Source organism: Spinacia oleracea, chromosome 6 (assembly GCF_020520425.1).
Source record: "Spinacia oleracea cultivar Varoflay chromosome 6, BTI_SOV_V1, whole genome shotgun sequence".
Taxonomy (NCBI): Eukaryota; Viridiplantae; Streptophyta; class Magnoliopsida; order Caryophyllales; family Amaranthaceae; genus Spinacia; species Spinacia oleracea.
Genome location: NC_079492.1, coordinates 76,038,319 through 76,110,407, shown reverse-complemented (window position 1 = coordinate 76,110,407; position 72,089 = coordinate 76,038,319). Strand labels below are relative to the sequence as shown.

The following is a 72,089-nucleotide window of genomic DNA, read 5'->3' as shown; positions in this document are numbered from 1 at the left end:
AGTTGGGAGCGGAAATGTCATTTTAGGTCTATATATGACCTATAACGACCCAACGAGCCATAAATGTGCATAAATAGGTTCGAATGAGTTTTAGAAACTTAAAACTATGCATATTAGTCGTGTAATAAGAATCAAATGAGTCCTTAGGTTCCTTAGTTCAAAGTTGGGAGCGGAAATGTCAGTTTAGCTCTATATATGACCTATAACGAACCAACGAGCCATAAATGTGCATAAATAGGTTCGAATGAGTTTTAGAAACTTAAAACTATGCATACTAGTCATCTAATAAGAATCAAATGAGTCCTTAGGTTCTTTAGTTCAAAGTTGGGAGCGGAAATGTCATTTTAGCTCTATATATGACCTATAACGACCCAACGAGCCTTAAATGTGCATAAATAGGTTCGAATGAGTTTTAGAAACTTAAAACTATGCATATTAGTCTTGTAATAAGAATCAAATGAGTCCTTAGGTTCTTTAGTTCAAAGTTGGGAGCGGAAATGTCATTTTAGGTCTATATATGACCTATAACGACCCAACGAGCCATAAATGTGCATAAATAGGTTCGAATGAGTTTTAGAAACTTAAAACTATGCATATTAGTCGTGTAATAAGAATCAAATGAGTCCTTAGGTTCTTTAGTTCAAAGTTGGGAGCGGAAATGTCAGTTTAGCTCTATATATGACCTATAACGAACCAACGAGCCATAAATGTGCATAAATAGGTTCGAATGAGTTTTAGAAACTTAAAACTATGCATACTAGTCATCTAATAAGAATCAAATGAGTCCTTAGGTTCTTTAGTTCAAAGTTGGGAGCGAAAATGTCATTTTAGCTCTATATATGACCTATAACGACCCAACGAACCTTAAATGTGCATAAATAGGTTCGAATGAGATTTAGAAACTTAAAACTATGGATATTAGTCGTGTAATAAGAATCAAATGAGTCCTTAGGTTCTTTAGTTCAAAGTTGGGAGCGAAAATGTCATTTTAGCTCTATATATGACCTATAACGACCCAACGAGCCATAAATGTGCATAAATAGGTTCGAATGAGTTTTAGAAACTTAAAACTATGCAAATTAGTCTTGTAATAAGAATCAAATGAGTCCTTAGGTTCTTTAGTTCAAAGTTGGGAGCGGAAATGTCATTTTAGCTCTATATATGACCTATAACGACCCAACGAGCCATAAATGTGCATAAATAGGTTCGAATGAGTTTTAGAAACTTAAAACTATGCAAATTAGTCTTGTAATAAGAATCAAATGAGTCCTTAGGTTCTTTAGTTCAAAGTTGGGAACGGAAATGTCATTTTAGCTCTATATATGACCTATAACGACCCAACGAGCCTTAAATGTGCATAAATAGGTTGGAATGAGTTTTAGAAATTTAAAAATATGCATATTAGTCATGTAATAAGAATCAAATGAGTCTTTAGGTTCTTTAGTTCAAAGTTGGGAGCGGAAACGTCATTTTAGCTCTACATATGACCTATAACGACCCAACGAGCCATAAATGTGCATAAATAGGTTCGAATGAGTTTTAGAAAATTAAATCTATGCATATTAGTCGTGTAATAAGAATCAAATGAGTCCTTAGGTTCTTTAGTTCAAAGTTAGGAGCGGAAATGTCATTTTAGCTCTATATATGACCTATAACGACCCAAGAGCCATAAATGTGCATAAATAGGTTCGAATGAGTTTTAGAAACTTAAAACTATGCATATTAGTCTTGTAATAAGAATCAAATGAGTCCTTAGGTTCTTTAGTTCAAAGTTGGGAGCGGAAATGTCATTTTAGGTCTATATATGACCTATAACGACCCAACGAGCCATAAATGTGCATAAATAGGTTCGAATGAGTTTTAGAAACTTAAAACTATGCATATTAGTCGTGTAATAAGAATCAAATGAGTCCTTAGGTTCTTTAGTTCAAAGTTGGGAGCGGAAATGTCAGTTTAGCTCTATATATGACCTATAACGAACCAACGAGCCATAAATGTGCATAAATAGGTTCGAATGAGTTTTAGAAACTTAAAACTATGCATACTAGTCATCTAATAAGAATCAAATGAGTCCTTAGGTTCTTTAGTTCAAAGTTGGGAGCGAAAATGTCATTTTAGCTCTATATATGACCTATAACGACCCAACGAACCTTAAATGTGCATAAATAGGTTCGAATGAGATTTAGAAACTTAAAACTATGGATATTAGTCGTGTAATAAGAATCAAATGAGTCCTTAGGTTCTTTAGTTCAAAGTTGGGAGCGAAAATGTCATTTTAGCTCTATATATGACCTATAACGACCCAACGAGCCATAAATGTGCATAAATAGGTTCGAATGAGTTTTAGAAACTTAAAACTATGCATATTAGTCATGTAATAAGAATCAAATGAGTCCTTAGGTTCTTTAGTTCAAAGTTGGGAGCGAAAATTTCATTTTAGCTCTATATATGACCTCTAACGACCCAACGAGCCATAAATGTGCATAAATAGGTTCAAATGAGTTTTAGAAACTTAAAACTATGTATATTAGTCGTGTAATAAGAATCAAATGAGTCCTTAGGTTCTTTAGTTCAAAGTTGGGAGCGGAAATGTCATTTTAGCTCTATATATGACCTATAACGACCCAACGAGCCTTAAATGTGCATAAATAGGTTCGAATGAGTTTTAGAAACTTAAAACTATGCATATTAGTCGTGTAATAAGAATCAAATGAGTCCTTAGGTTCTTTAGTTCAAAGTTGGGAGCGGAAATGTCATTTTAGCTCTATATATGACCTATAACGACCCAACGAGCCATAAATGTGCATAAATAGGTTGGAATGAGTTTTAGAAACTTAAATCGATGCATATTAGTCATGTAATAAGAATCAAATGAGTCCTTAGGTTCTTTAGTTCGAAGTTGGGAGCGGAAATGTCATTTTAGCTCTATATATGACTTATAACGACCCAACGAGCCATAAATGTGCATAAATAGGTTGGAATGAGTTTTAGAAACTTAAAAATATGCATATTAGTCATGTAATAAGAATCAAATGAGTCTTTAGGTTCTTTAGTTCAAAGTTGGGAGCGGAAACGTAATTTTAGCTCTATATATGACCTATAAGGACCCAACGAGCCATAAATGTGCATAAATAGGTTCGAATGAGTTTTAGAAACTTAAAACTATGCAAATTAGTCTTGTAATAAGAATCAAATGAGTCCTTAGGTTTTTTAGTTCAAAGTTGGGAGCGGAAATGTCATTTTAGGGCTATATATGACCTATAACGACCCAACGAGCCATAAATGTGCATAAATAGGTTCGAATGAGTTTTAGAAACTTAAAACTATGCATATTAGTCGTGTAATAAGAATCAAATGAGTCCTTAGGTTCTTTAGTTCAAAGTTGGGAGCGGAAATGTCATTTTAGCTCTATATATGACCTATAACGACCCAACGAGCCTTAAATGTGCATAAATAGGTTGGAATGAGTTTTAGAAACTTAAAACTATGCATATTAGTCATGTAATAAGAATCAAATGAGTCCTTAGGTTCTTTAGTTCAAAGTTGGGAGCGGAAATGTCATTTTAGCTCTATATATGAACTATAACGACCCAACGAGCCATAAATGTGCATAAATAGGTTCGAATGAGTTTTAGAAACTTAAATCGATGCATATTAGTCGTGTAATAAGAATCAAATGAGTCCTTAGGTTCTTTAGTTCAAAGTTGGGAGCGGAAATGACATTTTAGCTCTATATATGACCTATAACGACCCAACGAGCCTTAAATGTGCATAAATAGGTTCGAATGAGTTTTAGAAACTTAAAACTATGCATATTAGTCGTGTAATAAGAATCAAATGAGTCCTTAGGTTCTTTAGTTCAAAGTTGGGAGCGGAAATGTCATTTTAGCTCTATATATGACCTATAACGACCCAACGAGCCATAAATGTGCATAAATAGGTTGGAATGAGTTTTAGAAACTTAAATCGATGCATATTAGTCATGTAATAAGAATCAAATGAGTCCTTAGGTTCTTTAGTTCGAAGTTGGGAGCGGAAATGTCATTTTAGCTCTATATATGACTTATAACGACCCAACGAGCCATAAATGTGCATAAATAGGTTGGAATGAGTTTTAGAAACTTAAAAATATGCATATTAGTCATGTAATAAGAATCAAATGAGTCTTTAGGTTCTTTAGTTCAAAGTTGGGAGCGGAAACGTAATTTTAGCTCTATATATGACCTATAAGGACCCAACGAGCCATAAATGTGCATAAATAGGTTCGAATGAGTTTTAGAAACTTAAAACTATGCATACTAGTCATCTAATAAGAATCAAATGAGTCCTTAGGTTCTTTAGTTCAAAGTTGGGAGCGAAAATGTCATTTTAGCTCTATATATGACCTATAACGACCCAACGAACCTTAAATGTGCATAAATAGGTTCGAATGAGATTTAGAAACTTAAAACTATGGATATTAGTCGTATAATAAGAATCAAATGAGTCCTTAGGTTCTTTAGTTCAAAGTTGGGAGCGAAAATGTCATTTTAGCTCTATATATGACCTATAACGACCCAACGAGCCATAAATGTGCATAAATAGGTTCGAATGAGTTTTAGAAACTTAAAACTATGCATATTAGTCATGTAATAAGAATCAAATGAGTCCTTAGGTTCTTTAGTTCAAAGTTGGGAGCGAAAATTTCATTTTAGCTCTATATATGACCTCTAACGACCCAACGAGCCATAAATGTGCATAAATAGGTTCGAATGAGTTTTAGAAACTTAAAACTATGTATATTAGTCGTGTAATAAGAATCAAATGAGTCCTTAGGTTCTTTAGTTCAAAGTTGGGAGCGGAAATGTCATTTTAGCTCTATATATGACCTATAACGACCCAACGAGCCTTAAATGTGCATAAATAGGTTCGAATGAGTTTTAGAAACTTAAAACTATGCATATTAGTCGTGTAATAAGAATCAAATGAGTCCTTAGGTTCTTTAGTTCAAAGTTGGGAGCGGAAATGTCATTTTAGCTCTATATATGACCTATAACGACCCAACGAGCCATAAATGTGCATAAATAGGTTGGAATGAGTTTTAGAAACTTAAATCGATGCATATTAGTCATGTAATAAGAATCAAATGAGTCCTTAGGTTCTTTAGTTCGAAGTTGGGAGCGGAAATGTCATTTTAGCTCTATATATGACTTATAACGACCCAACGAGCCATAAATGTGCATAAATAGGTTGGAATGAGTTTTAGAAACTTAAAAATATGCATATTAGTCATGTAATAAGAATCAAATGAGTCTTTAGGTTCTTTAGTTCAAAGTTGGGAGCGGAAACGTAATTTTAGCTCTATATATGACCTATAAGGACCCAACGAGCCATAAATGTGCATAAATAGGTTCGAATGAGTTTTAGAAACTTAAAACTATGCAAATTAGTCTTGTAATAAGAATCAAATGAGTCCTTAGGTTTTTTAGTTCAAAGTTGGGAGCGGAAATGTCATTTTAGGGCTATATATGACCTATAACGACCCAACGAGCCATAAATGTGCATAAATAGGTTCGAATGAGTTTTAGAAACTTAAAACTATGCATATTAGTCGTGTAATAAGAATCAAATGAGTCCTTAGGTTCTTTAGTTCAAAGTTGGGAGCGGAAATGTCATTTTAGCTCTATATATGACCTATAACGACCCAACGAGCCTTAAATGTGCATAAATAGGTTGGAATGAGTTTTAGAAACTTAAAACTATGCATATTAGTCATGTAATAAGAATCAAATGAGTCCTTAGGTTCTTTAGTTCAAAGTTGGGAGCGGAAATGTCATTTTAGCTCTATATATGAACTATAACGACCCAACGAGCCATAAATGTGCATAAATAGGTTCGAATGAGTTTTAGAAACTTAAATCGATGCATATTAGTCGTGTAATAAGAATCAAATGAGTCCTTAGGTTCTTTAGTTCAAAGTTGGGAGCGGAAATGACATTTTAGCTCTATATATGACCTATAACGACCCAACGAGCCTTAAATGTGCATAAATAGGTTCGAATGAGTTTTAGAAACTTAAAACTATGCATATTAGTCGTGTAATAAGAATCAAACGAGTCCTTAGGTTCTTTAGTTCAAAGTTGGGAGCGGAAATGTCATTTTAGCTCTATATATGACCTATAACGACCCAACGAGCCATAAATGTGCATAAATAGGTTGGAATGAGTTTTAGAAACTTAAATCGATGCATATTAGTCATGTAATAAGAATCAAATGAGTCCTTAGGTTCTTTAGTTCGAAGTTGGGAGCGGAAATGTCATTTTAGCTCTATATATGACTTATAACGACCCAACGAGCCATAAATGTGCATAAATAGGTTGGAATGAGTTTTAGAAACTTAAAAATATGCATATTAGTCATGTAATAAGAATCAAATGAGTATTTAGGTTCTTTAGTTCAAAGTTGGGAGCGGAAACGTAATTTTAGCTCTATATATGACCTATAAGGACCCAACGAGCCATAAATGTGCATAAATAGGTTCGAATGAGTTTTAGAAACTTAAAACTATGCAAATTAGTCTTGTAATAAGAATCAAATGAGTCCTTAGGTTTTTTAGTTCAAAGTGGGGAGCGGAAATGTCATTTTAGGGCTATATATGACCTATAACGACCCAACGAGCCATAAATGTGCATAAATAGGTTCGAATGAGTTTTAGAAACTTAAAACTATGCATATTAGTCGTGTAATAAGAATCAAATGAGTCCTTAGGTTCTTTAGTTCAAAGTTGGGAGCGGAAATGTCATTTTAGCTCTATATATGACCTATAACGACCCAACGAGCCTTAAATGTGCATAAATAGGTTCGAATGAGTTTTAGAAACTTAAAACTATGCATATTAGTCATGTAATAAGAATCAAATGAGTCCTTAGGTTCTTTAGTTCAAAGTTGGGAGCGGAAATGTCATTTTAGCTCTATATATGAACTATAACGACCCAACGAGCCATAAATGTGCATAAATAGGTTCGAATGAGATTTAGAAACTTAAAACTATGGATATTAGTCGTGTAATAAGAATCAAATGAGTCCTTAGGTTCTTTAGTTACAAGTTGGGAGCGAAAATGTCATTTTAGCTTTATATATGACCTATAACGACCCAACGAGCCATAAATGTGCATAAATAGGTTCGAATGAGTTTTAGAAACTTAAAACTATGCAAATTAGTCTTGTAATAAGAATCAAATGAGTCCTTAGGTTCTTTAGTTCAAAGTTGGGAGCGGAAATGTCATTTTAGCTCTATATATGACCTATAACGACCCAACGAGCCTTAAATGTGCATAAATAGGTTCGAATGAGTTTTAGAAACTTAAAACTATGCATATTAGTCGTGTAATAAGAATCAAATGAGTCCTTAGGTTCTTTAGTTCAAAGTTGGGAACGGAAATGTCATTTTAGCTCTATATATGACCTATAACGACCCAACGAGCCTTAAATGTGCATAAATAGGTTGGAATGAGTTTTAGAAATTTAAAAATATGCATATTAGTCATGTAATAAGAATCAAATGAGTCTTTAGGTTCTTTAGTTCAAAGTTGGGAGCGGAAACGTCATTTTAGCTCTACATATGACCTATAACGACCCAACGAGCCATAAATGTGCATAAATAGGTTCGAATGAGTTTTAGAAAATTAAATCTATGCATATTAGTCGTGTAATAAGAATCAAATGAGTCCTTAGGTTCTTTAGTTCAAAGTTAGGAGCGGAAATGTCATTTTAGCTCTATATATGACCTATAACGACCCAAGAGCCATAAATGTGCATAAATAGGTTCGAATGAGTTTTAGAAACTTAAAACTATGCATATTAGTCTTGTAATAAGAATCAAATGAGTCCTTAGGTTCTTTAGTTCAAAGTTGGGAGCGGAAATGTCATTTTAGGTCTATATATGACCTATAACGACCCAACGAGCCATAAATGTGCATAAATAGGTTCGAATGAGTTTTAGAAACTTAAAACTATGCATATTAGTCGTGTAATAAGAATCAAATGAGTCCTTAGGTTCTTTAGTTCAAAGTTGGGAGCGGAAATGTCAGTTTAGCTCTATATATGACCTATAACGAACCAACGAGCCATAAATGTGCATAAATAGGTTCGAATGAGTTTTAGAAACTTAAAACTATGCATACTAGTCATCTAATAAGAATCAAATGAGTCCTTAGGTTCTTTAGTTCAAAGTTGGGAGCGAAAATGTCATTTTAGCTCTATATATGACCTATAACGACCCAACGAACCTTAAATGTGCATAAATAGGTTCGAATGAGATTTAGAAACTTAAAACTATGGATATTAGTCGTGTAATAAGAATCAAATGAGTCCTTAGGTTCTTTAGTTCAAAGTTGGGAGCGAAAATGTCATTTTAGCTCTATATATGACCTATAACGACCCAACGAGCCATAAATGTGCATAAATAGGTTCGAATGAGTTTTAGAAACTTAAAACTATGCATATTAGTCATGTAATAAGAATCAAATGAGTCCTTAGGTTCTTTAGTTCAAAGTTGGGAGCGAAAATTTCATTTTAGCTCTATATATGACCTCTAACGACCCAACGAGCCATAAATGTGCATAAATAGGTTCGAATGAGTTTTAGAAACTTAAAACTATGTATATTAGTCGTGTAATAAGAATCAAATGAGTCCTTAGGTTCTTTAGTTCAAAGTTGGGAGCGGAAATGTCATTTTAGCTCTATATATGACCTATAACGACCCAACGAGCCTTAAATGTGCATAAATAGGTTCGAATGAGTTTTAGAAACTTAAAACTATGCATATTAGTCGTGTAATAAGAATCAAATGAGTCCTTAGGTTCTTTAGTTCAAAGTTGGGAGCGGAAATGTCATTTTAGCTCTATATATGACCTATAACGACCCAACGAGCCATAAATGTGCATAAATAGGTTGGAATGAGTTTTAGAAACTTAAATCGATGCATATTAGTCATGTAATAAGAATCAAATGAGTCCTTAGGTTCTTTAGTTCGAAGTTGGGAGCGGAAATGTCATTTTAGCTCTATATATGACTTATAACGACCCAACGAGCCATAAATGTGCATAAATAGGTTGGAATGAGTTTTAGAAACTTAAAAATATGCATATTAGTCATGTAATAAGAATCAAATGAGTCTTTAGGTTCTTTAGTTCAAAGTTGGGAGCGGAAACGTAATTTTAGCTCTATATATGACCTATAAGGACCCAACGAGCCATAAATGTGCATAAATAGGTTCGAATGAGTTTTAGAAACTTAAAACTATGCAAATTAGTCTTGTAATAAGAATCAAATGAGTCCTTAGGTTTTTTAGTTCAAAGTTGGGAGCGGAAATGTCATTTTAGGGCTATATATGACCTATAACGACCCAACGAGCCATAAATGTGCATAAATAGGTTCGAATGAGTTTTAGAAACTTAAAACTATGCATATTAGTCGTGTAATAAGAATCAAATGAGTCCTTAGGTTCTTTAGTTCAAAGTTGGGAGCGGAAATGTCATTTTAGCTCTATATATGACCTATAACGACCCAACGAGCCTTAAATGTGCATAAATAGGTTGGAATGAGTTTTAGAAACTTAAAACTATGCATATTAGTCATGTAATAAGAATCAAATGAGTCCTTAGGTTCTTTAGTTCAAAGTTGGGAGCGGAAATGTCATTTTAGCTCTATATATGAACTATAACGACCCAACGAGCCATAAATGTGCATAAATAGGTTCGAATGAGTTTTAGAAACTTAAATCGATGCATATTAGTCGTGTAATAAGAATCAAATGAGTCCTTAGGTTCTTTAGTTCAAAGTTGGGAGCGGAAATGTCATTTTAGCTCTATATATGACCTATAACGACCCAACGAGCCTTAAATGTGCATAAATAGGTTGGAATGAGTTCTAGAAACTTAAAACTATGTATATTAGTCATGTAATAAGAATCAAATGAGTCCTTATGTTCTTTAGTTCAAAGTTGGGAGCGGAAATGTCATTTTAGCTCTATATATGACCTATAACGACCCAACGAGCCTTAAATGTGCATAAATAGGTTGGAATGAGTTTTAGAAACTTAAAACTATGTATATTAGTCATGTAATAAGAATCAAATGAGTCCTTAGGTTCTTTAGTTCGAAGTTGGGAGCGAAAATGTCATTTTAGCTCTATATATGACCTATAACGACCCAACAAACCTTAAATGTGCATAAATAGGTTCGAATGAGATTTAGAAACTTAAAACTATGCATATTAGTCGTGTAATAAGAATCAAATGAGTCCTTAGGTTCTTTAGTTCAAAGTTGGGAGCGAAAATGTCATTTTAGCTCTATATATGACTTATAACGACCCAACGAGCCATAAATGTGCATAAATAGGTTGGAATAAGTTTTAGAAACTTAAAAATATGCATATTAGTCGTGTAATAAGAATCAAATGAGTCCTTAGGTTCTTTAGTTCAAAGTTGGGAGCGGAAACGTAATTTTAGCTCTATATATGACCTATAAGGACCCAACGAGCCATAAATGTGCATAAATAGGTTCGAATGAGTTTTAGAAAATTAAATCTATGTATATTAGTCATGTAATAAGAATAAAATGAGTCCTTAGGTTCTTTAGTTCGAAGTTGGGAGCGAAAATGTCATTTTAGCTCTATATATGACCTATAACGACCCAACAAACCTTAAATGTGCATAAATAGGTTCGAATGAGATTTAGAAACTTAAAACTATGCATATTAGTCGTGTAATAAGAATCAAATGAGTCCTTAGGTTCTTTAGTTCAAAGTTGGGAGCGGAAATGTCATTTTAGCTCTATATATGACCTATAACGACCCAACAAACCTTAAATGTGCATAAATAGGTTCGAATGAGATTTAGAAACTTAAAACTATGCATATTAGTCGTGTAATAAGAATCAAATGAGTCCTTAGGTTCTTTAGTTCAAAGTTGGGAGCGAAAATGTCATTTTAGCTCTATATATGACCTATAAGGACCCAACGAGCCATAAATGTGCATAAATAGGTTCGAACGAGTTTTAGAAAATTAAATCTATGCATATTAGTCGTGTAATAAGAATCAAATGAGTCCTTAGGTTCTTTAGTTCAAAGTTAGGAGCGGAAATGTCATTTTAGCTCTATATATGACCTATAACGACCCAACGAGCCATAAATGTGCATAAATAGGTTCGAATGAGTTTTAGAAACTTAAAACTATGCATATTAGTCTTGTAATAAGAATCAAATGAGTCTTTAGGTTCTTTAGTTCAAAGTTGGGAGCGGAAATGTCATTTTAGGTCTATATATGACCTATAACGACCCAACGAGCCATAAATGTGCATAAATAGGTTCGAATGAGTTTTAGAAACTTAAAACTATGCATATTAGTCGTGTAATAAGAATCAAATGAGTCCTTAGGTTCTTTAGTTCAAAGTTGGGAGCGGAAATGTCATTTTAGCTCTATATATGACCTATAACGAACCAACGAGCCATAAATGTGCATAAATAGGTTCGAATGAGTTTTAGAAACTTAAAACTATGCATATTAGTCGTGTAATAAGAATCAAATGAGTCCTTAGGTTCTTTAGTTCAAAGTTGGGAGCGGAAATGTCATTTTAGGTCTATATATGACCTATAACGACCCAACGAGCCATAAATGTGCATAAATAGGTTCGAATGAGTTTTAGAAACTTAAAACTATGCATATTAGTCGTGTAATAAGAATCAAATGAGTCCTTAGGTTCTTTAGTTCAAAGTTGGGAGCGGAAATGTCATTTTAGCTCTATATATGACCTATAACGAACCAACGAGCCATAAATGTGCATAAATAGGTTCGAATGAGATTTAGAAACTTAAAACTATGCATATTAGTCATGTAATAAGAATCAAATGAGTCCTTAGGTTCTTTAGTTCGAAGTTGGGAGCGAAAATGTCATTTTAGCTCCATATAAGACCTATAAATAGGTTCGAATGAGATTTAGAAACTTAAAACTATGCATATTAGTCGTGTAATAAGAATCAAATGAGTCCTTAGGTTCTTTAGTTCAAAGTTGGGAGTGGAAATGTCATTTTAGCTATATATATGACCTATAACGACCCAACGAGCCTTAAATGTGCATAAATAGGTTGGAATGAGTTTTAGAAACTTAAAACTATGTATATTAGTCATGTAATAAGAATCAAATGAGTCCTTAGGTTCTTTAGTTCAAAGTTGGGAGCGGAAATGTCATTTTAGCTCTATATATGACCTATAACGACCCAACGAGCCATAAATGTGCATAAATAGGTTGGAATGAGTTTTAGAAACTTAAAACTATGTATATTAGTCATGTAATAAGAATCAAATGAGTCCTTAGGTTCTTTAGTTCGAAGTTGGGAGCGAAAATGTCATTTTAGCTCTATATATGACCTATAACGACCCAACGAGCCATAAATGTGCATAAATAGGTTCGAATGAGTTTTAGAAACTTAAAACTATGCATATTAGTCATCTAATAAGAATCAAATGAGTCCTTAGGTTCTTTAGTTCAAAGTTGGGAGCGGAAATGTCATTTTAGGTCTATATATGACCTATAACGACCCAACGAGCCATAAATGTGCATAAATAGGTTCGAATGAGTTTTAGAAACTTAAAACTATGCATATTAGTCGTGTAATAAGAATCAAATGAGTCCTTAGGTTCTTTAGTTCAAAGTTGGGAGCGGAAATGTCATTTTAGCTCAATATATGACTTATAACGACCCAACGAGCCATAAATGTGCATAAATAGGTTGGAATGAGTTTTAGAAACTTAAAAATATGCATATTAGTCATGTAATAAGAATCAAATGAGTCTTTAGGTTCTTTAGTTTAAAGTTGGGAGCGGAAACGTAATTTTAGCTCTATATATGACCTATAAGGACCCAACGAGCCATAAATGTGCATAAATAGGTTCGAATGAGTTTTAGAAAATTAAATCTATGTATATTAGTCATGTAATAAGAATAAAATGAGTCTTTAGGTTCTTTAGTTCAAAGTTGGGAGCGAAAATGTCATTTTAGCTCTATATATGACTTATAACGACCCAACGAGCCATAAATGTGCATAAATAGGTTGGAATGAGTTTTAGAAACTTAAAAATATGCATATTAGTCATGTAATAAGAATCAAATGAGTCTTTAGGTTCTTTAGTTCAAAGTTGGGAGCGGAAACGTAATTTTAGCTCTATATATGACCTATAAGGACCCAACGAGCCATAAATGTGCATAAATAGGTTCGAATGAGTTTTAGAAAATTAAATCTATGTATATTAGTCATGTAATAAGAATAAAATGAGTCCTTAGGTTCTTTAGTTCGAAGTTGGGAGCGAAAATGTCATTTTAGCTCTATATATGACCTATAACGACCCAACAAACCTTAAATGTGCATAAATAGGTTCGAATGAGATTTAGAAACTTAAAACTATGCATATTAGTCGTGTAATAAGAATCAAATGAGTCCTTAGGTTCTTTAGTTCAAAGTTGGGAGCGAAAATGTCATTTTAGCTCTATATATGACCTATAAGGACCCAACGACCATAAATGTGCATAAATAGGTTCGAACGAGTTTTAGAAAATTAAATCTATGCATATTAGTCGTGTAATAAGAATCAAATGAGTCCTTAGGTTCTTTAGTTCAAAGTTAGGAGCGGAAATGTCATTTTAGCTCTATATATGACCTATAACGACCCAACGAGCCATAAATGTGCATAAATAGGTTCGAATGAGTTTTAGAAACTTAAAACTATGCATATTAGTCTTGTAATAAGAATCAAATGAGTCTTTAGGTTCTTTAGTTCAAAGTTGGGAGCGGAAATGTCATTTTAGGTCTATATATGACCTATAACGACCCAACGAGCCATAAATGTGCATAAATAGGTTCGAATGAGTTTTAGAAACTTAAAACTATGCATATTAGTCGTGTAATAAGAATCAAATGAGTCCTTAGGTTCTTTAGTTCAAAGTTGGGAGCGGAAATGTCATTTTAGCTCTATATATGACCTATAACGAACCAACGAGCCATAAATGTGCATAAATAGGTTCGAATGAGTTTTAGAAACTTAAAACTATGCATATTAGTCATCTAATAAGAATCAAATGAGTCCTTAGGTTCTTTAGTTCAAAGTTGGGAGCGGAAATGTCATTTTAGGTCTATATATGACCTATAACGACCCAACGAGCCATAAATGTGCATAAATAGGTTCGAATGAGTTTTAGAAACTTAAAACTATGCATATTAGTCGTGTAATAAGAATCAAATGAGTCCTTAGGTTCTTTAGTTCAAAGTTGGGAGCGGAAATGCCATTTTAGCTCTATATATGACCTATAACGAACCAACGAGCCATAAATGTGCATAAATAGGTTCGAATGAGATTTAGAAACTTAAAACTATGCATATTAGTCATGTAATAAGAATCAAATGAGTCCTTAGTTTCTTTAGTTCGAAGTTGGGAGCGAAAATGTCATTTTAGCTCCATATAAGACCTATAAATAGGTTCGAATGAGATTTAGAAACTTAAAACTATGCATATTAGTCGTGTAATAAGAATCAAATGAGTCCTTAGGTTCTTTAGTTCAAAGTTGGGAGCGGAAATGTCATTTTAGCTATATATATGACCTATAACGACCCAACGAGCCTTAAATGTGCATAAATAGGTTGGAATGAGTTTTAGAAACTTAAAACTATGTATATTAGTCATGTAATAAGAATCAAATGAGTCCTTAGGTTCTTTAGTTCAAAGTTGGGAGCGGAAATGTCATTTTAGCTCTATATATGACCTATAACGACCCAACGAGCCATAAATGTGCATAAATAGGTTGGAATGAGTTTTAGAAACTTAAAACTATGTATATTAGTCATGTAATAAGAATCAAATGAGTCCTTAGGTTCTTTAGTTCGAAGTTGGGAGCGAAAATGTCATTTTAGCTCTATATATGACCTATAACGACCCAACGAGCCATAAATGTGCATAAATAGGTTCGAATGAGTTTTAGAAACTTAAAACTATGCATATTAGTCATCTAATAAGAATCAAATGAGTCCTTAGGTTCTTTAGTTCAAAGTTGGGAGCGGAAATGTCATTTTAGGTCTATATATGACCTATAACGACCCAACGAGCCATAAATGTGCATAAATAGGTTCGAATGAGTTTTAGAAACTTAAAACTATGCATATTAGTCGTGTAATAAGAATCAAATGAGTCCTTAGGTTCTTTAGTTCAAAGTTGGGAGCGGAAATGTCATTTTAGCTCAATATATGACTTATAACGACCCAACGAGCCATAAATGTGCATAAATAGGTTGGAATGAGTTTTAGAAACTTAAAAATATGCATATTAGTCATGTAATAAGAATCAAATGAGTCTTTAGGTTCTTTAGTTTAAAGTTGGGACCGGAAACGTAATTTTAGCTCTATATATGACCTATAAGGACCCAACGAGCCATAAATGTGCATAAATAGGTTCGAATGAGTTTTAGAAAATTAAATCTATGTATATTAGTCATGTAATAAGAATAAAATGAGTCTTTAGGTTCTTTAGTTCAAAGTTGGGAGCGAAAATGTCATTTTAGCTCTATATATGACTTATAACGACCCAACGAGCCATAAATGTGCATAAATAGGTTGGAATGAGTTTTAGAAACTTAAAAATATGCATATTAGTCATGTAATAAGAATCAAATGAGTCTTTAGGTTCTTTAGTTCAAAGTTGGGAGCGGAAACGTAATTTTAGCTCTATATATGACCTATAAGGACCCAACGAGCCATAAATGTGCATAAATAGGTTCGAACGAGTTTTAGAAAATTAAATCTATGCATATTAGTCGTGTAATAAGAATCAAATGAGTCCTTAGGTTCTTTAGTTCAAAGTTAGGAGCGGAAATGTCATTTTAGCTCTATATATGACCTATAACGACCCAACGAGCCATAAATGTGCATAAATAGGTTCGAATGAGTTTTAGAAACTTAAAACTATGCATATTAGTCTTGTAATAAGAATCAAATGAGTCTTTAGGTTCTTTAGTTCAAAGTTGGGAGCGGAAATGTCATTTTAGGTCTATATATGACCTATAACGACCCAACCAGCCATAAATGTGCATAAATAGGTTCGAATGAGTTTTAGAAACTTAAAACTATGCATATTAGTCGTGTAATAAGAATCAAATGAGTCCTTAGGTTCTTTAGTTCAAAGTTGGGAGCGGAAATGTCATTTTAGCTCTATATATGACCTATAACGACCCAACGAGCCATAAATGTGCATAAATAGGTTCGAATGAGTTTTAGAAACTTAAAACTATGCATATTAGTCGTGTAATAAGAATCAAATGAGTCCTTAGGTTCTTTAGTTCAAAGTTGGGAGCGGAAATGTCATTTTAGCTCTATATATGACCTATAACGAACCAACGAGCCATAAATGTGCATAAATAGGTTCGAATGAGATTTAGAAACTTAAAACTATGCATATTAGTCATGTAATAAGAATCAAATGAGTCCTTAGGTTCTTTAGTTCGAAGTTGGGAGCGAAAATGTCATTTTAGCTCCATATAAGACCTATAAATAGGTTCGAATGAGATTTAGAAACTTAAAACTATGCATATTAGTCGTGAAATAAGAATCAAATGAGTCCTTAGGTTCTTTAGTTCAAAGTTGGGAGCGGAAATGTCATTTTAAATATATATATGACCTATAACGACCCAACGAGCCTTAAATGTGCATAAATAGGTTGGAATGAGTTTTAGAAACTTAAAACTATGTATATTAGTCATGTAATAAGAATCAAATGAGTCCTTAGGTTCTTTAGTTCAAAGTTGGGAGCGGAAATGTCATTTTAGCTCTATATATGACCTATAACGACCCAACGAGCCATAAATGTGCATAAATAGGTTGGAATGAGTTTTAGAAACTTAAAACTATGTATATTAGTCATGTAATAAGAATCAAATGAGTCCTTAGGTTCTTTAGTTCGAAGTTGGGAGCGAAAATGTCATTTTAGCTCTATATATGACCTATAACGACCCAACAAACCTTAAATGTGCATAAATAGGTTGAAATGAGATTTAGAAACTTAAAACTATGCATATTAGTCGTGTAATAAGAATCAAATGAGTCCTTAGGTTCTTTAGTTCAAAGTTGGGAGCGGAAATGTCATTTTAGCTCTATATATGACCTATAACGACCCAACGAGCCATAAATGTGCATAAATAGGTTCGAATGAGTTTTAGAAACTTAAAACTATGCATATTAGTCGTGTAATAAGAATCAAATGAGTCCTTAGGTTCTTTAGTTCAAAGTTGGGAACGGAAATGTCATTTTAGCTCTATATATGACCTATAACGACCCAACGAGCCTTAAATGTGCATAAATAGGTTGGAATGAGTTTTAGAAACTTAAAAATATGCATATTAGTCATGTAATAAGAATCAAATGAGTCTTTAGGTTCTTTAGTTCAAAGTTGGGAGCGGAAACGTAATTTTAGCTCTATATATGACCTATAAGGACCCAACGAGCCATAAATGTGCATAAATAGGTTCGAATGAGTTTTAGAAAATTAAATCTATGCATATTAGTCGTGTAACAAGAATCAAATGAGTCCTTAGGTTCTTTAGTTCAAAGTTAGGAGCAGAAATGTCATTTTAGCTCTATATATGACCTATAACGACCCAACGAGCCATAAATGTGCATAAATAGGTTCGAATGAGTTTTAGAAACATAAAACTATGCATATTAGTCATCTAATAAGAATCAAATGAGTCCTTAGGTTCTTTAGTTCAAATTTGGGAGCGGAAATGTCATTTTAGCTCTATATATGACCTATAACGAACCAACGAGCCATAAATGTGCATAAATAGGTTCGAATGAGTTTTAGAAACATAAAACTATGCATATTAGTCATCTAATAAGAATCAAATGAGTCCTTAGGTTCTTTAGTTCAAAGTTGGGAACGGAAATGTCATTTTAGCTCTATATATGACCTATAACGACCCAACGAGCCTTAAATGTGCATAAATAGGTTGGAATGAGTTTTAGAAACTTAAAAATATGCATATTAGTCATGTAATAAGAATCAAATGAGTCTTTAGGTTCTTTAGTTCAAAGTTGGGAGCGGAAACGTAATTTTAGCTCTATATATGACCTATAAGGACCCAACGAGCCATAAATGTGCATAAATAGGTTCGAATGAGTTTTAGAAAATTAAATCTATGCATATTAGTCGTGTAATAAGAATCAAATGAGTCCTTAGGTTCTTTAGTTCAAAGTTAGGAGCGGAAATGTCATTTTAGCTCTATATATGACCTATAACGACCCAACGAGCCATAAATGTGCATAAATAGGTTCGAATGAGTTTTAGAAACTTAAAACTATGCATATTAGTCTTGTAATAAGAATCAAATGACTCTTTAGGTTCTTTAGTTCAAAGTTGGGAGCGGAAATGTCATTTTAGCTCTATATATGACCTATAACGACCCAACGAGCCATAAATGTGCATAAATAGGTTGGAATGAGTTTTAGAAACTTAAAACTATGTATATTAGTCATGTAATAAGAATCAAATGAGTCCTTAGGTTCTTTAGTTCGAAGTTGGGAGCGAAAATGTCATTTTAGCTCTATATATGACCTATAACGACCCAACAAACCTTAAATGTGCATAAATAGGTTGAAATGAGATTTAGAAACTTAAAACTATGCATATTAGTCGTGTAATAAGAATCAAATGAGTCCTTAGGTTCTTTAGTTCAAAGTTGGGAGCGGAAATGTCATTTTAGCTCTATATATGACCTATAACGACCCAACGAGCCATAAATGTGCATAAATAGGTTCGAATGAGTTTTAGAAACTTAAAACTATGCATATTAGTCTTGTAATAAGAATCAAATGACTCTTTAGGTTCTTTAGTTCAAAGTTGGGAGCGGAAATGTCATTTTAGCTATATATATGACCTATAACGACCCAACGAGCCTTAAATGTGCATAAATAGGTTGGAATGAGTTTTAGAAACTTAAAACTATGTATATTAGTCATGTAATAAGAATCAAATGAGTCCTTAGGTTCTTTAGTTCAAAGTTGGGAGCGGAAATGTCATTTTAGCTCTATATATGACCTATAACGACCCAACGAGCCATAAATGTGCATAAATAGGTTGGAATGAGTTTTAGAAACTTAAAACTATGTATATTAGTCATGTAATAAGAATCAAATGAGTCCTTAGGTTCTTTAGTTCGAAGTTGGGAGCGAAAATGTCATTTTAGCTCTATATATGACTTATAACGACCCAACAAACCTTAAATGTGCATAAATAGGTTGAAATGAGATTTAGAAACTTAAAACTATGCATATTAGTCGTGTAATAAGAATCAAATGAGTCCTTAGGTTCTTTAGTTCAAAGTTGGGAGCGGAAATGTCATTTTAGCTCTATATATGACCTATAACGACCCAACGAGCCATAAATGTGCATAAATAGGTTCGAATGAGTTTTAGAAACTTAAAACTATGCATATTAGTCGTGTAATAAGAATCAAATGAGTCCTTAGGTTCTTTAGTTCAAAGTTGGGAACGGAAATGTCATTTTAGCTCTATATATGACCTATAACGACCCAACGAGCCTTAAATGTGCATAAATAGGTTGGAATGAGTTTTAGAAACTTAAAAATATGCATATTAGTCATGTAATAAGAATCAAATGAGTCTTTAGGTTCTTTAGTTCAAAGTTGGGAGCGGAAACGTAATTTTAGCTCTATATATGACCTATAAGGACCCAACGAGCCATAAATATGCATAAATAGGTTCGAATGAGTTTTAGAAAATTAAATCTATGCATATTAGTCGTGTAACAAGAATCAAATGAGTCCTTAGGTTCTTTAGTTCAAAGTTAGGAGCGGAAATGTCATTTTAGCTCTATATATGACCTATAACGACCCAACGAGCCATAAATGTGCATAAATAGGTTCGAATGAGTTTTAGAAACATAAAACTATGCATATTAGTCATCTAATAAGAATCAAATGAGTCCTTAGGTTCTTTAGTTCAAATTTGGGAGCGGAAATGTCATTTTAGCTCTATATATGACCTATAACGAACCAACGAGCCATAAATGTGCATAAATAGGTTCGAATGAGTTTTAGAAACATAAAACTATGCATATTAGTCATCTAATAAGAATCAAATGAGTCCTTAGGTTCTTTAGTTCAAAGTTGGGAACGGAAATGTCATTTTAGCTCTATATATGACCTATAACGACCCAACGAGCCTTAAATGTGCATAAATAGGTTGGAATGAGTTTTAGAAACTTAAAAATATGCATATTAGTCATGTAATAAGAATCAAATGAGTCTTTAGGTTCTTTAGTTCAAAGTTGGGAGCGGAAACGTAATTTTAGCTCTATATATGACCTATAAGGACCCAACGAGCCATAAATGTGCATAAATAGGTTCGAATGAGTTTTAGAAAATTAAATCTATGCATATTAGTCGTGTAATAAGAATCAAATGAGTCCTTAGGTTCTTTAGTTCAAAGTTAGGAGCGGAAATGTCATTTTAGCTCTATATATGACCTATAACGACCCAACGAGCCATAAATGTGCATAAATAGGTTCGAATGAGTTTTAGAAACTTAAAACTATGCATATTAGTCTTGTAATAAGAATCAAATGACTCTTTAGGTTCTTTAGTTCAAAGTTGGGAGCGGAAATGTCATTTTAGGTCTATATATGACCTATAACGACCCAACGAGCCATAAATGTGCATAAATAGGTTCGAATGAGTTTTAGAAACTTAAAACTATGCATATTAGTCATCTAATAAGAATCAAATGAGTCCTTAGGTTCTTTAGTTCAAAGTTGGGAGCGGAAATGTCATTTTAGGTCTATATATGACCTATAACGACCCAACGAGCCTTAAATGTGCATAAATAGGTTGGAATGAGTTTTAGAAACTTAAAAATATGCATATTAGTCATGTAATAAGAATCAAATGAGTCTTTAGGTTCTTTAGTTCAAAGTTGGGAGCGGAAACGTAATTTTAGCTCTATATATGACCTATAAGGACCCAACGAGCCATAAATGTGCATAAATAGGTTCGAATGAGTTTTAGAAAATTAAATCTATGCATATTAGTCGTGTAATAAGAATCAAATGAGTCCTTAGGTTCTTTAGTTCAAAGTTAGGAGCGGAAATGTCATTTTAGCTCTATATATGACCTATAACGACCCAACGAGCCATAAATGTGCATAAATAGGTTCGAATGAGTTTTAGAAACTTAAAACTATGCATATTAGTCTTGTAATAAGAATCAAATGACTCTTTAGGTTCTTTAGTTCAAAGTTGGGAGCGGAAATGTCATTTTAGGTCTATATATGACCTATAACGACCCAACGAGCCATAAATGTGCATAAATAGGTTCGAATGAGTTTTAGAAACTTAAAACTATGCATATTAGTCGTGTAATAAGAATCAAATGAGTCCTTAGGTTCTTTAGTTCAAAGTTGGGAACGGAAATGTCATTTTAGCTCTATATATGACCTATAACGACCCAACGAGCCTTAAATGTGCATAAATAGGTTGGAATGAGTTTTAGAAACTTAAAAATATGCATATTAGTCATGTAATAAGAATCAAATGAGTCTTTAGGTTCTTTAGTTCAAAGTTGGGAGCGGAAACGTAATTTTAGCTCTATATATGACCTATAAGGACCCTACGAGCCATAAATGTGCATAAATAGGTTGGAATGAGTTTTAGAAACTTAAAACTATGCATATTAGTCGTGTAATAAGAATCAAATGAGTCCTTAGGTTCTTTAGTTCAAAGTTGGGAGCGGAAATGTCATTTTAGCTTTATATATGACCTATAACGACGCAACGAGCCATAAATGTGCATAAATAGGTTCGAATGAGTTTTAGAAACTTAAAACTATGCATATTAGTCTTGTAATAAGAATCAAATGAGTCCTTAGGTTCTTTAGTTCAAAGTTGGGAGCGGAAATGTCATTTTAGGTCTATATATGACCTATAACGACCCAACGAGCCATAAATGTGCATAAATAGGTTCGAATGAGTTTTAGAAACTTAAAACTATGCATATTAGTCGTGTAATAAGAATCAAATGAGTCCTTAGGTTCTTTAGTTCAAAGTTGGGAGCGGAAATGTCATTTTAGCTCTATATATGACCTATAACGACCCAACGAGCCTTAAATGTGCATAAATAGGTTGAAATGAGTTTTAGAAACTTAAAACTATGCATATTAGTCATGTAATAAGAATCAAATGAGTCCTTAGGTTCTTTAGTTCGAAGTTAGGAGCGAAAATGTCATTTTAGCTCTATATATGAACTATAACGACCCAACGAGCCATAAATGTGCATAAATAGGTTCGAATGAGTTTTAGAAACTTAAATCGATGCATATTAGTCGTGTAATAAGAATCAAATGAGTCCTTAGGTTCTTTAGTTCAAAGTTGGGAGGGGAAATGTCATTTTAGCTCTATATATGACCTATAACGACCCAACGAGCCATAAATGTCTATAAATAGGTTCGAATGAGTTTTAGAAACTTAAAACTATGCATATTAGTCTTGTAATAAGAATCAAATGAGTCCTTAGGTTCTTTAGTTCAAAGTTGGGAGCGGAAATGTCATTTTAGCTCTATATATGACCTATAACGACCCAACGAGCCTTAAATGTGCATAAATAGGTTGGAATGAGTTTTAGAAACTTAAAACTATGTATATTAGTCATGTAATAAGAATCAAATGAGTCCTTAGGTTCTTTAGTTCAAAGTTGGGAGCGGAAATGTCATTTTAGCTCTATATATGACCTATAACGACCCAACGAGCCATAAATGTGCATAAATAGGTTCGAATGAGTTTTAGAAACTTAAAACTATGCATATTAGTCGTGTAATAAGAATCAAATGAGTCCTTAGGTTGTTTAGTTCAAAGTTGGGAGCGAAAATGTCATTTTAGCTCTATATATGACCTATAACGACCCAACGAACCTTAAATGTGCATAAATAGGTTCGAATGAGATTTAGAAACTTAAAACTATGCATATTAGTCGTGTAATAAGAATCAAATGAGTCCTTAGGTTCTTTAGTTCAAAGTTGGGAGCGAAAATGTCATTTTAGCTCTATATATGACCTAAAACGACCCAACGACCCATAAATGTGCATAAATAGATTCGAATGAGTTTTAGAAACTTAGAACTATGCATATTAGTCATGTAATAAGAATCAAATGAGTCCTTAGGTTCTTTAGTTCAAAGTTGGGAGCGAAAATGTCATTTTAGCTCTATATATGACCTATAACGACCCAACGAGCCATAAATGGGCATAAATAGGTTCAAATGAGTTTTAGAAATTTAAAACTATGCATATTAGTCGTGTAATAAGAATCAACCGAGTCCTTAGGTTCTTAAGTTCAAAGTTGGGAGCGGAAATGTCATTTTAGCTCTATATATGACCTATAACGACCCAACGAGCCATAAATGTGCATAAATAGGTTCGAATGAGTTTTAGAAACTTAAAACTATGCATATTAGTCTTGTAATAAGAATCAAATGAATCTTTAGGTTCTTTAGTTCAAAGTTGGGAGCGGAAATGTCATTTTAGCTATATATATGACCTATAACGACCCAACGAGCCTTAAATGTGCATAAATAGGTTGGAATGAGTTTTAGAAACTTAAAACTATGTATATTAGTCATGTAATAAGAATCAAATGAGTCCTTAGGTTCTTTAGTTCAAAGTTGGGAGCGGAAATGTCATTTTAGCTCTATATATGACCTATAACGACCCAACGAGCCATAAATGTGCATAAATAGGTTGGAATGAGTTTTAGAAACTTAAAACTATGTATATTAGTCATGTAATAAGAATCAAATGAGTCCTTAGGTTCTTTAGTTCGAAGTTGGGAGCGAAAATGTCATTTTAGCTCTATATATGACCTATAACGACCCAACAAACCTTAAATGTGCATAAATAGGTTGAAATGAGATTTAGAAACTTAAAACTATGCATATTAGTCGTGTAATAAGAATCAAATGAGTCCTTAGGTTCTTTAGTTCAAAGTTGGGAGCGGAAATGTCATTTTAGCTCTATATATGACCTATAACGACCCAACGAGCCATAAATGTGCATAAATAGGTTCGAATGAGTTTTAGAAATTTAAAACTATGCATATTAGTCGTGTAATAAGAATCAACCGAGTCCTTAGGTTCTTAAGTTCAAAGTTGGGAGCGGAAATGTCATTTTAGCTCTATATATGACCTATAACGACCCAACGAGCCTTAAATGTGCATAAATAGGTTGGAATGAGTTTTAGAAACTTAAAACTATGCATATTAGTCATGTAATAAGAATCAAATGAGTCCTTAGGTTCTTTAGTTCAAAGTTGGGAGCGGAAATGTCATATTAGCTCTTTATATGAACTATAACGACCCAACGAGCCATAAATGTGCATAAATAGGTTCGAATGATTTTAGAAACTTAAAACTATGCATATTAGTCGTGTAATAAGAATCAAATGAGTCCTTAGGTTCTTTAGTTCAAAGTTGGGAGCGGAAATGTCATTTTAGCTCTATATATGACCTATAACGACCCAACGAGCCTTAAATGTGCATAAATAAGTTGGAATGAGTTTTAGAAACTTAAAACTATGCATATTAGTCATGTAATAAGAATCAAATGAGTCCTTAGGTTCTTTAGTTCAAAGTTGGGAGCGGAAATGTGATTTTAGGTTCGAATGAGTTTTAGAGGGTTTGCCTTGGATGCTAAGTCCGTTGTCTTCTTTTGGGCCGCTAATACCGTTGTCTTTTTCTTGGAGCTACCATCCTTCTCTTTAGAAACATTATACTTGGACTTCTTTTTAGACGGTGAAGTACAATCCTTTAAAATTCAACAAAAACAAGAGTAGGTAAGATGTCGAATGTGCTTGCGTGAACATATACATTCTAAACAATAAAACATATATACCTCGCCGTCTTCGAAAATCACTAAGTGTATGGGCCATTGCACAGAACTACCCAGAGCACCGCCTAAGTTAGTGAAACCATCTCCCGTAGGTACCGGAAGAATATCATCAACATGTCCGTCGTAAACAAAATCAACTTGGACTTTATAGTGACCAGGCTTTATCGATGTAAAATGTTGGGGCAATGCACCATCTGAGGGTTGTACCATACCATCCGCCACGACAATGTTGTTGCCTGAAACTTTATCCTCAAGGGCAAGACAACATGGAGTCCTTTCCTTCATAAACAAAGGTTTCAATGCAACTTTGTAAGTGATACAGATTATTAAGTAAATGTCAACTAAAAACATAAAAGGATCAAGCAACTATGTTCAAAAAGAGTGACTACGTCGTACCTTTAGCTCGCGTGGTTGCGGCACTAAGATGTGACGAGTGGTTCTTGTAGCACTAACATCAAGGTCAACTCTGGCAGAATCATTTAAGTGGAGGTCATCAAGTATCGGGGTAGAAATGGAGTTTAGTTGTCCTGTTTTTAACAAGGTGCTTAGTTGCTTTTGGAGGGCCTCTGCCACCCTTTTCTCTACCCTTTTCTCTAATTCACCTTCAAACTCCTTTTTCACAGAAGCTCTGATTGATTCGTAATTTTCTGATGAAGCTTCACCATGGTCACGTCTACTATGTCGATTACACGGACCGAAAGCCTTTTTGATACCAACCATGCCACCTGTTCCCTTGACACGCCCACGATGATCTTTTTTCCCTATAGCTTTAGTGAGGGCATCCTCACCCTGTTCGAAAGAAAGATTTCCTTTTTCCTCTTCTGCGATGTACTCTAACTGCCAATTAGGAAAGTAAAATTACTTTATATTCTCTAATCAAAGCAAGTAAATATTAATTAATTATCACTACTTACAGCTTTTGTTGCGATTTCAACAACTTCTGTATCGTTCGGGTCAATTTCCCACTTTCCCTCTTTATTTTGTACTTGATGGGCCAAAATCCACTCCTTTGATCTGTATTTTCGAAATCTATCAACATTTGAGGCCACTGATGAGTTCACCGAGGAGCTACTCGAGATAGGTAAAGCTGCATCTGGTGGAAGTCGTCCATCTTTTATCCAATCTAGTCGCTTTCTATTATAACCCTTTGGGCCGGTGCGATGTGGGTTCTTGTTGCATGATGCACTTTTCCTCGCCTTTTCACTACGAAGCTGTCAAAGACAACATAAAAAGATGGAAATAAATTTTTTTTCTGATAACTTTTTGTCCTAGAACCAATGTCAGTTTGCTACATGAAAAACTCTTTAAGGACAAGTTAAAGAAATATTATCATTACCAATGACTCTGGCAGGAAATAATGTTTAACAAAAGTACGTCTTCCAATCATCCTCTGTGATATGGTTGTAGACATCCCAAGGCATCTTGTTTGTTTGACTTTTTGGCTTCTTCTCCTTCATAGTTATCCATCGGCGCACCAACTTGCTCTTGAAACAACTAAATCGTTTCGCCACACAAGAATGAAAATATTTCTCCCTCGAATGATTAGAATCATCAGTAATGTGGAACATAAGCTGTTAATAATTAAAAAAAGTTAGATTATAAAAATAGTACTTAAATCAAATTAAATAATTTTAAAAATATACAAATCAAGTTAATATCCAATGCTTACCTTAGTCTCCTCCCAAAACCCCTTCTTGGTTTGCTCATCTACCTTTGGATATAATGGGACGTTAATATTAATTCTAGTAGCACAACTCCCAACTTGCTTCCCGTATTCATGAGACCATTGTCCATCGGGGACATTATATACATTATACTCAAGGAACATAGGCTTAGCGACTTTAACACCTTTTGACGGACCACGACCTTTAATGGTCTTTGTAATTGTACTAACATCTTGTGATTCGTCACCCGTTGTGGGAGTCTTGCCACCTTCTGATTCATGCCTAACAACAATTTGGTTTTCATTCATCGTACCTATGTTGTTCCTGCATCAAGTAAAACATACAGAAGGGTGGTTACAAAATGTGCGCGCAGCAGCAGATCAGTGCACTAGTATACAGAAGGATATCAGATCAGTGCAGATATCACAGATCAGTGCTACCAGGGTGAGGTGATCAAAAATGTACCGAACAGATACAGATCAGTGCAGATCAGATCAGTGCAGATCATATCAGCACTGATCTGTGTTGATCTGATCTGCACTGATCTGTGCTGATCTGTGTTGATCTAATCTGCACTGATCTGTGCTGATCTGATCTGCAATGTTCTTTGTCATTCTTGGTGTGTTTGTTGAGGCAATATGAGAATGCCGGGCAGCTAACTCATTCTATAAACAAGTTCTATTAATCTAGTATAGTACGGAGTAGTATGTAAGTTAGATCGTAAAATAAAATTACTTGATTGAGTTTCACTTAAACTCAAGCAACAATGATTAAGAAACTTAATAAGGAAATCTGACAATCTCACTTCTCTTAAATCATGAAATCATATACTCATATGAGATAAGTCTAGAAAACACCATTTTCCGAACATTCATTACTGCATTACAGTTCAGGAACTACTGTTTCATTTACTCTGTATGAACTTTGAAGTTTTATAGAGGGAAAGATATGAAGACTAAATCACAGAACTGCAAACTAAGATAGCACGCGTTCTCTTGTAGTCTTACTAACTTACTTATATCAGCTTGAAAAATTAGAATATATACAGTTAAAAGTCTAAAACTGACTAGAACCTCAACAGTGTTTAAACCACTATCAGCAAACCATTGTCAGAAACAACAAAGCATTGAGTCGAGGAGTCTAACATGTTTCACTGTTGAAGAGAGTTTTAGCAGGACTTAAAATTGCTGTTATATGTCATAACTTCCCCGGTACATTTCTGCATTACTCTTCCCTTTAAAATCATCTAAAACCAGAATGGTGTATGCAGGAAGGTGATGATGAAGCAGATTCTGCGAAATGCACTAAGGTTTTCCTTCTTTTATTTACTTAGGTCTCACAGATTATTTGAAATAAATTTCTGTGTGTTCTTACTTCTTCCATTATCTCTGTTCATCAGGAGTATGATGACTATGATGACTCAGAAGACGAAGAACCTTTCACATTAGAGACTTGTTTGGTCGTTGTGGTTCATATTTATGCTAAAATGAGGCATTTTCGCTCCCAACTATGAACTAAAGAACCTAAGAACTCATTTTTAGGCTAATATGACACTTTCGCTCCCAACTTTGAACTAACAAACCTAAACACTCATTTTAATCCTTTTAAATCATTAATATGATTAGTTTTAACTTTCCTAGACTCAATCCAATCAATTTATGCCATTTGAGACTTGTTTGGTCGTTATGGTTCATATTTATGCTAAAATGAGACATTTTCGCTCCCAAATTTGAACTAACGAACCTAAGAACTCATTTCAATCTAATAACACGGTCCATATGATTGGTTTTAACTTTCCTAGACTCAATCCAATCAATTTATGCACATTTGAGACTTGTTTGGTAGTTATGGTTCATATTTATGCTAAAATGAGGCATTTTCGCTCCCAGCTATGAACTAACGAACCTAAGGACTCATTTTAACCTTTTAAATGATTAATATGATTAATTTTAACTTTCCAAGACTCGATCCGATCTATTTATTCACATCAGAGACTTGTTTAGTCGTTGTGGTTCATATTTATGCTAAAATGAGGCATTTTCGCTCCCAACTATGAACTAAAGAACCTAAGAACTCCTTTTTAGGCTAATATGACACTTTCGCTCCCAACTTTGAACTAACAAACCTAAACACTCATTTTAATCCTTTTAAATGATTAATATGTTTAGTTTTAACTTTCCTAGACTCAATCCAATCAATTTATGCCATTTGAGACTTGTTTGGTCGTTATGGTTCATATTTATGCTAAAATGAGACATTTTCGCTCCCAACTTTGAACTAACGAACCTAAGAACTCATTTCAATCTAATTACACGGTCCATATGATTTGTTTTAACTTTCCTAGACTCAATCCAATCAATTTATGCACATTTGAGACTTGTTTGGTAGTTATGGTTCATATTTATGCTAAAATGAGGCATTTTCGCTCCCAACTATGAACTAACGAACCTAAGGACTCATTTTAACCTTTTAAATGATTAATATGATTAATTTTAACTTTCCAAGACTCGATCCGATCTATTTGTTCACATTAGAGACTTGTTTGGTCGTTGTGGTTCATATTTATGCAAAAATGAGGCATTTTCGCTCCCAAGTATGAACTAAAGAACCTAAGAACTCATTTTTAGGCTAATATGACACTTTCGCTCCCAACTTTGAACTAACAAACCTAAACACTCATTTTAATCCTTTTAAATGATTAATATGATTAGTTTTAACTTTCCTAGACTCAATCCAATCAATTTATGCCATTTAAGACTTGTTTGGTCGTTATGGTTCATATTTATGCTAAAATGAGACATTTTCGCTCCCAACTTTGAACTAAAGAACCTAAGGACTCATTTGATTCTTATTACATGACTAATAAGCATAGTTTTAAGTTTCTAAAACTCATTCCAACCTCTTTATGCACATTTAAGGCTCGTTGGGTCGTTATAGATCATATATAGAGCTAAAATGACATTTCCGCTCCCAACTTTGAACTAAAGAACCTAAGGACTCATTTCATTCTTATTACACGACTAATATGCATAGTTTTAAGTTTCTAAAACTCATTCGAACCTATTTATGCACATTTATGGCTCGTTGGGTCGTTATAGGTCATATATAGAGCTAAAATGACATTTCCGCTCCCAACTTTGAACTAAAGAACCTAAGGACTCATTTGATTCTTATTACACGACTAATATGCATAGTTTTAAGTTCCTAAAACTCATTCGAACCTATTTTTGCACATTTATGGCTCGTTGGGTCGTTATAGGTCATATATAGAGCTAAAATGACATTTCCGCTCCCAACTTTGAACTAAAGAACCTAAGGACTCATTTGATTCTTATTACACGACTAATATTCATAGTTTTAAGTTTCTAAAACTCATTCGAACCTATTTATGCACATTTATGGCTCGTTGGGTCGTTATAGGTCATATATAGAGCTAAAATGACATTTTCGCTCCCAACTTTGAACTAAAGAACCTAAGGACTCATTTGATTCTTATTACATGACTAATATGCATATTTTTAAGTTTCTAAAACTCATTCGAACCTATTTATGCACATTTATGGCTCGTTGGGTCGTTATAGGTCATATATAGAGCTAAAATGACATTTCCGCTCCCAACTTTGAACTAAAGAACCTAAGGACTCATTTGATTCTTATTACATGACTAATATGCATAGTTTTAAGTTTCTAAAACTCATTCCAACCTATTTATGCACATTAAAGGCTCGTTGGGTCGTTATAGGTCATATATAGAGCTAAAATGACATTTCCCCTCCCAACTTTGAACTAAAGAACCTAAGGACTCATTTGATTCTTATTACACGACTAATATGCATAGTTTTAAGTTTCTAAAACTCATTCGAACCTATTTATGCACATTTATGGCTCTTTGGGTCGTTATAGGTCATATATAGAGCTAAAATGACATTTTCGCTCCCAACTTTGAACTAAAGAACCTAAGGACTCATTTGATTCTTATTACATGACTAATATGCATAGTTGTAAGTTTCTAAAACTCATTCCAACCTATTTATGCATATTTAAGGCTCGTTGGGTCGTTATAGGTCATATAAAGAGCTAAAATGACATTTCTGTTCCCAACTTTGAACTAAAGAACCTAAGGACTCATTTGATTCTTATTACACGACTAATATGCATAGTTTTAAGTTTCTAAAACTCATTCGAACCTATTTATGCACATTTATGGCTCGTTGGTTCGTTATAGGTCATATATAGAGCTAAAATGACATTTTCGCTCCCAACTTTGAACTAAAGAACCTAAGGACACATTTTATTCTTATTACATGACTAATATGCATAGTTTTAAGTTTCTAAAACTCATTCCAACCTATTTATGCACATTGATGGCACGTTGGGTCGTTATAGGTCATATATAAAGCTAAAATGACATTTTCGCTCCCAACTTTGAACTAACAAATATAAACACTCATTTTAATCCTTTTAAATGATTAATATGATTAGGTTTAACTTTCCTAGACTCAATCCAATCAATTTATGCCATTTGAGACTTGTTTGGTCGTTATGGTTCATATTTATTCTAAAATGAGACATCTTGGCTCCCAACTTTGAACTAACGAACCTAAGAACTCATTTCAATCTAATTACACGGTCCATATGATTGGTTTTAACTTTCCTAGTCTCAATCCAATCAATTTATGCACATTTGAGACTTGTTTGGTAGTTATGGTTCATATTTATGCTAATTTAGTCAACTAAGGTCAATTTAGGTCAATTTATTCAACTAAGGTCAATTTAAGCCCGCTCGTTTTGATTTAGGTCATTCTAGCTCAAGATTAGGAGACATGTTAATTAGCGCAACACTAGGAGAAAACGCACAACTCACCAAAAGTAAATACGTGCGTTATTTTCCGATTCTGAGAACTTCTGAAAAGACACAAATCACCGAAAGCTTCTGAAAATTTCTGACTCGGAGATCTCAAGTCATCTGCACAGAAAGTTAGAAAACTTTGGTCAGGAACAAAAGTAAGATGTGGAAGTACAGTAAGAATTAAAGAAAGCTAGAAAAGTATAGTCATGAACACAATGGAAGTATAAAATAAGAATTAAAGATGTGGAAGTACAAACTACACCTTCCTAAATGCTAGAAAAGATACATTTAATCTGATATTCAGTTAGCTAGAATTACCTATTCCCAGAAGCCAACTCATCTTATTCATTTACGGTTTATAACCCAAATTATTTCCCTATGATCTGTACGCATATGATTAGTATTATTTGCATCTTCCTCCTCCGGTAACGGTTGAACAGCCGTTGATAACAGGGGTGTTTCATCGTACTTGTCATACTCATCTTCATCCACAACATCATCAATACCCAGAATATTTCTCTTGCCTTGGGCAACTGCACGCCATATAGGATCAACATTGTCTACCACATAGAAAATTTTCTTAGCTTGTGATGCTAGAATGAATGGCTCGTCACTATCACTTAATCGATCAAAGTTAACCAATGTTAAACCCGGAAAAATTTCATCTTGCTTCACCCCATTATGGTTGTTGGCCCACTTGCACCGGAATACAGGGATCGTAAATTTGTTGTAATCAAGCTCCCATATTTCTTCGATAACACCATAATATGATTGTGTCGCATCAACCGGTCTTCTATCCTTGGCGCTTGCATAGACCCTAGATGCTGCAACATGCTTCACTCCACTATTCTTCACCACACTCTTTTCATCTTGTCTTCTAGTGTAGAATGTGAACCCATTGATATCATACCCTTCATAAGACAGAACACATAGTCGAGGACCTCGAGCTAACCACTGGACCATTTCAGAAACATCTAGATTTTTTTTCATTTCCTCGGCTACTTCCTTCTTAAACCAATCAACAAATGTGCGATTATGTTCTTGCATCAACGCTCTTTCCTTCAACTTAGGATTCTTTTGTTGCAATTCTAGCAAATGCTTATCTATGTAAGGATTGACCTCGGTAAGATGGTGCAACACACAAAGATGTGCCTTATTCTTCCTTTCAGATGGAGGTGAGATCACATTTTTACCAATTACCCCATGCCCTTCAAGCCTCCCTGCATGACGAGATTTTGGAAGACCTATTTGCTCAAGCCTTGATAAGAATTCAGCTACATATTGAAATATCTCTTCCTTAAGGACTCCCCGAATGATACTACCCTCCGGCCTTGCCCGATTCTTTGTTTTGTCCTTTAAATGCCCAAAAAATCTCTCAAAAGGATACATCCATCTTAAGAACACCGGACCACATAACTTGATTTCTCGAACTAAATGGACAATTAAGTGCACCATAATATCAAAGAAAGATGGTGGAAAGTACATTTCAAATCGACACAAAGTTTCAACAATATCATTGTGCAAAGAATCTAATTTCTCCGGATCAATCACTTTAGCACATATAGAATTGAAAAACACACAAAGTTTTGTTATAACATGTCTCACGTGTTTCGGCAAAATCCCACGAAGTGCAATTGGCAAAAACACATTAATCATTACATGGCAATCATGAGACTTCATACCAACCAACCTAAGGTCCGAGAGAGATACTAGGCGCTTTACATTCGACGAATATCCCGAGGGAACCTTAATTCCATGTAAGCACTCACAAAACTGCTTCTTCTCCTTTCTTGACATTGTGTAACACGCTGGAGGCAGATAAGTCTTAGTACCACCCGCACCAGATTTTTCAACAGGCCACAAATCTAGTCGAATATTCCTCTTTTTCATATCTTTCCGCACATTCACTAGTGGAAAAACAGTCATTTGCGTCGGTCATTTAAGCTCATTTGCGTCGCACATTGGTGCGACGCAACTGGCTGCGACGCAAATGAAAAAGTCATTTGCGTCGCACTTTTAGGCGACGCAAATAAGAGTCATTTGCGTCGCAGATTAGTTAACCTGCGACACAAATGACCTTTTTTTAACATGCCGAAAAGTCATTTGCGTCGCAGTTTAGCTAAACTGCGACGCAAATGACTTTTCAGCATGTTAAAAAAAAGGTCATTTGCGTCGCAGATTAGCTAAAGTGCGACGCAAATGACTTTTCAATATGTTAAAAAAAAAGTCATTTGCGTCGCAATTTAGATAAAGTGCGACGCAAATGACTTTAGATTTTGTTAAAAAAAAATAGGTTCCATTTTACTATATATATATATATATATATATATATATATATATATATATATATATATATATATATATATATATATATAGTTAAATGGTCAACTCACTACTAGATAAGGCTTAAAACATAAGGACAATAACCATTATAAATCTTACAATACGGGAAACAATCATTGTATTTCTAATAATTTATATTAAGTATACAATTCAGACCAAAAGTAAAAATACTGAGATCTCCCTACTGAGCGATTATCTCCCACTCCTGCACCTCCACCAGCAAGTTCAGCTTGCTTCAGCCTCAGCAGACAAAAGAAAACAAGGCAGACATGTGAGAAGAAAAGTCAAGAGAGAGCATTAACGCATAAAAGGAGCACATATAAGCTGTTCAGACAAAGCAGCCACAAATGCAACACACTACCCATGCATCTCACAACATTTATTTAACAATATGCAGAACAAATAATAATGACAGGTACTTCATATACGCAAAACAAACAACACTGAATATACGCAGAACAAGCAACAAAAATAAAAAAAACACCAACAGTAACCCACTAACCCACCCTACTTGAAAGTTCTTAGAATGTTCATATGAAAGTTCTTAGAATGTTCACTAACCCACACATGAATTACCCTTATGGACCATTCTGGTCTGTGAATCAATTCAAAGCATTGTTCAAGGAGATGGGTGCATTCTCCCCTGCATCCCATTTGCTTCTATCTAATGCTATATAATCTTGCAACTTGCAAGCCCATTTTATCCATGTCCTTTAACAAACTAACTCGTACCTAAAAAATCAACAAATTGGGTGTTTAATATCATCAATCTTCAACTTCTATTGCTGACGAATACATTGAAAATTGAAAAACCAACTAAAAATATCGATCCAAATTTTGACCAAAATTAAAATTTAGGTAATCAATAACCGATAAAAAAGAGAAACAAAATAGACCATTAAAGCATCAGTTCCACCAGTACACCACCATTGCCAGAATATTGATTCACATGCATTAACTTGGCAACCAATTGTGAAACCAAATTAATTACAGAACCAAACAAACAAACAAACAAACAAACAAACAAACAAACAAACTCATAGTAATCCAACTCGATATATTCACATCAAAAAACTATTGTACAATGTAATTGCAAATTTGCAGAAAATCAAATACCATGTGGAAAGGGGTTAATTTAAAAACAATTGAAACTCTAAGAATTATCAATTAGTATGTAAGTCTATTTCATAATGACCATGAAATAGAAAAGACAGGGTGAGCATGCACATCATACCCATTCACTGTGGAGGATAAGAAAACCAGGTAGGGACCCAGCAATAACTTGACAACAGGCAACGGTATAGCAGCTGCATCGTCAATGATCAAGAGCTCTGCTTGCGAGACCTTCACATGGTTTGGAGGTTCAACATACTTTCACAATTATTCAGTTAGAATTATGATAACAAGAACTGAGACATCCATGAGAGTACCTAACACCATGCAAAAAACTAAAAGCAAACTCTCTCTAAGCTTCATAGATTTACTGGTGCTCGGTTCTACTAGAATTGATCTCATGTGGATTAACAAGACAAATAAAGATCACAAAATTCACTTTTTTAGTACAGCGAGTTTATATGGCAGAATTTGCCCATTTTCAGTACATCTTATACTTTTTTCATAGCTTACGACAATTAGGCATAAAGTTGGTAGCCACTACATTTGAATATAGACCATAAAGCTCAAGAATCAAGCATGACAGTTTACAAATTACAACTCGAACATCCTAATCTTTTCTTCTTCTTTTAACAATACCTTCTTCTTGTCATTTGTATTGTTTCCTAAGACTCTTAGAGATACTATTCAAAGACTTCTATCATTACTAGGATACGTTGACAGAAAGTTAGTAAAATATATGTGATTTGAGCAAAGCTAAAAATCTATATCATGAAACACAATGCTCCACTTCAGCACTTCCCCTGATTCTAGGAACCAGCTCTAATTCGATTTCTAGTTATAACCTAAACGCTAAAGCAGCTATCATAGTGCTAACTGTTGAGGCTAGCATGAGCCTAGAGGCTTTCTCATACAAGCTATGTTCTACAATTGGAAAAAGGGACGATCACGAAAATGAAACTCCGAACAATAGTTTGATACCATTCCCTATTTTCAACTTCTGGTGGATGCTCACAATAGTGAATCTAGCTATGTTATGCTTGCAGAATCACATCATTCACAGAAATGGAATGATTATTGAGTGGCACTGTTGTAAAAGAAAAAAGAATTTCCCATAATATGCATCACAAAAGTATGAGATAAAAGGAAGAGTATGAATTATGGTTAAACAAGGTAGCATTCATATCCAAATAAAAAAACTTTATACGACTAGCCTGGTGGAGAAATGGAGAATATAGAAACTGCAAAGGCGCAAGGATGGAGGATTTGGTTTAAACCATAAATTTCTGGCAATTGAAGAACATTGCTTTCAGAGTAGACTGATGATTCACATGCCAACACGATGACCTGTGTTACTTGAAACTAGGGAGGTTGGGATTGGTGAACCTAAGAATTAGCTACAAGTCCACCGTGAGGTGCACTTAGGAGGTTCATTGGTCAATTTGGACTATGGAAAATCTATACACAACTTGCAGATAATTTATCTAGGTAGTTTAGAGTAGTAACAATGACCACAGCTAAAATTTTCCAGCAGAGCGAAAATAAGAATTTGCCTTAATGGAAACTTAGTTTGATGGTCAATTGCTATGAACTAACATGGATTTGGACAGATTTAGGAGATAAAATGAGAAGATATAGGGAATAAGATGAAGTTTGATTGATTAATAAGATTTATCAAGTAATGCCGAGAAGTCTATTTAGAAAACAAGTGAATAATACCAGGTATACGTGCATACATTTTCCACTACAAATGCAGTGAAGGTGTTCGAATAAAATCAGAAGTAAGAAACAGCTTAGTTTGATTAGCCAATTCTGTAATGCAAGATAGATTACCACCTAGGAAAGCATGAATTTTCAGAAAGTAAGAAACCAAAGCAACTAATTCCCTGTGAAAGTGAATTGTCGTATAAATTATTTTAACACAACCAATGATATTTTCATTTTAGAATAAGATCAATAAGATCTACAAAAAAATATTGCATAATTCCAATCCATTAGTTCTAACATTGTAGTAAAACCAAACAATTTGGAACCTGACATAGAAAAACCCCTAAAATTCCAGAAAAAGTAGGTAAAAAGAAACTGAGTAATACCTCCATGTAATCGGTGAGTTTGAGAACTAATTTTCCATCACACTGCCGATATCATCGAATAACGAGTCTGCATTGATCGAAGAATCAAAATCAACAACCCAATCTATGAAGTTCCAACAACATAAACCCTAAAAAATAGATAATAAATTGAATGATGATGGATGAGACTTCCAGATCCAAGATCGGCACGAAATGATTTCACGGATCCCTCCACGAATTCATCCCAACAACTAAGATTAAACTTTAATTATACTTCTGCAAAATAAAAATAAAAAATTATACCGCAGAAACCCTAAGCTAAGATTAGTAAAATTGAAATGGGGAGAAATTGGAGAAAAGAACAATTTAGTTACACCCACGAAATGCTTAATTTGACAAAAATAGTGTGAGAAGGTACAAATCTACTCATTTATGGAGATCCGAAAAGATATATGAACAGAATTAGGAAGAAGAGGAGAGAGATTACTACATACCGTCTTTGATGAAGCTTGCCTCTCAACCTTCGATTCATAAACCAGATTTAAGACATGGAAATGTTGGAATTTTTGCTTCGAGACGTCTCCTTCTTCGCAGCGGTTCGTGCCATGTTATTCGCAGATCGAGCTTGATTTTTCAGATAATTAAAATGGAAAAACAGGGGTAGGATGGTTAGAGACTTAGAGGAGATTGTATGAGAGAATGTGAGAGAAAAAGGGTATAGGAGCAGCCGAGCAGGTAGGTCAACATTCAACAATACTGCTCGTACCAAAAATAAAAAAATTAATAAAAGTAATAATTAAATTTCAGAAACCTTGCATCGCACAATAAACCACTGACGCACGTGTCTTTCTAATGCTGGAAGAGTTCACTGCGTCGCTGACCCAAATTACAATACCTCCGCGTCGCAGTTTTGTAAATCAGCGACGCAAATGACTTATAATCACTTTTTTTTAAGATAAACAGCCATTTGCGTCATTAGAACTAAAAGTGCGACGCAAATTACAAGTTTTCAGGATAAAATTTAACAATTGCGTCACATCATTATATGTGCGACGCAAATATGGCGATGCAAATTAACACTTTTCCACTAGTGATTCTCATTGTCCTTAGTCTTTCCAGGCATGTTTAGCAAAGTCCCAATGATAGCATCGCACACATTTTTCACAATGTGCATTACATCAAGACAATGCCTAACCGACAAATCTCTCCAGTAGGGAAGATCCCATAATGGAGATACTTTCTTCCACAAAACACCCTTTTTAGACTTGGACTTGTAGCACTTGCCGTATTTAGTTTCAACATTTTTTATTCGTTCATAAACCTGTGATCCTGTCAACACTAGTACATAATTGAGCTTATGTAACACGCATTGGTAACACTTTTTGAAATAAAAAATTACTAGATTTTTAAGTAACACTTAGGTAACATTTTTTTTAAAATGTAACACTCAAGGTAACACTTTTAACATAGGTAACACTTTATGGTAACACTTTTAAAATATGTAACAGTTTATGGTAACACTTTTAAAATAGGTAACAGTTTATGGTAACACTTTTAAAATAGGTAACATTTTATGGTAACACTAAAAATTGTTACCTTATTTCTTTAGAAGGAAATTAAATATTTGCAATAAAAATAAGGGCTAATCCCAAAACTTCCATATTGATAAAAAATTAATACTTGCCGACAAAAGGAAATAGAGCTTGGGTTTCGCTTTTCTGAAATTTCATAAACCGCCAGACCAAAAAGGAGAAAAAAAAATCGATTTTAGGTTTAATTTTCTGATCGGTAAAACTTTTAAAATAAGCTTTCATTATATAACCTAGTGTTAAATTATACAAATTAAAGTATTCACTTAAGTTGCACTTTGAAATCATTAAACACCTTAAAGTTTCAAATTCGATCAAACTCATGTATTTTTACATGATATATTTATTTAATTTATATCTACAAATATTTTATCTTTATCTAGTTAATTTAATATTTTCAATAAAAAAATATAGTTTGATGATAAATTACAGTTTTGAATATCAGCATATTTTTCTGTTTGCGTTAACTAATAAACACTAACTTTTTAAAGAAATTATTTTACTTTATTTATATAAGGTTTCTAATACTTTTGAGAATTTTACTTTGCTAAATAAAAGGGATGTCTTTAAAATCAAAACAAATACCCATCTTATGGCCGAGAATGCGGAAACCCCAAAACACTCTACCAAAACCCCAAATCATATTTCACACACTCAGCCCCCCTACGGTCTCTCTTCGATCCTACAGTCTCTAGCTACCATGAGTGGCACCGCAAAGCCACCAGGCCCACCATTTTACCTCCATCATCAACGTCTTCTCTATCTCGCGACCATAAGAATCGACAATCCGATTGCTCGTCTCAGCCTTCCCCTTTTACTTCTTCTCCATAGTGGCTATGGATTCAATAATCTATCCCAATTTGCACCTTAGTTTTCAAGGTAAATCATTCGCACTTTCTTGTTCTTTTTATTTGAATAATTGTTATTTCCGATTTACTGGTTCAGAAAATTTAGTGATTTGTTGAGTAAAATTTAAAAATGTCTGTTGTTAGGGTTTCTATTTATAATATTGAGTAATCAAATACCATTGCTGACGATGCTTTGTAATTTTGCAAATCCATATAAGAATTATGGCCTTTTCCTGACACTTTTGTAAATTTTTACTGCATATGCGGTGCTTTCTAATTAGTGTAACCTTAATCTGTTTTTTTTTTCTTTCATATGACTGATTCTCCTTATAATCTGGTTCTTTAATCTCTAGTCTCTATTTATTTAACATTGACATGTTTCTATAAAATTCCTTCTCCTATATGATAGATTTGTTCAAGTACCTAAATAAATTATGATTAGGATAAACTCGATTTGATGCTAGTTGTAACTGTTTCTGCTTTGCTTTTGAACCCAGTATCTCTATTGCTTGTGGTTTCAAAGATCAACAAACATCTGATTTTATAAGAGAATATATCCAAGATAAATATCCCCTTGTCCCACTACTTCACTACTCCAATTTCCCCTTATCCCATTACTTAAGCTTAATTATACAGTAAGCTCCATCTTCATTCTTCAATATGGAGTATAGCAACAACTGCTTCACCGGCCCTATAATTGCTTTGCTGATGTTGTCGTTATTATCAAATCTTGCAACTTCGCATCAATGTCGCTAATTCTCTAATACTCTTCAGAAAATCAGGGCTTTGATTTCTCTATTTCCTATACCTAAATTAGGTAAGTTCCATTTTTTCATAATTCTTATTTTACTAACTTCAAGCTTTTGGAGGTCTGATTTCTACACAACAATAATTAGCTAATTGTTGCCTGAACTTGTGCAACTATATTCTATTTGGGCAGGATACGTGGGTCTCATACAAACTGACAAAAACTTTGCAGACTAAATAAAAGTAAGCCACGCAAATTATTATTATTTAGGGACCCTTTATTAGGAACCACTGAAGGTTACCATGTGATGCTTCGATACAATTTGACTATAGGGGTTAATGGAAAACTGATTTCCGAACATCAAATATTTTGGCACATTGTGTGTGACAATATAACTTTTTGTGCTATACTCCTAAAAAGGTGAATCAAAATCATTTTCCGGTCAAGGAATGCAATATTTGAGAATTACCTCCTTCGTAATTAATTTTAGATGGGTCGTTTGAGGGTTCGACACAGTTCATTGCTTAGGACAATACCCGTTGCCGATCACTTGGCACGGTATGACGTAAGGTGCTGCAGAGTGTAGATTCCTTGCTGCTTGGAAAGGTACTAAAGTGGGTTGGTGGGATTGTTGAGTGGGCTAAGGGGTCTGCTACATCTTTAAATTTGTGGCAATCCCTTCTTTTCCAATTTATAGCTACATTCTACTAATTCTGAGAGGAGTACTAATTCTTTTCCAATCTTTAAATTTGTTGCATTATTCTTTTGTTTTCCCAATTTTCTTCCCATTTAACTCTTAAAAACTTACTATTTGGTTAGTAATTCCCTGCTATAACTACGTTTATCTACTTTCAGAGAAGGCACATGTCTTATACAATGTAATTATATTTTGGAAACCTTTAAAAAAGATTATTCACAAGTTCTATTAATCGAATTTCACATTCCCTTGTATTATTTATTTTGCGGTCTAGGCTTACAAGTTATGAAATGTATATAGACAAGGAAGATTGTACGTGGCTCATAGAAATATGTCATAAACCAATTGACACTGACCATCGAGGTAATTTTTGGACTCTTAATCGGTAGATTGAATCATCATCATCTCAATATGCTATGTGGATCAGTTAGGTTATTGAATCAATATATGACTTTGTTGTTGTAGTTAAGTTCATTCTACCAACGATTCAGTTAAAGTGAATCGAGGTTTACTGTTATAGTTAAGGTCAACCTACCATTGAGTATTTGTTTTTTTGGGAAGGTGGCCAAGGCCTGGAATAATTTATGGAGTGATATTAATTTTAGAAAAAATCATATCTTTGGCTTCCCTCTGTGCTGACATATAACGAATACACTTGATCTTAAGTTGCATGCTGGAGTCCGAATTACGAGTACTTTGTTTTCACTTTCATTAATTGTTATTTTGATGTAGCGAATGTACAATTGTAAAGCTTGACAGGGTAACAGTTGTTAGTTTATGCAAGGTTTACCATCTAAAGTTGTAGAAATTTTTGTGTAATCCTTTATCCTAGGGTTTCCTATCCGATTCGAGTTAGATTTTTTGAGGTCATTCAATAGAACGTTGTTCCCACATTCTACATATACTATACATAGTGGTTGCTTCTAATTTCAGGCTTCAAATTCCACTTACCTCTTAGTCTCCAACTCTAAAACCCTCAATGAGCTCATCAATTTTTGCGATTCTCAGGTCTAAACAAAGAAATGAGATCCGATACTCAGATCCATCTCTCTCCCTCTCTTCTTATTTTACCCAAAGATGCGGCACAATTGAATTTGGATAGACGGGATGTTATTAATTTGAATTCGTCTTCTTTATGAAAGCTTAAATCAACAACTAATTGGTATAACTCCTTAATCTCTTCCTCTCTATTTATATTCTGATTTTTTTCCCTTCGAAATTTGATTTTTAAGGGTTGATTTAGCATTTTGGTTCAATTGGTTAATTTAGCATATCCATCCTAAGTAGTTTAGTAATGGTTGTCGTCCTGTCATTATTTAGAGGAGTACCTGTTTGAAGCTACTCCTATTATCAAAAGGTATTAATTTTGTTCTTGTTGTTTTTGTGTGGTTTGTAGTTTTCTTTGGGGATATTCGTCGAACACCTTATGGGCATTATTTTGTTTGCATATTGTATTGTATTGTATTGTGTTAGTTGTTGTATTTTGTATTTGTTTTGCGTAAAATTGAGTATTTTTTGTTCTATTAATGGGTTTTGAAGGTAAACGTGATCTGAGTAGTTGAAGTATGGGAGTCCAATTGAACAGTTGCCTGGTTGGCTTCAATCCGCCAAGGTTCTTCAGTATTTAATGATTGCAGATTGTGTCAAGTTAAAACGGTTGAATTTTGTGCAGCACCTTGTATCTCTTGAAGAAATCTTTATCTACAATTGTCCAAAGCTGCGGTCTCTACCTAAAGTGTTTTACACACTGCCTGACTTGCGCCTACTCCACGTAAGAAACTACGTCAACTTAACTTATGCACTCAAGGAATGGTTTTCCAACATTCAGGTACTTACTCTAGTGCACTAGCCTTAGTTTGACTGATCCTATAAATCTGTTTCAGAATGAATTTTGTTTCATGTGACTGCAAATCTGTGATCTCAACTCTTTCTCAAGCAGGAGAAGTTTGGTGCTCATCCTCCATCTCTTTCTTCAGTGGCTGGTTCTGCTAAAACAAACTCATCCTCACCTCATTTCAGTTCAAAATCTAAAGGTAACAGTCAATAAGTCTGGGAAGAATCCTTGTATTGAATGATTTGAGATTAGTAGAGAACCAATTGAATACTGGAGATATTTTGCCACTGAAATTGTTGTTCTGAATGTACCTGTCACTAGTAACTGCTACTAATACAGAGGATCCCCAAGCCCTTTGCATGATTGCTGGAGCAGTCGCTAATATTTGTGGCAATGGTAAAGCATGGATTTCATAAACATCTTAGTTCCGAAGTGTCTTAATTGAGATTTATTGTTTTATCTTCTTGTATGAAGGACATTGGGGTCTTAGATATTGGATCTCAAGCAGTTTCAACTTTAATTTCAGCTTTCCTGGGTCTGGTTGTTCATGTTTGCAGGCTGGATTTTGTGTATGTGTTTTGATTGTTGGTCTAAGCTGCACACATTTACTGAGTTCGAAGGAGCTTCATGGGTATTTCAGTCAGATGGAGGAGGTCCAAACACGTGATGTATGATGTTGTGGCTTGTGGATCAGAGCATGCAGTTTTTGTTTTATGTGTTTTCAGTTTCGAGGTGACAATTTGGTGTTTTTTTTAGCGATTTGTTTTACTCGGTTTCTATTTTGGCAGGATTATTGTAGATTGAGGTGCTGCTGTTGCATGAGGGGATGTTGTTAGTGAGGTCCTGCTATTGTTTGGAGCTTCTGCTTAGAGCTAGCTATTATTGCTTGGAGTTGTTGCTTTGAGCTGGCTACTGCTGTCTGATGTTTCTGTTTGCTTTTTCTTGGACCTGCTGCACGCTGGTTATTAGGAAATGTAGCCTTTTTTTTTTTTTGGAATTTGGTGGTCTTGAGACAAAAGTTGACCTCGGTTGACTTTTTTGTTTTGATTATTAAATTGCTTAGCCAAACAAAAAAAATTGGTGTTTGTGGATGTTTATGTAAACAACTATGAAATTATATCAATTGAAATTATTGTCTATCGTATATGTTAATTTCACATTCGTGGTTGTTATACATGTTAATATTATTTTTATATTTAAAAGAATAAAAATGTTATAATCATAGTAGTAGTAGTAATAATAATAATAGTAATAGTAACAGTAACAACAACAACAACAACAACAATAATAATAATAATAATAATAATAATAATAATAATAATAATAATAATAATAATAATAATAATAATAAATTTTAATAGAAAAATATTACCTATTAATTAACAAGGTGTTACATTAATTGGCAAAATTTGATACATAATGTAGAATAAAGTGTTACTATATGTCAAAAGATGATTGAAAAATGTTACCTAATAATCAACAAGGTGTTACATTAGTTCACAAAAGTTATACATAATGTCGGTAATGTGTTACTATATGATTGCAAAATGTTACTAAAGATAAGTAAGTGTTACCTAAGAAATAAAAAGTAACACTTTAAAAATGATACCATTGATATGAAAAAGTGTTACATAAGAGGGTTTATGGTAACACTTTTAAAAGTGTTACCATAAGTTACCCAAAGTGTTACATAAGACCTTAGGGAACATGGGCGGATGTATCACCCACTAAAGTGTTACCTATTGTCTATAGTAACACTATTACCACTTTATGTATCACTTTTTGGGTGTTACTTAAGGTTAATTATGTACTAGTGCAAAGGCGTACGAGCTACTCTTTCCTCGGTGAACCCATTGAATTCTTTCTTCTTCTTACGATAAGGGTGATATCGACTGAGGTGCTTCCTGAAATCTGGGTAAACATTTTTCTTGAAATTATGCAACCATGTGGGCTTCATGTCCTCTTCACACATAGGGCATGCTTGTTCTCCTTTGGTTTTGTATCCAGACAAGTTTCCATATGCCGGAAAATCATTTATGGTACAAAAAACCATAGCTCGCAATGTAAAGCTTGAATTGGTGTGTGCATCGAACATTGAAACACCTTCATTCCACAATAATGTCAAGTCATCTATGAGTGGAGCCAGGTACACATCTATGTCATTTCCAGGTTGCTTAGGCCCCGAGATGAGGAGTGATAACATGATATGCTTCCGCTTCATACACAACCATGGAGGAAGATTGTAAATTGCTAGAAGAACCGGCCATGTGCTATGTTGACTGCTTAGAGTTCCATATGGATTCACACCATCTGCACATAAAGCAAGCCTTAGATTTCTAACCTCCTTACCAAATTCAGGATATTTCTTATCAATATTTCTCCATTGAACAGAATCTGCAGGATGTCGAAGGAGTCCATCTTTCTTCCTCACTTCCGCATGCCACCTTAAGTTTTTTGCTTGTTTCTTCAATGAAAACATACGCTCAAACCTAGGTATGATTGGAAGATACCACAAAGACTTAGCAGGCGGGTCCCTCTTAGCTGAATTTGCCCCTTCACGTTTGTAACGAGATGCGCCGCATGTTGGACACTCATCCAAATGTTCATGCTCTTTTCTGTAAAGCATACAATCATTTGGGCAAGCATCTATCTTGTCGACCTCTAAGCCTAAGGGACACATCAATTTCCTGGCATAATAGGTAGAGGTGGGGATATAATTCCCTTCCGGCAAAAATTCACCTACCCACTCCAATAAGGTGTCAAAGTGTTCATCTCTCCAACCACCTTTACATTTGAGGTTGTAAAGCATTGACACACATTCCAACTTGCTGAATTTTGTACAACCGGGATACAAAGGAGTTTCAGCAGCCTTTGATACTTGTTCGAACATCTGAGGTCGTTCGTCCAAGTGATCTTTCAGCCCATCCATCATCTCATTTATTTCATCATCTTCTTCCTCATCATCATCTGTCTCATTATTCTCATAAATATCATCATCACTCTCATTACTCTGAACATCAAATTCATGGACACTAGAACTTGGACGATCAGGTATTGTTTCACCATGCCAAAACCAAACATGGTAATCTTGCTTAAACCCACGGCGAAATAAATGATCCTCAATTTCATCAATGTCACCTAACCGCTTGATATTGTTACAATCACGGCAGGGACAATAGATTTTTTCGGCTTTTGTACTCCGTTGGTGTGCTAAAGCACATCTAATGAACTCTGCGACCCCACTCAAGTATTCTGCCGTAGTATGGTCACCATACATCCAACGACGACTCATTACTAATAACAACAACAAAAGGTTCCACACATAAACACATATATTAAGAAGTCACAAAATCATTAAGAAGTTCCGCAAATCTTTGATTACATCATTTAAGTTTATCAATGCTTCACTGAAGTGATATTAGAAGTCCAAAAACAATCCTAATAAGTAAAACGGAATGGATACTTAAGCATAGAATACTAATGTACACGTTTTATTATTACACTTACTGTACTTATCCAAATTTTATTTATCGTAAAAATGATATGCACTTATTGTACTATTGATTTCAACTTTCAAAAGAGGAAAAGAGAAATTTTATGAAGATAATTAGATATATCAATACCTTATGCAATTGTTGAAATTCAAACAAGCACGATGATAGATTATGCTGGCAGTACAATCATCGCCCCTCTCTTCAACCATATGCGTATCTACCCATCTTCGCAATTAACTGCAAATTAAAGAAATAATTGAAAAACAGCCAAAAAAATCAAAAAAATCAAAATAAAATTAAAAGTTGAACAAACGAAAATCAAAAACGAAAATTGAAAATGAAAATTGAAAATGAAAATCAAAACGAAAATCAAAAACGAAAATCAAAAAAAAAAATCAAAACGAAAATCAAAAACGAAAATTGAACCCTAATCTAAAAACGAAAATCAAAAACGAAAATAAAAATTGAACAAACCATAATTACTTGTTGTGGCAAGGAGAGTAACGCCGAGCAACCACCGGAACCAGGACGCGACGGGGGGACGCGGAACCCCCGGCCGACCAAGAATATAGACCTTTCAGGGACTGAGTAGGCCGCGCGAGAACAGAACGGGATGGGGGAGATGAGGCGAGAACACAGACACACCGGCGAAGACAACGACGGAGGGCTGAGCAACGCCTGAGTTCGACGGCGACGCAGGGCTGAGTTCGACGGCTGAGTTCGAAGGCCAGATGCTTGGATATTTGTTTAAGGGAAAAAGCTTGGAGAGAAGGTACGTACGTTGAGCACGGTTTCAAAATATTGTTTAAGGGAAAAAGCTATTGACGTACGTTATTGCAGCAAAAATTTTTGAAACGCGGACTTGTTGCAGGGGGCAATAGCATGTACGCGGCGATAACGTCGGGTTGTTGCTGCGAGCTTTTATTTTGTACGCTTCAACAAACACATTTGCTGCGAACAATTAAAATGTACGCTGCGATAACCCTTTAAAGGGTTTGACCCGCGTTGACCGACTGGTTGTTGAAGCGTATTTATACATGTACGCTGCAACAAGGGGGCTGCAACAGGGGTTTTTTCCACTAGTGTGCTTAGACGGACCATTGTCTCATGATCGTCTTCTTTTGTGGTTTTGAGCTAGTCTTTACGGCTCGATTTGTTTTTGCCACTACTTGGGTCCTTGATTAGGGGACTATGTATAAGTATCAACGGCGACCTTTGTCTTGAGGTCGTAATCCGGTTTTATTTTTTATTATTTTTTGAGACATCCAAACATGGGACTTCGTACAGCGTAGTCTGGGAATATCGTTTTAACTGTGTATAATATATATTTTTCTTCGAGCCCCCAAGCACTCGTGCTTGACGGTCATTTCTTGTCAAAGAGGTTCCTTGGGGATACGCATTCTGTAATGTCCTTGATCGTGTTTGGGATTGTGCTCGTAAGTGCGAGCGATCTTTGTAGTGGTGTGCTACTCTTTAACAAAGCCGTGAGGTACGACTTTCAGTAAAAAAATCGGCAATTTTCAAGTCGAATGAACATGGCAGGGCCCTATAGAAGTCAGAGCTGTTTTTTTTTGGGTCTAGGATCATTTTCGGCGCCCATGCCTGGGCGTTAAAGATTTCTGCGCCCAGCGCTGGGCGCTGAAAATAATTTCTGGCGAGGTTTCTTGATGACACAGTTGGCCTCTTGTTCGTTCGTTTTCTTCTTTTTTTTTTCTTTTGAACGCGTTCGTAAATGTTCGATACTTAGAAAAGATGATATGTATGTGCGAACAAGCGTTCATAGAATGGCCGTTGTGTGCGGTCCATTAATCAATTTGTTTGAATCATTTTTTTTGAGCAATGACTGATTTTGAATAGTTTGCTTAGAAGCTTGATAGGGTTCAGGCCCAATCACGAGGTGGGCTCAAACATCGTGCCCTTTCGTTTGTTTCAAACATTTGCTTCGAGATTTTTTTTATTTTGCTATGGTTGTTTCGTATCTTGGAGCCCCCCAGTATACATGTTGGGATGCTTCCTTTTGGCGTACGATTTTGTAGGTTCTTTCGAGAAAGATGCCTTGCGGTTCCGCTCGTGTAGGTGCGAGCTATCCCTTCCGTCGTAGGCAATGTTTTGCTACCTTTAATCCTTAATGTAGAAGTCGTGCGGCTTGCATTTTGAATTTGGGCGATAAGTAGTTTTTTGCCTCTTTTACACATGCTCTTGGTCGTGCCTACATTAGTCCAATATGCCTTACTCTTTTTTAGACTTGTACCGTGGGACGGTTGAACTTATGGTGCAACGTAGGCTTGTGTGGCCTAACGGCGTGTCTTAGAACATTCCTCCAGGCGTTGGGATATCATTTTTATTTTTGCATTGGAGTACTTCGTCATGCCTCGTTCAGGTGTTTGAACAAGTGTAGCACCTTCTGCGTGGGTTTGCACGGCTTATTACTTCATTCGATGCAAGGATTCATAGGTGTTTCTTTCTTATTTTTATATCTGGGCAAAACTTGGCTAGCAGAAAGATTCAGCGCCCAGACTGGGGCGTTAAAGATATCGGCGCCCAGCTCTGGGCGTTCGAAAATGATTTCTGGGTATATTTTGACAGTTCTTATCCTTGATTTTTTTTTTTCGCTTTTGCTTTGGAACGAGGTAGACTGTGTAACGAGCGCTTGTAGGGCGAGCGTTATGTGCAGTAGTTTGATCAGAGTTTTGGTGACTCGCGATTTTCAGTTACCCTTGTTAGTGGGGTGAGTTTATATATTCTAAGTAGCGCTTAGAATTTGGGAGGGGTTGTAGCCATTCTAAGGTTCGTTTTACATGATTAAAGCTTAGGATTGTGCCCCTATGACGTATGTATAGCCTTAGCATCAAGAATTTGCGATAAAATCGTCATTTCGAGCATTTTTAGAGTGTTTTTCTCAAGCCCCCAATTGTAGCTACGGGATTGGCTTGGTGCTATAATGCTTGGCATATGTTTTTATGCATTCATGGTGACATGGATCATGAATAGTTTGAACCAGACTCGTTTAGTGCGAGGTACGTTCGAGTAGTGATTTTTCTACTTCTCTTGTAAATGTCGTATTGTGCGACATTGCCATGGTCAAGGTAGTCACATGTTTTGAATATGCCTTGGCCAAAAGCTAGGTGCCTTTCTTTACCCATAATCATATTTAGAAATCTTTTTGACTCACTTGCAACATCGAGATAAACGCATACTTAGCCTGAACCAACGACACTTTATTATGTTCGAAGAAGTCTTTGAAAATTATTTGAAAATTATTTAAAATCCGAGTCCTACTGTGCACAGTCCGAGGTGTCCTAAGTAAGTTAACTTATAGAAGGGTTTGTACAGGATTACATGAATGAATCAAAATACTGTTACGATTTTTGGAATGCTGTCTAAGGATTTGCTGGAAGCCAGGGTGCAGGCGTCAAGATATACTTGTGCCCGTTTGGCATATGCTTTAGGCTTTTAAGGCCATGTTTTCCAGAATTGCGGGAATATAAACCGTTTTCAAATTGACTTAGATTTACTTGGTGTATGTCTGCACAAAAGGTCAAGGTATACTTAGTTCTTTCCCTAGCTCTTTCATTTCAATTTTTAGCCCCCAGTTGCTGTTATGTCTTCCCATTAATGATGCTTTTTAGATTTCGATTTTAGATGCCCGTGTCATATGTCTGAGTAGGGTGAGCCTTGGTTAAGTGCCAAGTCCTATTGACAAGGTCTGATTTTTTCAAAGGAGATTAGCAAGCATTCAAATTACCATGAACGGGTGCCCTGAATTCGAAGGAACGATGGGGCGATGTCGTAGAACAATCTTTTTCATTGCAAGCTTTACTGCCTTTACTACTTATTGGCGATTATGACTGTGTCTAGTGGTGAAAGAAGGTCTTTAAGCGAACGACTATGTCTAGTGGTGAAAGAAGGTTTTTAAGTGAGTTAGTTCGCTTTAGGGAGGGTCAAGTCGAGTATTTTAGAGGTCATGGACGCTTGCGCTAGCCCCCATTCAATTGAGGCAAAGCGGTCTTTTGAGTCTTGGCTAAGTGCCTAGGAGTGTGAGTGCTCCTTCTGGAAATGGTACGTGCCCTTATTATTTTTCGATGTGTGCTCATTAATTTTGGCATCATGGTGACCTGGATTCTTCCTTTGACTTAAATTTTTTCTTTCGACTTGGGTTGCAAGTAATTAAATTTCAATAAGGGACTTCTATTTTTATTCTTGTTTTTCTATAGGCTTTAATATTTTTGCAAATTGGTTGGACCGAATCATGGATTGCCTACGTATCCGCCTTAAATAGATTTAATTTGGAATCAGGTCTTGCGTAGTTCTTAGCCTAGAAAATGGTTTCTTAAAATGCCGAATTCGATAAGTATGTTCTGAGGTGGAAACATATTATTTGAAACGGTAGAATAAGTGAAGTTTATTGTTATTTTAATCTGCTGCCTTGCCGTAAGCCAAAAATTTGTTTTATGTTTTTTTTTGAGTACATGTATTTTTTGGTGGTATGTATTTTTTGGTGGTACGTATATCTGAATACGTGCTGTACCCCTCCAAGTATTTGTTATTTTTCCGTGTATGTGCGGATAAAATGACGAGCACTTCTGGACAAAATTTGGCGAGCAGAGAGAATCGGCGCCCAGGCTGGGGCGTTAAAGATTTCGGCGCCTAGCTGTGGGCGCTGAAAATTATTTCTGGGCGGATCTTTTTTGGTGTGCTAAATGCTTATTTTTCTTTTTAGACTAATTTTAGGGGCGCTTTGCAAAGTTCCTTTTTTATTATTCACATTTTTTATATATTTTTTTATGTTAAGCATAGAATGTACTTTTCATTTGTTTTTTTTTATTCGTGACTCAAGACGGTTTGAAAGATGGGTTGAATGAGATAGGATAATTTGTATAGGTATTGGTCAGCCACGAGGATTACATCAACCAAGGCCAATGAATAGCATGGGGACGGCTCAAGGGTATATCAACAGGATGTATCCAAACAAGTTATATGGTCATTATGCTAATGGTGGTGCAAGAGCAGGTTCGGGATTTGGAAATAATGGGTATGACGCACGTGTCAATGGCCGTACGTGGGTTGCAGTTGATAACAAGTTCAGAAACAAGAGTTGAAGTAATGGTTTCTTGGGTTATGGCAATGAAAACATGGATGGGTTAAATGAGCTGAAAAGGGACCCCAGAGCGAAGGCGTCTAAGAGCATAAGGATTGGAAAGGGGTAGACATCGTAGAATTTTATGATTTATATTGGTTGACTCAATTCTTTTCCTTCGTTTACTTGGGTAAATTTCGCACTTTGGGAGGTACGGGCTAAGTATTTCATGGTTCGCTCTTTTCGCTCTCCCTCTTCTCTTTCTTTTTAAGTATTTCATGGCTTGCTCTTTTCTCTTTCTATTTTTCTTCTTTTTGCGTGGGATTTCTCCCCAACATAAATACTTCAAATTTTTTTTTACTTGGGCTAAAAGGTAGATGGTTGTGGTCTTTGAGTCACGAAGAGAGACTGAGTGAGTCTCGTTTGGTAGGCCTATAGTGGACCTTTAACTTTAGTAGGCCTAGGGTGGACCTTTAATCTTAGTAGGCCTAGGGTGGACCTTTAAATTGTCTTACTTTGCAAGCGTATTTAGTCGTTTTTTAAAATGTGCAAATAGCGTAGATTCAAAATGTTGCTTTTACCTTATTGAAATTTAACGAAAGAATTACATCGAAAATAATTTTTTTTGTTTCTTTTCAGACTCCAGTTTATGGGATTTAATTGGAAGTTGTGATTTAGACTCGAACTTTCATTAATTTTTCTGATTATAACCCGTGTAAGAATATAAGGAGGTGGCCTAGACTCAAAATAATGACATGGCGTAATCCTATAATACTTGACCAAGCGAATCTCAGACTTAGGCTAATTGAACCATAACTTTCGTTGGTTGACACTTTAGATTTTAACCCTTGGGTGTTCATTTGTCATGTGCCGTTTTGCTTAATGTTGGCAAGGTAGTTAATTGGGGAGATCGAATTTCCATTTTTACAAGGTTAGAATCATTAGTGCGGCTTCTCTCTTAGTGTGTATTGCTTTACCCCAATGGTAGCCTTATGGTATGCCGATTTGGGTATTTTCATGGTTCGTCATGTTGCATTCATGGAAAATCTTTTAGTCCGTACTTAGGAGTATTTAAAGGAGCGAGTGGCTCGAGAGGACTATGATAGTCGTGACCCAATGTGATCTTGAGCCTTGAGGCCATTAATTTTTGCTAATGGTATTGACACCTTAGGTTCACTTTGGGGGTTGTGCGACTATGGGGGAATGATTTCCAGAATGTGACTGTTTCCATTTTGCAAATACTATAATACATTACTTTTATTGGTGAGAGAGAGTATTGAGACCGTAGATTCTTAGCAAGGGATGACAATTACATATGGGTGTTTATTGATTTAAATGTTAGGAAGGGAGACTCAATATGATTTAACCTTTTTACTTGCAGTACGACACCAAGCATTACGACCGATTCTATGGATAAGACAACTAAGACTTAGGATTTAGATTGTACTTTGGCATAGCCTAGTCTAGACTCGGATTTATTATTTTTTTTATTTGAACATTATTTTTTTTTTCTTGGAGACTTTATTCGAACATCATTTTTTGAATTCTTTGCCCATGTGACATTCAAAGTGTTTTTTTTTTAAATTAGCATGCTCGGTTTTGGTGCCGAACATCGTCGTCGTAGGAGGCCTAACAACGACACAAAGAGTTTTTTATTTTTTTATAAGTCGCTTTTAGAATCGAGTGCTTTTTCATACGCCCTCGTAGCAAAAATTTTTCGAAAAGTTTTTTTTTGCTACGTATATTTTTTTATGCGCGGGCACCGAGGCTGCTGTGCCTGACCAGAAGGTCAAACAATAACTTCAGTGCCCAGCGTCGGGCGTGAGAGATTCTGGCGCCCAGCCAAGGGCGTTGAAAATGCGTCCCTGGCAGGTTCTCGTTTTCTGTTTGCGTCTACTTTTGTTTATGCGACTTCGATTTTGCGTGGTTGCCTAATAACGTCCTTTACGCGTTGTGCAGCGTTTATGGGATTCGTTACAGGCCATCCCGAGCGTCGCTTATTTTTGTGGCGATCGTTCGGGTTTGCGGAACACGTATTTCGGTATAACTCTTTGGCAAATTATCCTATGAATGTTTGGGCAATTTTTAAGGTCGTTGGTTTTTCTAGGATAGTTTGTCACACACAATCATATATTTCGCTACACATAACTAACATTCCATCATGAGGCAATAATAACATGTCATGTAGCTTATGATAGGCTTCTATGGGTAGTTATTTGCGCCTGGCTTGGTACCGCTTCTATCGCAGATCCAACACATGCCCCGGTCGAGGTAGTGTCTTCAACAGACGAATTTCGCCCAAGAGGCCAACCCGCAAGTGCAAGCCAAGGGGGCATGCAGGCGAGAGGGACCTAATGAGCGATCGATTGGGTTCGGGATAGGTGTACTACCTGCACAAGTACCGAGTGGGCAACATGCGCGGCGTGTGCACCCCCCTATTGGCGAAAAAAGGTATCCTTAGTCCCAACTCCCGAGGAAGCCGAGATTCGTTATGCGGTTCTACCCGTTCACATTAATATGCTGATTTTCAGGTCGTCCCAACTTGATGGGGAAATAAACGCGGGGTAGGATTGTTTCACCCTTCGGCTATTTTGATTACCTACGAGCACGAGTATTTCCTTCACTATCCCCAGTGGAGTCGCCACTGTGAGGGGGTCGAAAAAGCACAAGGCTAATACATGACCTCGTCCCTCGTGGGTGTGACGATTCTTTTTATTCAATCAAGTGTAATTGGATTTCCTGTGAGTTTACACCCAATTGACTAGTAATATAGGAGTCGCCATTCAGTTTTTAACGACAATGAGAAAAACTGACAAAACCCGGTTATCGTGACATAAAGGGAGTGCAATTATGTTTGACCACGACGGCCGTAGGTTCCCTTGTGATCCCTGGTGGTGGGGGTCGCTCAACGTACACCCGCAGGGTAGAGATTGAGGGTTCGGGGGACTGTAAATACCGAGAGGAGTACTCGCTCTTCGATAACTCCAGAGGCAGGATATCCTTACTAGCTCAGCATAAATAATTGAAGGGACATGCGTTAACTATTAAACTAATCTGAGTTGATTTTAACAATATGCAACATATAGTACTAGATCGAGCGCGATTATCTGATTTAGATTGTTTTAAGGGACCTAGCATGATGATCCAATTTCCCAAAAATATCATATTTATTAGGCGTGATCGAACAATCAGATTTTAGTTAGTTTAACAGTTCATAAAAGGGCGAGGAAAGCAATTAAACCATGGAAAAGGGACACATTACGACGCACCCTTGAGAGGTGTGTCACGGTTCTCAGAAAACTAACCACTTTGACTTTGCTATTTCTCCTTTTATTTAACGAATCTCAAATTATGGGACAGGATACGTTCTGTTCGATTTATGGATCGATTGCGACAGAACGCGTGATCAGTTTTGCAGCGTGAGGCTTAGGCTTAGGGGTTTAGAGTCAATACTCAGAATAATAATTGTGTGTTGTTGTTTTCACGTCGGCTTTAGGGGTCTATTTATAGGAGGGAGTGGAGTAGAAAGATAGATTTTCAGGAATTTGAATACGAAACGGATTAGGAAAAGAATCTGTCCCAGGTATTTTCGGCGCCCAGGGCTGGGCGTCAAAGATTTCGGCGCCCAGCTCTGGGCGTTGAAAATAGGATCCAGGCAATTTCAGCGCCCAGGGCTGGGCGTTGAAATTGCTGTTTGGGCCGTTTCTTTGTCAGATTCGGATTCTTAGAATTCGGAGTGTATGAGACTTTATCCGAGTTATTTGGTGCGTATCAATTTACGACGGAATGCGTCTGGGCCCTTTACGAACTCTAGGTTCGTTATGAGTTTAATTAATACGTTAACTCTTTTATCGAACTGCGATAGGAATAGAATTCCTTTTACAATTTCTATCTCTTTTAGGATTTATGTTGGAGTGCAACACCTAATTCTGACAGGTTTCTATCTTTTATGACTTGCCACTTTTAACAACTACCCATTACGGCAGTTACTATTTTTAGCAGGTTTCCATAAATTGCAGGTTTCTATAAATAGCAGGTTTCGGGTGAAATGAAAAGGGGAATTGAGATTCGTTATTTTATAGGAGATGCGTTGTCAAGTGGAGATTTACGTTCTCATCATCGAACCTTCCCTTTCGGGAATGGGGACAAAAGTAGGTGTCTACACTTGGCACCCCCTGTTTCCATTTCCTTCGTTCTATTATTTCCCGAAGTCTGAGGCCACAGCTCTGGACGAAGCCCCTTACTTTTAAAGTATTCTCGCACTCCCTTGGTATCCTTTGTCTTGCCCGGAATATTCATAAGTGTCCCAAGAATTGCTTCACAAACATTTTTCTCGATATGCATGACGTCAAGACAATGCCTAACCGGTAGATCTTTCCAATATGGAAGTTTCCAGAACACAGACTCTTTTTTCCATAATCCAGTTGTACCCTTGTCTTTCACTGACTTGCCGAAGACCGTTTCAACACCCTTGACCCGCTCATAAACTTCCTTACCATTCAACGCTCTAAGGGCGACATCCATCTCAACATTTCCATCGAATGTTGTCTTCATCTTACGATAGGGATGATCACGTCTAAGAAGCCTTCGCATTCGCAAGAACACATATTTGTGACATTCAGAAATATATTTGGATTGTGTATCCTCTTCACAAGTCGGGCATGCTTTCATTCCTTTGTTCTTGTAGCCGGATAAGTTACCATAAGCAGGGAAGTCATTGATGGTGCAGAAAAGCATTGCACGCAATCTAAACGTCTCATTTGCATGTGCATCAAATACGGAAACCCCTTCATCCCACATCTTTCTCAAATCATCAACGAGAGGTTCAAGGTATACATCTATGTCGTTTCCCGGTTGTTTAGGCCCCGATATAAGAAGCGACAACATGATGTACTTGCGTTTCATACACAACCAAGGAGGTAAGTTATATATGACTAAAAGTATTGGCCATGTACTATGTTGGGAGCAAAGAGTGCAAAATGGATTCATCCCATCCGTACATAACCCAAGCCTCAAATTCCGAGGTTCCTTACCAAAAGTGTCATGAAGCTTGTCAATAGTCTTCCACTGGGGAGAATCAGCAGGATGCCTAAGCAAACCATCTCTCTTCCTTCGATCAGGATTTGCATGCCACCTCAAATTCCTTGCATCTTTTTTTATCGAAAACAAGCGCTTGAATCTCGGTATTATGGGAAGATACCACAACACCTTAGCTGGGTACACATTCTTACCCTCGCTTACCCCTTTGCGTTTGTAACGCGACACTCCGCACCGTGGACACTTATCCAAATTCTCATACTGCTTAGGATATAGAAGACAATCATTTGGACAAGCATGTATCTTCTTGTACTCTAAACCAAAGGGACACATGAGCTTCTTGGCATAATAGTTCGACCTGGGAAGTTCATTGCAAGCCGGTAACATATCACTTAGCGCCACCAACAACTCAGTGAAACTAATGTCAGTCAAGCCTCCGCTTGTCTTGATATTGTAGAGTGTGCAAACAGCGGAAAGCTTGCTATACTTTGTACGACCAGGATACAATGGCGTTTCGGCCGCCTTAGACAAGCACTCAAAAACACGATCGCGAACTTCATCCTCGACCTCGTGCAACATGTCCTCGACATGAACATTATCATCATCAATATTATTTTCAACGTCATCGTCATCCTCAAAACAATCGGCTTGCCCTTCCGTATAGATAGTTTCTTCTTGTTCATGCACAACATTCTTACTAGAATTACCTACGTACACTCCACTCTCACCATGATAAACCCGTACATGGTAATTTGGTCTAAACCCACGCATAAATACATGATCTCTAATCACCAAAACATTATTGACCGTGTTCACATTCTCACAATCGGCACAAGGACAATAAAACTCTTTGACCCCCGTACTAGCTTGATGTTGTAAAGCACTCATACAGAACTCCGAAACCCCATGCATGAAATCCTTTGTGTCACGTCTACCATACATCCAACTACGATCCATCTCCGGGAACTTCTAAACAAACCAAAACCCCCGTTTAATTGGCATAGAAAAGCAAAAACTCTACCACTTTAGCATATGCATACAGAAGTTGATTTATCGAATGAATGCATGCTTCCAAAGGTCCTTATCACTCCAACCTAACCCATCCTTGAACGTCTAACCCCACTAGTGAATGCATGTCAACTATTCAATTCTAAGGAAAATCCGGCAGCATTTCCCTACTGTTCACCAAGTACACGATGTAGGTAAGTTATTACCTACATATGTACCCAGAGAACAAAATAGGGAAACGACGAGCCAGTATATTCCTTAGAATAAAAAAGAAGACATACATTCACTTCCTAAGTGAGATTAGACGTCCAAGAACAGTCCCAAACCGGGGACTATTCAAGACTTACTCCTAACGAGTAAGTCTTGAACGGGTATCTAGGCATATGATGATGATGCATTTACTTCTAGACAATAATGTAAACAGTAAACATATATACATAAATGCTCGAAAATAAAGTGTAAAGGGGGAAAACTCACCTAAAAAACAATCGACAATTTAATTTTCTACTGAACAAGGTGGGGAAGCGTCTAGCCTGCACATAAGAGCAAGAAGCTATTAGATTACAAAAAAGTGAATTGCATGTGTTCTACAGATAATAAAAAGATTTTAGGCCGCATACAGATGAGATCAACAAATTAAAAATAAGGAATTGTGTTCTTGTTAATAACAAGATTCAGGCCTTATTTTCATAACTCGTTTGTTTTCTTTGTTTTTATAAAATTTTAAAGTTTAATTGGTTTTATTAGTTTTTAGTTTTCATTATTTATTTCTAATTGTAATTGTACTTCTATTATAATTATTATTATTATTATTATTATTATTATTATTATTATTATTATTATTACTATTATTATTACTATTAATTTTTATTTTTATTTTTATTATTATATATAATTTTGATTTGTATTATTATTATTATTATTAATTATTATTATTATTATTATTATTATTATTATTATTATTTTTATGCAATACACCACTGACCACCTCCCACGTACCACCACCTCCCTCCCACGTACCACCACCACTGACCACCTCCCTCCCACACTGCCCACCACCACCTCCCACCACCACCAATACAACTCCCTCCCACTGACCACCTCCCCCCACTCCCACCACCACCGAATCAACCAACGCACTACCACCACAAGAACAAAACCGATCGACAAAGCAATTTCATATTAAATAAGGGTGTAATGTAACTGAATTATGCAATTAAATCATACCTAGGAACATCAACCACCTAATATGGAGAGAATTGAGTGGTGAGTGAAGAGAATTGCCGCCGGTACGTGAGAAGGAGCAGAGGAGGCGCATCGTAGGGCCTTGTCGCCGGTGAACATGAAGTAGAGCCTCAGAGGAGGCCGGTGAAGAGGAGGCGCAGAGCCTCGTCGCCGGTGAAGTGACGCAACTAGCTAGAGGGTGTCGAACGTAACAGCCCTAATAGTTGGAGCCAGCTGCGAAGAACGACGGTGAGGATGGTGCACGGTGATGGTGGCCGGAGTTTGAGTGCGCGGTAAAGAAGAAGGGCCGACGGTGGTGATGGTTCGCTGTGATGGTGGCCGGAGTTTGCGTCTAACAGAACGAGAGAGGAAACGTGAGTAGTACGGAAGAAGGGCCGAACGTGAGTATTGAAGGCTGCTGTATTGCGTGAAAAATGAAAGAGTTAGGTTTAAGGTGCCCTTGTTTCAAATTGGAGGGAAAGTAATATTCATTTATTTTTTTATTTTTTTTAAACCATTATAAGGTGCTCTTGTTGTATAAGGGCAACTTATGTTGAGCAACTTATAAGCTTTTTTCCTCTAGTGTTAGTTCATGGATTCCCAAAACCCTAGAATAGAACTACTCACATATAATTCAATTAAGCAACACAATATTAATCAATGGAAACATGATTTGAGGTAACCAATAAAGCAAGTAATGAATTGAAATTAAATAAACAAGCTAGGAATTGAATTGTTACCTAAACGAAGAACGAATGAAGAACTAAAAGGTTGGAACTTTAATTGAGATAAATAAATGTGTTTGATAATTTTTGAGAGAAAATAACTAAGTATTCAATACTAGAAATTAAGATGTTTTACAATGAGCCAAGGGCTTAGTTTAAATAGTCTTGCCCAAAAACGAAACAAAAAACCGGAAATAAAAGCTAATCCGCGAGTACATAGGTTGTCATCGCCCAGTCGGGCAGACGCTCGTAATCAAGTCGATCGGGCAGGCATCTGCCCCATCGGTAAGCCATTCGCCCGATCGGGCGCGCGTACAAACTGCATAATTCCCTTTCTTCAAAACACCATATCTTCTTCGTTATAAGTCGAAATTAGGCGCGCGAATGACCACTTGTTGGAAATCCCTTGAAGTCTAGAATCCAAGCAAATTAGAATTACTGCATTTGGATTGGTAGAACTTGAGTTATGATTAAAATTGTGGAATACAGTCATTTTTCTACTTCTTTCGTTATTCGCCTTGCTTCAAAACTCTTCCAACTGAATGTTCGTGCTCTCTAAAGTACATAATATCTTATAGTGATTCAAATGAGTAGGAAATGAACATAAATATGATAATTACTACAATGATTAACCTGAAACTACAAACACACTACAAGGAGCACATTAGTACTAAAATTCGCTCCGAGGAGCGCAATTAAGACCAAAAGTGCATACGGAACGGGGGTAAAAATATTATAAAATGTGAACATATCAGAAAAATCCTAATTCGGTCCAAAACAACAGCAGAAGTAGCTATGAGATGATAGTGATCAACAAGAATATCAGGCAAGGACGGAGTTGGAGAAGAAGGGTGTTTTGACTGTAAATCCCCAAGAGTGGCCTCATTATAAGGCGCAACGCCAGAAGAGGAAAGAACACGGGTTGCGGCAGTGTAATGGCCATCACAAATCTTCCTACGACACTGCTTGATATTACGCTCTGTCAAATCAAGATCCTCATTAGCATCCATCAAAGTAGGGGATCCAGCTGCCAAAGCTTCCCGTAAAAGATGCATATCACCACCCGGCTCACTCCAAGTACAAATAGGATTAGCAATGCTCTCTTCCTGCCGTTGCCGCCTAACATCAGATGTGCACTCGCGATTACTCCTCGGACTAAAGATCTTAAGGATACAAAGAGGAAACACGAGAAGATTTACCCAATAAGAGACGTCCTCAGGCTTGCAAATAACCCTATCAAGCGCGCCTCTCAAACCCCGGGAAAAACACAAAAGATATTTAGGAGGGATGGATTTCACAGTGCAAAGTCGTTTAGAAAGAAATATGTCAAGAAGAGTGACGGTAAAACCACAATCATGTTCTTGCACCGTAGGATCCATGTGAACATCAGAAGAAAATGACGGTTTAGAAAAGACCATAGAGCACAAACCAAACAACACCATCCCCAACATCAGGTGGGGCCACAAAATCAGAACCTTGACCATGACGACATTTAGAATGAAGAGAATGCGTCTTAAAATAATCCCCACAAATCCAAATTCCCATACGGCGCATTAAAAATAGCCAAGTCAGGAAACATGTATAAAGCACAAATTAAACATAATAACATGTGCGGAACAATCCCCAAAGCAGGGAAACATGTATAAAGCACAAATTAAGCAAACTTACATTCGAAGCGTGTTTTCCACAATAATCTGTCAACAAACACGAACAAAGAACTCCACTTGTCGTTCCTCTACTTGGTTCACCGACACGATCAGATCCGTCTTGATAATCGTAGCTTAGACAATTGATCAAGATACTTTTCTTTTGGGAAGAACTCACTTTGGAGGCACAGAGAGAATTAGGGTTCTCTGTGTCTCTAGGGTTTGAGTAATATGAATTGTGTGTGTGTTGGAAACAAGGTTGTAAGGTTATATCATTAACCTTACTAATCGACCAAGCAAGAAGCAAGGCCGGCTAGCAAGCCGTGCGAGCCAAGCAACACGGACACACGCCCGCGCCCAACGACACACTGCAGGCCGAAGCCCACAGCGCGCGCGCCGAGCAGCTGGGCTGTGGGCCTTGCTCACTCGTCGTGCTGTGCGCTACTACTTGTTGTTGCATGCTTGCGCCCAATGGGCTTGCCTCGCTTGCCTTGGCTCGCGAGCTGGCTGGCTCATTGGGCCTTGCACGCTTACGTGCTTGGCTCGACGGGCCGGCAACTCCGGTGCCCTTCGTATTCGCGATTTAATAAATTTCCGATATCTTATTTATCGTTTCGTATACGAAGAATCACCGTCGTATGATACGATTTATTCGTGTCGCCCAGCTTACGAATATTCGTGATACGATATACGATTCCGAAAAAGGTCGTATCGTATAATACGTTTCCAACTTATTAGGTCCAAGCCATCCTTATTAGGTCCAGAAGTGTTTCTCGGATTACAGAGTTCAATTGTCAAACTTTTGCAGAAGGTTAAGCCTAACCATTCTGAGCACGGCCATGCATTTTACAGTATCTAACTCTCCGAGAGGCCTTGTTACACAACAACACCATATCCTATCAAAGATAGGAGGGCAATCCATTCTTGCAATCTATGAACACTCACTTTGATTCATAGTACGCCCAATAACTTCTTTTATAGCCTCCTTTTACGGTGCGACGTTTAGCTAGTATCAAAGCGAACTAATTCTCAAACGAGCAGACATAATCGCTCATGTTCTGAGGAACGGTTTCTAATCACCATTAATGAGAACTACCTATGACATGACTTTAATCTCTTAAAGCGTTCTCATGGTCAATCCGATACAAGATCCAATAAGTATCTATGCAAAAGATTCTGACATCCAGTCACTCTAGTTCAAGAAACAGAACTAAGTAATCTACTTGCAATCTAATCTTCATTAGTCATTGGTCGTCCACCTTTCAATGACCTGGATTAGGGATCCTTTGTGACTTCAATATTCAAGTTCACTTATGGGTGTTTCTTTGTCAAAGAATCCATCTTGACATCCCATTTGAATGATTTGAATCACATGGACTTATCATTTAATTCTAAACCACAATTAAATGAATATGAAATAAATAAATTTCATAAATATGATATGGTTAAACCAATTATTTTAAACATAGATCTAACAGATGTTCTAAAACAATACTTAGAAAATCAAAGTCATTCTCCAACATGCTTGATTCCCATGGTTGCTACATGTGCGTTGTGTTTCACTTGTGGCAACGGTTTAGTCAATGGATCCGCGACGTTGTCGTCAGTTCCAACCTTGCAACTCTCGATTTCCTTTCTTTCAACGATCTCTCGAAGTATATAAAATTGCCGCAGTACGTGCTTGGACTTCTGGTGGCTCCTAGGCTCCTTTGCTTGGGCAATGGCTCCGCTATTGTCGCAATTCAAAGCCACTGGTCCTTTAATGGAGGGGACAACACCAAGTTCTTCGATGAACTTCCGAATCCAAACAGCTTCCTTTACTGCTTCTGAGGAAGCAATGTACTCGCCTTCAGTTGTAGAATCCGCAACAGTGCTTTGCTTAGCACTTTTCCAGCTTATTGCTCCGCCGTTGAGGCAGAACACAAACCCAGACTGTGATCTGAAATCATCTCTGTCGGTTTGAAAGCTTGCGTCCGTATAGCCCTTAACAATCAACTCATCTGTACCACCATAAACCAGAAACTGATGCTTAGTCTTTTTCAGGTACTTTAGGATGTTCTTGGCAGCAGTCCAATGCGCCTCACCTGGTTCTGACTGGTACCTGCTCGTTGCACTGAGTGCGAACGAAACATCCGGCCTTGTACAAATCATAGCATACATGATGGATCCAATAGCCGAAGCGTATGGAATTCCACTCATCTTTCTACGCTCATCAGATGTTTTGGGACACTGATTCTTGCTTAGATATACGCCATGTGACATGGGTAGATGGCCTCTCTTGGCTTCCATCATATTGAATCTAGCTATCACTTTGTTAATGTAAGTGCTTTGGCTTAGTCCAATCATCCTCTTAGATCTATCCCTATAGATCTTGATGCCCAATATGTACTGTGCCTCTCCTAAGTCCTTCATTGAGAAACACTTCCCGAGCCAAGTCTTTACAGACTCCAACATAGGAATGTCGTTTCCAATAAGCAGTATGTCGTCAACATACAAGACTAGGAATGCAATTTTACTCCCACTGACCTTCTTGTATACACAAGATTCGTCCTGATTCTAGATGAAGCCAAACTTATTGACTGCTTCATCAAATCGTTTATTCCAACTCCTTGATGCCTGCTTTAGTCCGTAGATGGACTTCTTAAGCTTGCATACCTTTCCTTGGTTCTTTTGATCGACAAAACCCTTCGGCTGTGTCATGAACACAGTCTCTTCAAGAACACCGTTCAAGAAGGCAGTTTTGACATCCATTTGCCATATTTCATAGTCATGAAAAGCGGCAATCGCAAGGATTATCCTAATAGACTTAAGCATCGCGACTGGAGAAAAGGTTTCATCGTAGTCAACGTCGTGAACTTGCCTGTAACCTTTTGCTACCAATCTATCCTTGTATATGTATACAATTCCATCTTTGTCTTTCTTCAACTTGAAGACCCATTTGCATCCGATAGGTGTGAACCCATCCGGCAAATCAACCAAATCCCAGACTTGATTTTCAGACATGGAGTCTATTTCAGATTGCATGGCCTCTAACCATTTAATGGAGCTTGGGCTCGTCATAGCTTGCTTGTAAGTCAAAGGTTCATCACTATCCAATATGAGAACGTCTAAGTTTTCATTCAAGAGGACGCATGTCCATCTGTCCGGCTGAAAAATAGTTCTATTTGACCTACGAGGGGCAACAACGTTTTGAGGAACTACTCCCACTGGCTCTTCTAAAGACCTTGGAGGTTCATCCACTTGAACTGCTTCTAAAGAGTTCTGAGTTCGTTGTTCGTCTCGAATCTCTTCGAGGTCTATTATTCTCCCACTTGTCAATTTGGAAATATGATTTCTTTCCAAAAAGACACCGTCACGAGCAACGAATACCTTGTTGTCTGACTTGTTGTAGAAATAATACCCCATAGTTTCTTTTGGATACCCAACGAAGAAACATTTGTCAGATTTAGGTTGTAGCTTGTCCGAAATTAATCGCTTGACGTATGCTTCGCAACCCCAAATCTTCAGAAAAGACAACTTTGGAAGTTTCCCAGTCCATAATTCGTATGGAGTCTTTTCAACAGCTTTTGACGGAGCATGATTCAGTGTGAGTGTTGCAGTTTGCAACGCATGTCCCCAAAACAGTAAAGGAAGTTCGGCCTGACCCATCATTGACCTGACCATATCGAGTAAGGTCCTGTTTCTCCGTTCCGACACTCCATTCCATTGAGGTGTCCCCGGAGCAGTCAATTCAGAAAGAATACCGCATTCTTTTAGATGGTCATCAAACTCGTGGCTAAGATATTCACCTCCTCGATCTGATCTTAGAGCTTTGATTTTCTTGCCATGTTGATTCTCTACTTCATTTTGAAATTCTCGGAATTTCTCAAACGATTCAGACTTGTGCTTCATTAAGTAAATATATCCATATCTACTGAAGTCGTCCGTAAACGTTATGAAATAGCTGAACTCACCTCTAGCTTTCGTACTCATAGGCCCACATACGTCCGTATGTATTAGCCCTAGTAGTTCGCTTGCTCTTTCTCCCACCTTTGAGAAAGTTTGCTTTGTCATTTTGCCAAGTAAACAAGATTCGCATTGATCAATCTTCTCTAAGTCGAATGATTCTAGAATTCCTTTCCGTTGAAGTAATTCCATGCGTTTTATGTTTATATGGCCTAATCGACAATGCCATAGAAATGTGAGATCCGAATCACCAGTTTTAGCTTTTTTGGTATTTATGTTATAAATGTGTTTGCTCGTATCTAGCACATAAAGACCGTTTTCTTGTTGTGCTGAACCATAAAACATTCCATTCAAAGAAAAAGAACAACTATTGTCTTTAAATTGAAAACTAAAACCTTTAGAATCCAAACTTGAAACGGAAATGATGTTTCTGGTGATACTAGGAACATAGTAACAGTTTTCTAGTTCCAAAACAAACCCACTAGGCAAAGAAATAAAATAAGATCCTACGGCTAATGCAGCAACCCGTGCTCCATTTCCCACGCGTAGATCCATCTCGCCTTTATCAAGCTTTCTACTTCTCCTTAGTCCCTGTTGATTGGAACATAAGTGTGAGCCACAACCAGTATCTAATACCCAAGAAGTAGAATTAGCAAGATTACAATGTATAACATACATACCTGAAGTAGAAGCAACGTTCCCGTTCTTCTCATCTTCCTTCTTCTTCAAGCAATCTCTCTTCCAATGCCCCTTCTTCTTGCAGTAGAAGCATTCAGAGTCGGCAGGAGAACGAGTCGCCCTTTTGTGTTTACCAGAATTGGCGCCATTGGACTTGGATGAGGGCGAATCCTTGCCCTTACCCTTCTTGCCCTTGTTCTTGCCTGATTTCTTGAAGTTCTTTCCCTTACGCACCATAAGCATATCATGCTTATTCTCTTGCTTGAGCGTCTTTTCAGCGGTTTTCAGCATACCGTGAAGCTCAGTAAGAGATTTCTCCATGCTGTTCATGTTGTAATTCAACTTGAACTGATCATAGCCATTATGAAGCGAATGGAGAATGATGTCAATAGCCATTTCATTTGAGACGTCAGAATCTAGAGCTCTCATGTTCTCAAAGAGTCCAATCATTTTAAGAACATGTGGGCTCACTAGTTCTCCTTTCTTGAGCTTAGTCTCAAGGATCAACCTCTGAGTCTCGAATCTTTCGATTCTGGCTTGGTCCTGAAACATGTTCTTCAACTCCGAGATGATTTGGTAAGCATCCGAGTTAATGAACGTTTTCTGAAGTTCAGGACTCATGGATGCAAGCATCAAACATTTGACATCCCTGTTGGCCTGAATCCAACGATTAAGGGCAGCTTGAGTTACCTCCGGCCCAGCCTCTTCCGGTAACTCTTCCTCAAGGACATATTCTTTTTCCTCATGCATAATAACTATTTGTAAGTTCCTTTGCCAGTCGAGGAAATTGTTGCCATTCAACTTCTCTTTGTCGAGAATTGAACGCAGGTTGAAAGTGTTATTGTTTGCGGCCATTTTTTATTACTACAATCGAAAAGAATTTGCAATAAATAACCATTCATACAATTCAATAACTTTGAAATAAAAGCAAAAACATGCAATCATTAAAGCTATTAAAACATTTCATTCATGCAAAAGCAAAAACATGGTCCAAAATGAATGAAACGATTCCAAGACCCCAAAAGTCCTAAATCCTTAAGCAGCTTTAGCATGTCTTAAGTAGTTTAAGATTTTAGGTAAGCAAAACCTATTGCTAGTAATCTCCAAATTACTCTTGGTTAATAAATTAATGCCATAATTTATCCCATTGCCACAACTTAATTCTATTGTTGTTTGAGTTGCAACCACAATCAACGTGCTCCTTTAGGACGCCTTACCACCTAAGTCAACTAAAATAGCACCTCGCTTTAGCGTAAACCTACTATCTTAGATCCCTAGATTTTTGTAAGTGTTGATTTGGAAGGCAATTTTTAAAACTCAATATTACTTGGACCTAGTTGTTTCTATGTTGGTTCGATTATTTAGTGAACTTAAAACTAATCGATTCATAGGAAACAACCTGTTCATGCAAAGCATACATACATTCATACATTCACGCATAATATATATATTAAATTGCATAAATAATTGGTGATCTAGTATGGCCCAAAACTTCTTGTCTTGAAGCATCCAATCTTCATCACCTCCTTGTTAGCTTGGCATCGTCTTGAATCTTCGTTCAAATGCTAACTTAAAGTTCTAAACTTAGAAATACTTGAAAATAATAAATTACATCAAAATTTCCATGGTACGCAGACCATATTTAAAACTTTACATTCAAATATAGAACGGTACGCAGACCGTATTTAACTATCCTAAATTGGCCATACTAGTCACTTGGAGTACCTGCATTGCATAAAATATATATTCTACGCATTCACCCATTCGTATGCTAAAACGAATGGCCCATGTTAATATGCAAGTATTTACGTGAATTAATTAAAATTCACGTTCACATAAACGCGTCCTAAAAGATTAATCAATTTCCAAATTATTAATCCTTAGACTTTATTCTAATTAAAATTGAATTTAAATAAAATAATGCGACCTACGAAATAATTAAAATAATTATTTCATTTTAATTTCAATTTAGTGGCTCCCACTCAAACCAATAATTATTCCGGATAATTAATTATGAAATATTAAATTAAAACTCGCGGCCCGGCCCAAGCAAATAAAATATTAAATGAAATATCCCGTTAGCCCAAATTAATGCAAATATACGAAGCCCAGCGAATTAAACGATTAAAAAAAAGTCCAATTGCTTGATTGGGCTAGGCTTGCGCCCAGCCCCGCCTCGTGTGAGGCCCAAGAGCACACGAGCAGAGCTCGCCCACCCCGCCCCATCGCTCGCGCGCGCGCGTCCCCGCAGCGATGCTGCCCTGCGCTGCGTGTTGTGCATCGTGAGTGCTCGACGTCGCAAGGCTTGCGTCTCGCTTCGTCGCAGCCCCGCAAGCTACCTCGCCTACCCTTCCTCGCCTAGCGCGCACGAGGCACGCAGCATCGCTGCTGCTGCCCGTGTCGCATGGCTCGGTCGAGCACAATGGCCTCGTATGGCTCGACGAGCCATACTTCCATCATGCCCATGTTCGTGTTTTTGGTTCGTAAAACGGACCAACTTAATTAAAATTAAATTTAATTCACGAACTTGCATTAATTTTATTTTTCAAAAAAAAAGTTACGATTTAATTTTTGAAAAACAACGATTTTTAACGATTTAATAAACTTTAACGACAATCCAATTTCGTAAAATTAATAAATCAAGGGCTAACAATATTCAAACTTTCAAGAACGATCGAATCAACTTTAAAGTTTGAACTTTTAATTAATAAAATCCGAAACTTTATATCGTTCATAAACAATTAAATTTCAGATTATTAATAACATGGTTTAAGAGCGATTAAAATTAACGAAACCATTCAAAATTTTAATCCAATAATTTTTAAAATTAGCCACTGACCCATGAAATTATACCCCCTTCCCCAATTAACCGAATTATTAAACCAAAATTAATTAAAATTCAATTAGGGTTGCAAATTTTACGAATTGGGGAAAGGCAAAATTAGGGTTTATACTTATCGTAAAAATCTGAAATGTTTACCATAGATCAAGCATGTAACCCGTAACATTGTGTAAAAATTTCAAGCAATTCCGAGTAGTTTAGGTTGACCTTTTAATTGAAATATTGTCCGACACTTTTAATTTTTAATGAAAAATTAACAAAAACGCCCAAAAAATGATACTTCGACGCCTGTTTTCGCAATTCTATTCTCATGAGTTGATCTTAGAAAATCGTTTTCCATTAGATCAGGGTTTTAAAAATCGAAAAAGCGATGATTTTTGATTTCGGACCTGATTATACGCAATTCATCCAATAATTCGGAAAAAGTTCCGAAAAATCAACAAAAAATCCAAAATTTCGACATATGCAAAAACAATAATAATCATGCTATTCATGCTTTGAATACATAAGGCTCATGATACCACTGTAGGGGAATACAGTTAAACATAATAACATGTGCGGAACAATCCCCAAAGCCAGGAAACATGTATAAAGCACAGATTAAGCAAACTTACATTGGAAACGTGTTTTCCACAATAATCTGTCAACGAACACGAACAAAGAACTCCACTTGTCGTTCCTCTACTTGGTTCACCGACACGATCAGATCCTTGTTGATAATCGTAGCTTAGACAATTGATCAAGATACTTTGCTTTTGGGAAGAACTCACTTTGGAGGCACAGAGAGAATTAGGGTTCTCTGTGTCTCTAGGGTTTGAGTAATATGAATTGTGTGTGTGTTGGAAACAAGGTTGTAAGGTTATATCATTAACCTTACTAACCGACCAAGCAAGAAGCAAGGCCGGCTAGCAAGCCGTGCGAGCCAAGCAACACGGACACACGCCCACGCCCAGCGACACACTGCAGGCCGAAGCCCACAGCGCGCGCGCCGAGCAGCTGGGCCGTGGGCCTTGCTCGCTCGTCGTGCTGTGCGCTACTGCTTGATGTTGCGTGCTCGCGCCCAATGGGCTTGCCTCGCTTGCCTTGGCTCGCGAGCTTGCTGGCTCGTTGGGCCTTGCACGCTTACGTGCTTGGCTCGACGGGCCGGCAACTCCGATGCCCTTCGTATTCGCGATTTAATATATTTCCGATATATTATTTATCGTTTCGTATACGACGAATCACCGTCGTACGATACGATTTATTCGTGTCGCCCAGCTTACGAATATTCGCGATACGATATACGATTCCGACAAAGGTCGTATCGTATAATACGTTTCCAACTAATTCCCGAAAAGCTATTAAATGAATTTCCGATTCATTTAATCCGGTGATCTGTTACGTGTCATTGGTGTGACCTTGTAGGTTCAGTCAAGAGTAAGTTGTGAGTTCAATATCCATTAGAACTCACTGATCGGAAGCATTGCTCTAGCTAGCTGTTCCGATCACTTGATCTCACTGAATTAATTGTTCGCAATTAATCTGAACCTTGGTATTAGACTTAATGCACCTTGGGTGAAGGACATATTTCCTTCAAAAAATCCTCACTAAACTTCCACAACAAACAGCAAACTCAAAGACGAAACACCACACGTATCACCACCCGAACCTGCCACTGCAGCCAACAACGCACAACCAGAACCCGCTGCTACAACCAGCAACTGCTACCAACAACGCAAAACACCACCACGACGCAACGCCAACAAATAACCCTCAACGAAAGAAACCTTCGCAAATTACCCCCTGAAAATAACCCCAGCAAGAAACCTTCGCAACAAACCTCTGAAAATGATGTCAATACACTGCCGAACCACCAGCAACACCAGAATACACCGTCGAAGCAGGACCAGAAAATACCTTTGAACCAGCAGCGGCGAACCAAACTGGCCAAAACTGCACCAAAACCGCCTGAAGATCGCACAAAAAAAGCCCAAAAACTGACCCAACACCAGCACGCCTGAAGACCTGTTGCCGTCGCCTGAGGATACCTGTCTGAACCCCATGAAATTCGCACCTAAACCGCACCGGAAACAGACCCAAAACAACACCAAAACGCCTGAAAATCGTACCAAAACTGCACCAATGCCGCCTGAAAATCGCACATAAATTGCACCAAATAACCGTCGGGACTTGTCTGAACCATGCGCCGCCGATGCTGATCCTTCGCCGAGCCTACAGTCACCGGAAAAGCCGCCGGATAATGGACGTGGAACACCCTAATCTCCCATAATACTTAACCTAATCGCCCATTATTCTTATTATTAATACGTTCCAAAATTCAGATAAGTTAAGATAAATTCAGGTCAAATAAATTGAATAAAATGCACCCTAAATACTAAGAGAAAATGGAAAATGGAATAAGATGATAAAATGTGTGTTCCAAATACAGAAGGAAAGAGAAGTGAGTATAAATTAATGAGATACTCCAAAACTAAAAGTGACTAGAAAATTGCAAACTGGGGGGAGGGAATATTTCATCAACCGTTTTTGTTTTCAATTATACATCTAAAATTTCCGGTTTGTACATTCACCTTTTTCTTCTTTTGTTGAGACAAAATTTGTTTATGTACACTGTACACTTATCCACAATTTCCTTGTGATCATCCGAGATTCCATCATTGTTGTTTTCTACATCCATTATTACTGTCTTTACACCTAAGATTTATGTTCGGTTCTATTGGTCTATATCTGAGATAATTGGACCATAAACTATATGTACCCTTTTCTTTTATTAAAAAAAATACAATAAAATTTATCCACGATTCAGATCTGGTTATTTTACAGGGTAATTCAATAGATGTGGGATCATAGTCATGTTAAAAAGGGCTTTTATTAGACAGGGCTCTGATTATAGTCAAGTTAAAAGGGCTCTTATCAGACATGACTTTTAAAGGCCAATGTCTTTATTGGTGCTAAGTCAATATAGATTCAAACCGATAAGCCAAATAATTTTGGAAAATAAACTAGTAAGGAGATAAAAATTATACAAAGTATATATAGTTTTGTGTTCACTTGTACTCGCCTTTATCTTTCTCCCATCCTTTTTTTCCTTGCTTGTTTATTGACACGCCGACTAGTGACTATCTATTGACCATCCAATAGGGACCCAATTTAAAGTGATTTTTTCATGACCTACCCCATATTTAACCTGTGCCGACATTGACCCAATATGTCCAGTAACTAGGCCTAAGCAATGATAGCCACCATAGTAATAATATATCTTACTTCAACAACCCTATCAGTCTAAGATGTATAAATTGATAATTTAGTGTTCCTCACAAGTTAGTGTTATATTTTTTTTTAAGGTAAAAATTAGTTCATTGATAAAAAAAAGTCATACGACATCTACAATAGAAATCAAAACTATATAACAAATACAAAACAATTTGGATCAAACAAAATTCTAATCCGGCAAAACCACGATCGTTGTAGATGAGATCTGACAATGATGAATACCCTCTTTCACATCGCTGTTTGATACAGCCTTCAACGAGGGGGTCTTTCGATCTGTTGTAGGTTTGGTATTGAATTAAATCTGATTCAATTGATTGTAGACGTGAGAATGACATCCATTGTAACCCCGCACAAATCTTCATAAATAAATCAACTTTTCCTGCGAAATTAAGAACATGACCCCAAACTCTCACAAGGA

At 36.3% G+C, this 72,089-nt stretch overlaps 2 protein-coding genes and 1 long non-coding RNA gene across 3 annotated transcripts; all 3 read right to left on the bottom strand.

Moving 5' to 3' along the window:
- Positions 1-26,163: 26,163 nt before the first annotated feature.
- LOC110800138 (uncharacterized) lies at positions 26,164-26,937 on the bottom strand. The gene is made up of 2 exons (XM_056832355.1): positions 26,635-26,937; positions 26,164-26,536 (listed from the first exon to the last, which is right to left on the bottom strand). The coding sequence occupies exons 1-2, from the start codon at positions 26,935-26,937 to the stop codon at positions 26,327-26,329; spliced, it is 513 nt and encodes a 170-aa protein (XP_056688333.1). The 3' UTR covers positions 26,164-26,326.
- Positions 26,938-33,878: 6,941 nt separating this feature from the next.
- On the bottom strand, positions 33,879-37,757 carry LOC130462815 (uncharacterized). Its single transcript, XR_008923618.1, has 3 exons — positions 37,501-37,757; positions 37,028-37,282; positions 33,879-35,165 (listed from the first exon to the last, which is right to left on the bottom strand). It is a non-coding gene; the product is annotated as an uncharacterized lncRNA (long non-coding RNA).
- Positions 37,758-46,433: 8,676 nt separating this feature from the next.
- On the bottom strand, positions 46,434-57,287 carry LOC110777488 (uncharacterized). The gene is made up of 2 exons (XM_021982094.2): positions 55,538-57,287; positions 46,434-46,453 (listed from the first exon to the last, which is right to left on the bottom strand). The coding sequence occupies exons 1-2, from the start codon at positions 57,285-57,287 to the stop codon at positions 46,434-46,436; spliced, it is 1,770 nt and encodes a 589-aa protein (XP_021837786.2).
- Between the last annotated feature and the right edge of the window lie 14,802 nt (positions 57,288-72,089).

What these genes read in the sequence shown, in the direction of transcription:
- LOC110800138 (XM_056832355.1), bottom strand. Translation starts at nt 26,937, where the DNA reads ATGAATGAAAACCAAATTGTTGTTAGGCATGAATCAGAAGGTGGCAAG. An exon ending in GGTTTTGGGAGGAGACTAAG is followed by an intron (nt 26,537 to 26,634) that starts GTAAGCATTGGA and finishes AATTATTAACAG; the next exon opens with CTTATGTTCCACATTACTGA.
- LOC110777488 (XM_021982094.2), bottom strand. Translation starts at nt 57,287, where the DNA reads ATGGATCGTAGTTGGATGTATGGTAGACGTGACACAAAGGATTTCATG. An exon ending in AGTGCGAGAATACTTTAAAA is followed by an intron (nt 46,454 to 55,537) that starts GTAAGGGGCTTC and finishes TTTAATTTGCAG; the next exon opens with TTAATTGCGAAGATGGGTAG.